The 72,089-nt window shown below is 40.2% G+C and overlaps 1 long non-coding RNA gene across 2 annotated transcripts; it reads left to right on the top strand.

Moving 5' to 3' along the window:
* The first annotated feature begins 35,897 nt into the window (after nt 1-35,897).
* LOC130910238 (uncharacterized) lies at nt 35,898-68,147 on the top strand. 2 transcript variants are annotated; one of them, XR_009061843.1, is made up of 3 exons: nt 35,898-36,120; nt 40,330-40,473; nt 67,180-68,147. It is a non-coding gene; the product is annotated as an uncharacterized LOC130910238 (long non-coding RNA). The 2 variants fall into 2 exon arrangements; XR_009061844.1 differs by lacking the exon at nt 67,180-68,147 and adding an exon at nt 40,815-41,376.
* Nucleotides 68,148-72,089: the final 3,942 nt, after the last annotated feature.

The raw sequence follows: 72,089 nt of genomic DNA, 5'->3' as shown, positions 1-72,089 counted from the left end.
TAATCGATTAGTTGCTGCAGCCTTACCCTTGAGGTAAAATCTATTTTTGTATATGTCATGCTATTAGATACTTCTATATTGATGATTTCTACAATCCTGATGATGATGGTATTTCGGGTCAATCTCCACTGCAGACCAGATATACCAGATATCAAATGCACATCTAACCACTGCTTTCCACTGACACGAATGGTATCGATTTTCCTTGATTCTCTCTTCCTAAAATGCATGGAAAAGAGAGGAAGAGAATGTGCTAACAGCAGTATTGCACAGGTGCATCCTTTACAGGAGTCAGTTTGACACCTATGAGAGGCGTGAAATATTGCAAGAATATGGAATGTAAAGTGCAGCATTTATGCCACCACGTGAAACCACCACTTTTGCGCCTCTCTGCATGTTTATGAAACAAGGGGTTGAAGCATTTATCCACACAGAAATAACCATCATTAACTAAAAGGGGTGCTGCAGCTGTTGGGAAAAGTCACTATTAAGCTACAAAAATGAATACATTGCCACTGAAAGCACAGACTGAAAAAAAAATCATCAAGGCCTACAGCACAGATGGATAGATAATGTGATCTCTACGGCAGCTGCACTGCGCGGAGTGCCACAAACACATTTATTTTCACACAAAACATTCAAAGCTTATTAAAACCTAAATTTGGAATAAAACTGGTGAAGGATGATGGGATCTAATGGAATGTGGATTTGAATAATAAAGTACAAATGGTGGCTTGATATATGAACGACCTAAAGTCAGGGTAATTTTGAACAATTGTTTATTATTTCATTGAAGTATGCTTCAGCATAGCAAAAACAAAAGCACTAATTTTACAATACTCTTAATTTTTCCACAACATTATAACACCGTATTTTTCGGACTGTAAGTCGTTTTTTTTCCCCATGTTTATACTCTGGAGTGACTTATGTGTGATTATTATATAATATATGTTTATATACGGATATGGCGGAAAACACTCAGGTGACTTGAAGTTCCGTTCTGAGACCCCCAATTTAGCCAACTTTCAAAGTTGTCCGATATGCACGTGTGATACATCAATGGAAAGATTGAAATCTCAATTTTCTGGGGGAAGAACATTTTGAGCAGGAGGGCATTTTTTAAAAAGTTTTTTTAAACAGCAAAAATCCTATCTGGAGGTGAGAGCAAGCGAGAAGAGAATTACAGACGCCATGACTTTAACGAGATATTATCGCGTACTTTGTTTCGATCCTAAAACTCTATGTAGCATGTATCACTGAGTGTCAAGACACAGCTGTGAATGGCCACAGCTGGATTTTTGGGGGATTTTATGGGTGAAACATCGTAATATAACAAGGGTCGCGATGCAGAAATCACAGACATCAAGGACTGGTCTAGATTTTCTTTTTCATATAGATACCCTTTTAACCTTTTTTTTTTTTCCAACATTTTTTTGTTTGAATCAATTATTTATCATCTAACATATCGGAGAAAATGCGACAGTAACAAAAATACAATTAAGCTATAGTTATGAGGTAAAGATCTGTGACTTTTTTACAGACGTCATTTTTTTCATTGTGACATAATTTGTTTAATAGTTTAAAATATGTGAGTAAATAATTTTTGAAAGTCATTTTTTTTTTTTTTTTTTTATAACGAAATGTGAGACATCAATGAATGATTCTAAGCTAAAAATGACAGACATTTTGAATAATAAATATAATTAATTACCATAGTTATATGGCTGGGTTAAAACAAAAAGCGGTTGCGTGATGTCTGTAAACGGGTGTTTTCAGGGTAAAACAGACAAATTGAAAATAGTTCGGGGGTTTAATGCGCCATGAATCTGCTATGGCAGCATATAGACATGTTGTTCTATCAAACAACAGTTGTTTTGGCTTAAAGAGCATACGACAGGAGAAAAAAAGTCTTAAATGGCATTATTATGTGAATTAGAATCATATTTTGAGACGATTCGACTATATACAACAATTTAGCAAAGCGCAGATGACGAGAAATTTGTCTTTTAATCTGCCGATTAGCCACGCCTATCATTATAGGGTTTTAGCGTCCCCAACAGGTGGATGACGTCAGCGGTAGACTGGGCTCATCGGTTTTACTATTCAGCCCATTGAGGGGAAATTTATTAATCAATTTTAATCGATTAGTTGTTGCAGCCGCGTCTGTACAAAATGTCACGGATATCTACCTCATAACTATCTTTTAATTTCATTTTTTTGTTACCGTTGCATTTTCTCCGATATGTTAGATGATAATCGATCCAAACAAAGAAACAAACAAACAAAAAAAAACATCTAAAGGGGTAAATATATGAAAAAGAAAATCTCGACCGCTCCTTGATATCTGCGATTTCTGAGTCGCGACCCTTGTTATATTGCCATGTTTCACCCATAAAATCCCCCCAAAAATCCAGCTGTGGCCATTCACAACTGTGTCTTAACACTCAGTGATATTTGCTACATGGAGATTTTGGATCGAAACAAGGTAAGTACGCGATAATATATCGTTAAAGTCATGGCGTCTGTAATTCTGCTCTTGCGTGCTCTGGCCTTCAGATAGGGTTTTGCTGTTTAAAAAATATTTAAAAAAAAAAAAAAAAAAAAAAAGCCCTCCTGTTCAAAATTTTTCTTCCCCCAGAAAATTGAGATTTTAATCTTTACAATGATGTATCACACGTGCATATCGGACAATATTTAAATTTGGCCTTATTGGGGATCTCAGAGTGGAACTTCAAGTCACCTAAGTGATTTCCGCCATATATATATATAATATTCTTCTTTGTGATTGCGTGGCAATCAATTCAGGGTGTAACCCCGCCGCCTGCCCATAGTTAGCTGGCATAGGCTCAAACACCCTCGCGCCCCTCGTGCGGAAAAGCACGATGGCTGATAACTTGCGTGGTTCAATGGATATTTATAATGACTGTAACAGTATACCCATTCTAATATTGTATTTTTGCTCTCCGCTGATGTTTCCTTGATCAGTCACCTTACCAAAGGTCGTTCCTCCGAACACTCTTGACGTCAGCATCACCGGTGTGTCGTATTCTGGCAGACAGCTGATCCCGTCAAGTGAAATGGCTGCCAAGGAATCTGTTCTGAATGCCAATGCTTCCCCTCCAGTCTCGCGCTGACAAATGAGGGAGCCAAGTCCGTCGCCAGCCAGGTTCAAACTGCTAATCAAAGCAAAAGTGTCACGCTATATAAACAAACAGTCGCGCCGGCTTACCGACGCGAAGGAAAATGTCCTCGGGATAGCCCTTCGTTTTGCATCGAACGGTGTAATTCAAGTAATGGTTAAACCATTGGCTCTCTCACGCTTTCTTTTCAGGGCTGCCCTTTCTTACTATTGATTGTCGGCACAATGTGTCGCTCAATGACTTCTGCCAGAGTGATATGCTGAGTGGATGAGAGGGGAATGGAGAGGTGATCTTACCATTATCCCTAAAGTACTCGACTATTGTGGGCAGATCAAAGTGGTGCTATGCACTCGGATATGTTTATGGCACACTGCTGTGCGACGGGGACTGTACGCGCATTAAAGACTTGACTGCTCATTGTCACAGGGAAGTTCAAATGGACCCATGAGGCCCTTAACAACCAAAGGGAGATATTGCATTCTCTGCATGCTTTAATCTTAAACTGTTTTTACAACCTGACAAAGAATTTCCCTGGAGTGAATATATATTAAGTGCTGCAATGATAAATCGATGAACTCGAGTAACTCGATTAGAAAAAATCTTCGAATCAAATTTTGCTACTTCGAAGATTCGTTTAATTAGTTGCATTGTAAAGGCTTGTTTTGAGAATGTTTGCATTTAGATTTGGGTGAATACACTGCCCTATAGTGGCAACAGTAAATATGACATATCCAGCCTGGCTGGATCCAGGTGCTCCCTGTTAACACCAACATAAGGTTTCAAGTTGCAAGTTTTTGTTTGAGCTAATATGTTTAGTCATTCGTGATTTAGTTTAGAGGTATATTTAGCAGATTTTTTTTCTTTTGTGGAAATGTTTGAAAACATTAGCATTTTATAGCATTTAACTCATTTGCTCCCAAAAACGTATGAATACATTCTATTTTTGTTTCAGTGTCCCAAAGACATATTTAGACTAAGTTTTTTTTCCATAAGAGAAATCTCTGGGTTCTGATTCAACTGCTCCAAAGCACAGAGCTGAAAATCCATCTTAAAGCAATCAAACTGGCCCCTGGAGGCCACTGGTAAGACCCGCAACCCGATTCAACGGCAACGAACGGCTGGGCAGCATGGCTGGGGCGCCGGCGGAAGGGTGCCAGGCGGCGTACGATCGAGCAGAACAACCGAGAGGACGCCCTGGATGCCAGGCGCTGGACGACAGAGCAGAACGACTGGGACCACCAGTGCAGCGGACGATGTCGATGACTCTGTGCTGCTCGCCGAGCAGACCCCAAATCCATCTTCATGAGACAGGCGGTGATGAGAGAAAAGTTTACGTGGCTGTCGTGGCAACAACAGCGTCATCTCTGTTAGTTATGTGTAAATAAATTGTTACTTTGCTATCAAGAGCTCTATTTGTCTTGATGTTTGTTATTTTGCAAAACGAATACATTTTTTAGATGTTTGGGATGTCACTAAAGCAAAAACTAGCTGTTAAAGTCATGTTTGAAATGTATACTTTCACAAAAAGCTCAATTTCTGTTTTTTCATCAGAAATTGGAAAATTCCTCAAACTAAGCTATTTTCTAATGCTGATTTCTAAAGAATGGAAAAAGATATGAACTTTTTTTTTCTGTTGAAAGAAGCGAGTCTAATCTTTTTTTTAATTTGATTTCTTTCTGTTGTTGTTTTTCTTGTGTTTACATAGCAATAGAACAATGTTCTGTGGGCCTTGAAAAATCAGTCAAAATCCAATAAAACAGTCGGGAGCGAAGGGCCTTGCTCCGGTTGGGAGTGAATGAGTTAAGCTGGGGGACTTTTGCTACACAAATTAGTCAATTGTTATTTTGTTGTACTTCAATCCCAATTATTGTTATTTTTATAAATATTGTTTGAGGCTAAGCTCAGGTATTTTTTTTTTTAAATGCATTTTTGCTCTTGTGAAATGAACTATGCAATTGTGCATAGTTTGAATCCTCTTTTGTAAGTGCAATCTTAGCAAGCCTTTGTTTTACATCTAAAATTCTGCAATCCATTAAATGTTCTCAATCCGATTACTCGATTATTCGAACTAATTGATAGATTAATCGATTGCTTAAATAATCGATAGCTGCAGCCGTAATTATATGGGGCTTTGCATTGTAAAAGCCCAGATAGTAAAATTCTTTAAAAAAAAATTTTTTTTTAATGGTGCTTCTCTGACGCGCTGCGCAGCCCGTTGAACGATCGGCACCGTTCAAATATCGAAACTACCGGAATTTTCGTGCAATGCAGGGACTTTTTCGAACAACCCCGAAAAAAATTCCATTCGCCCGTAAACGCAGATTTTTCAGGGAAAATTTTTTCAAAATATATCTAGTCCTACAATTTTTTACCAAATCACATCATTTGGACATAAAAAATGCCAGGATGGTGAGTAACATAAAAAGTTGTATACAGATTTGGAAAATGAAAAAAGCTGGGAAAATATGTACGGTTCCCGAAATATTTACCAAAAACTGTCCAATTCATTTCTAATGAGATGCCATCGACAGCCTTTTGAGTCTAAATTTCCCATTCATTTCCAATGCCATTTACTTTGCATTGACACCCATGTACACAGATGCTAATGCGGATGATGCACGTCAATGTCATTGACTGTCAAGTATGTTGATTCTATTGATGCCAATATACTGTCTTGGCCCGAATATAAGACGGTGTTTTTTGCATTGAAATAAGATTGAAAAAGAGGGGTTCGTCTTATATTCACGGTCTAGACATCATACCCATTCACGACGATAGATGACGCCAGATATCATTGAAGCGATGTTTTGTTGTGACAGATCTTAGCTACTCTCCCCATTCACGACGCTATATGGCGCCAGATATCATTGAAGCGATGCTCTGTCATGACAGCTCTCAGCTACTAGTTTAACCAGTTTGCATTATTTTATTGCAATGTTTTTCCTTTTTCAGTCTGTTTCAAGGTTACAGTTAAGCTTCACTTTGATGGTTAATGCAGTTATTGCAATTTGGTTTTGTCACAATAGATTGGTTTATTCACATTTCAAAAACCAGAAGCCATTCATTTACGAATGTGATTGCACTTTAGTTGACATATTTAAATGTTCAGATATTAAGATTTGAATGAGGCAAAATAACATGCTTTTTCTCTCAAATATATTATAATTATTTTAGGGCTGTCAAAATTAACGCGTTAACGAGCGGTAAATAATTTTTAAAATTAATCCCGTTAAAATATTTGACGCAATTAACGCACAAATGCCCCGCTCAAACATATTAAAAGGACAGCAAAGTGAAAGGTGCACTTGTTGTGTTTTTCGGAGTTTTGCTGCCCTCTGCTGGCGCTTGGGTGCGACTGATTTTATAGGCTTCAGCACCCATGTAAGTAATTATTGACATCAACAATGGCGGGCTACTAGTTTATTTTTTGATTGAAAATTTTACAAATTTTATTAAAACGAAAACATGAAGAGAGGTTTTAATATAAAATTTCTATAACTTGTACTAGTTATTATCTTTTATTTATTTTCTATAAATGTTTCTAAATATTTATATACTTTATTTATTTATATATTTATATATTTTATTTATTATTTTTATTTATCTTTTAAGAACTACAAGTCTTTTTTCCATGGATCGCTTTAACAGAATGTTAATAATGGTAATGCCATCTTGTTGATTTATTGTTATAATAAAGAAATACAGAACTTATGTACCGTATGTTGAATGTATATATCCATCTCGGTCTTATCTTTCCATTCCAACAATAATTTACAGAAAAATATGGCATATTTTATAGATGGTTTGAATTGCGATTAATTGCGAATAATTACGATTAATTAATTTTTGAGATATAATTAACTCGATTAAAAATTTTAATCGTTTGACACCTCTAAATTATTTGTTTCAGATGTACTGTAATTATTTTCTGTATAAAAAATAATTTGGTGTTCAAAAAGTATTTTTTCAAACTTGAGTCTTGAAAAAGTGGGGGTCGTCTTATATTCGGGCCAATACGGTACTTGGATTCCATTGACGGCCATGTACGTCCAAATTGCCCATTCATTTTCAATGCCATTTACAATGCATTGACGCCCATGTACCCAATGTATGTCTATTCTGTTGATGCCAATGTACATGGATTCAATTGACACATATGTAAGTCGATGCCATGGACAGCCATGTGCATCCAAATTTCCCACTCATTTTAAATAGCAAAAAAAAAAAAAAAACTTGTGTTCCAAAATCCACAGGAAATGACCTTATATCAATAGGACGTGCCCCTCAAATGTCCCCAAATCAACAGGAAGTGTCCGTAAATCAACCTGGGCAGGTCAAAGAGCTGCATCTACCACAGCAAAGCCCCATAGTAATTTCTCCAGAAATTGCACTTTCTATATAATGAATGCATAAGACAGGGTTCACCAAATCTGGACCTCGATGCCATCTATCCAGTCGTGTTTTCTACGTCTCTCTCTCTCCCCTAACACACCTGAATCAAATGATTATGTCATCAGCAACCTCTCCAGAAGCCTGATAATGATCCTGAATATTTGATTCAGGTGTGTTGGAGGAGGGAGGCATGGAAAACATGACAGGAAAAGTGGCTCAGAGGTCCGGATTTAGTGAACCCTGTCATAAGAGGTACAATAGTACAAATACAGTACAATTTCAGCATACGTTCTAATCGAAACAGGAAATATTTAGTTACATGGTTGATTAAGCACCTTTTAATCAATCTGTTTGAAATAACACCACATTATACAACTCGAACTATGTAAAATATGGGGAAACGCGAGTTGACTTTTTGTAATACATCATCATATTTTAGTTAAAAAGTAGTAGCGGTAATGAGACTTGTATAAGCATATATTGGTACGTCGTAAAATTGGCAGAAGAAAAATTGTTACGGCTCCCGCGGTGGCTCTCATTATCTTGTGTAGGTGTTCAACACAGATAAAATGGCACAAAAGATGTTTTCATGCATAATTCTTAGCCTAAGATCAGGTGTTTTCATTTAATTGCATGGATCCAAAAGTCTTTGGAGTATTTCCCCTTGGGTATCTGCTTACCACCTGTTTCCTATGTTAGAGGTGCTTCATAATATCTCTCCTTGTAAAAGCATCGCCAGGGATGGTGGCATTTGATGATTGCTGATAGCAAATGCATATCTTGCAGCAGGTTTTGCATACTTTATACCACAAGGCTGGAATGCTGATTACAATGAGAGGGAACACAATATTACACAAATTCAACAAGTGGAGTTGACGGAGGACACCTGAGACGGCGGCGTAATTGACGGCTCATACTACAAAGCTGAACTCCGACCTCTTCTGGTTTGTTTTTGCTTGCAGTCTTTCCCTCTTCTCGCATAGCTGGCTGTGATTTGACACACATGTATAATTCAAACCAGTTTCCCTAGCAGAGCGCATATACAGAGGCACCGTGTGAGCCCTAGTTAGTATTCTGACCGTGCTCCGCACAGGCAAACAGACACCACTTTCAGGATGTATAACAGGTTGCCTGTTGGTGTAGGTAATGGAAGCATCTGCGCAGGAAATCGCCGGGAAACGAGAGGTTGAGGAAATCAGCAACTTCATGCATATGCACCACTATTCTATTCCGTGCTCGTGTTTCCTCAGGTGCGTTAGCGGAGAGAGCACCTCGGCGGTAATACACGCAGGCCGTGAGCATCTCGGAGGCAATTTCCGTCGTAAACAAAGGCGGGATGTAGAAAATAAACTGAAGCGAGGAGGCAAATAAGGAATCGCTAGCCTGTGGGGCCTTGTGTTCACACACGTATGCGGAGTATAATGATGTTGCTAAATCCGGCTCGGCGGTATGATTGTGCTAGTTGTTAGCCCACTGTTCAACATTCAAGGAGGGCCACCTCAGGCTTTCTCATCAACTGTGTCTTTTGCGAAAAGGACTGTAAAAGGTCTTGGAAAGGCTTGCCAAGGCCTGGCATCTTGGAGATAATCAGAATCTCTCTCCAGGCTGCTTGTCCACTCAAGTACTTTGCCTCTGTCTGACTTGGACTTGTTAGGACATAACCTTGTGGTGACAAACTCAGGCAAGAGCACATGTAAGGTTGCTCAAAAGCTCGCACGCAATCCCTTGACATGGAAAAGTAATTTTTCTGTCTTTTTATGTAGCAAATGTTTCTGTACTTCTAGTTGGACTCACTCAGGAATAGGTATGTTAGAAGCTTGCAAACCTGAATTTCACAGGAAAGCTGGACGACTGACTGGCACTTCATGCGAAATCATTGAAAAACGGGCAGTAATTATTAGGCCTGTCGTGATAACAAATTTTAGTGTGCGATAATTTATCTCATAAATTATTGCGATATTATTGCACGCCCGCCCTTTTTTTTTTTTTTTTTTTTTTTTTAAAAACCAGTTTACAATAACACAATGAGAATGCAGTATATATTAATAGATCAAGTACATCCATTTAAACACGATACATGTTTAAGTCTTTAGAAATGTTTACGTCTTTAAGAAATCACAACTAAAAACAATACACCATGCCTCTTTTAAGTAAAAGACAATACCGCACAGAATAAATGTGTTTTTCAAGAAAATAAATTAAATTGCACTTAAAAACTTAAGCATTTAAGGGTTTTGTATTGAACACGGGGCCGTGTTGGTTATTATTATAGCAGAGAAGACAGCAGTAAATCAACAAAGACATGTCAACTGTGCCCCGATCTACCACTCAAGAGATCTGATGGACTCAAAAAGTGGGTTACGATTGCATATTAGTTTGAAAATCGACTGGATCCACCGTATTTTTACACAAATGACTTCCGGTCTGCCCGATCCTAGCTACCGGTACTAGTATTGACGCAGGAAGGCCGCGTCTCACGTCAAATAATAAACTCTGCCATTCTTTTCGCGTGCGTCGTGTTGAGCCGCTTCTGGGACGCGTCTGACAGGCGGCCGCACTGCGACTGGTGTGCATTGGCTGATTGACTTTAACGCCCGCGTTTCACTGCGTTCTTGCGGTGGCCACGTTGTCGCGCCGTTGACGTTTCTGGGTTATACTGTCCTACCGTGTTGGTCCTCATTATGGTAGAGAAGACAGAGTAAATATAATCTACACAAAGAAACTGTAACCCGATCGACTCACAGCCTCGAAAAGTAAGGGTTACATTACGTCAGAAACTTGTTCGGTACGCCTCCGGTCCGAACCGAACACCACGTACCAGAACGGTTCAATACAATACATGTACCGTTACACCCTTAATTCTGATTGTATGTTTTCCGAGGCACCCTGAACGTAACAGTGATGGTTTGTTCATGTGACGCGGCAGTGAGAGGGACACAGCCTGCCGACTGCCGAGAGCCACACGTTGAAGTGTTCTTAGCGCCGTGTGTTAATAAAAAACAAAGTTGTCAGCACGTCGTGTGTTTGATATCATTGCCAGAAAAACACACATTATAGGACACTATGCAGCTTCCTTTTAAATGTTGCCCTGAAAATGATGATCTGCTGCATCATAAATCACTTTGTGACTTTCCACCTCCATGATGGAGCGTTCTTCGTCCAGGTTAGCTGGTTAAACCGTGAATAAGCAACTGGGCTGTTGACTCCAGGCCCGGCACCGCCCATTCTGACGGATGCGTCTCCGGCAAAAATAGAAAATAACCTAATAGCCAGTGGGGTTTGGCAAGGTGGAGATGGTCCGCAGTGAATCTGGAGCACTGACGCAGCCGGTATACGTTGAACAATATGACATAATGGGAATGGATTGGCTCCGGCGCTATTTTCTGCCGGACCCGGAACGAAGATGCATTTTGCGTAGTTGGTCACAAGCCGAAGCTGAACTTTTAAAAGCACGTCTGATGCGCTCGTGCACGCATGTGCACATGAGGCGATAAATAGCAGCGGAAAAATTACCTCCGTTTTTATTTACCGTGCGGTAAATGGAATTATTGTGTATTGCGACAGGCTTAATAATTATCAAAAACAAATGTCTACAGCAGTAGATTGCTTACAGAGTGGGAATACTTCTGCCACTTCTGTAGTATATATTCTACTTTCCCATGACTGTATTTCTCCTAGACAAACTAATCTCTTGTTCTGTCAAAAGTCAGGCTGAAATACCATGAATTAATGTTAAGTGACAGGATTCAGGATCCCAAGTGCTAAAATACCCTTTATAGTACTTCAGCAAACAGAAGACAGTGTGGATGTCGCTCTGACATCTGTAATTATGTGCAGACAAGAGCCAAAACGGCAGCTTAAGGGAACAGACGTACAGTATGAGTTGAATGTTCAGTTCAAGCTTAGAAAATTACAGCATTAAAAGTAACAATCAGCAAGAAGTTTCCTCTCAAATTCTGTCAGACAACAAATGGCCAAGACATTTCCTTGCCACTGACGATGATGACATGGTCACCATGAGCGTTTCAGGCAAGGGCTGTTCCATTTTTGCCGAACAAGGAAATCCTGATTATTTTCTCTCAAACCCGATTTTCCGATATAGATTACGATTTCTTGGCAAAAATGAAATTAATGAAAAGTATTCGGAATGTATTCTATTTAAACTTATTTTTATTGGAACTGAAAGTGCCAGTGAATTTAACTGTTAATACACACAGAACAATCCCTTGATGAAGAGCATTTTATTTATAGCTATAACAGACTCAAGCTCTGTTCTTAATTAAAGCGATAATGTAAGAAGAAAGTGCATATACCCTTTGAAACCAAATCAAACATGAGAAAAGATGGTCAGTCAGTCAGTCTGTAAACCAAATACCTCTACATACGAAGTTAATTTGTTCCAGGACCTTGTTTGTAAGTCGGACATATGTGGAGAAGGATTTTCCCATAAGAATACATGATGTTTCCTTAGTGCTGTCAAATTTATCGTGTTAACGGGCTGTAATTAATTTTTTAAATTAATCACTTCAAAATATTTGACACATTTAACTAGGGCTGCAGCTATCGATTATTTTAGTAGTTGATTAATCGACAAACTAGTTAGTTCGAATAATTGAGTAATCGGATAAGGCACATAAAAAAATTAAAAAAATACCTGAGCTGAGCCTCGAACGGTATGAAAAAATTAAATAAATGAGGATCTATGTACAACAAAAGAACAATTGGCTAACTTACATAGCAAAAGTCCGCTAGCTTAAATGCTGTAAAATGCTTTTTTTTCTTTACAATGCTCTTAAAAAATGGTTCACACACATATTCCCACAAAAACAACGGCTAAACATACCTATAAACTAAATTACGAATGCAAAAAAACTTTAGCTCAAACAAAAACATATCTTATGTTGGTCTTAACAGGGAGCAGCTGGATTAAGCCATGTGAAATGAGGCAGACTAGAGGGCAGTGTATCCACCCAAATCAGTAAAGCTAAATGCAAACACTTTCAAAACAAACCATTACAACGCCACATTAATTGAACGACTACTCGAAGCAGCAAAATTTAATTTGAATCTTTTTTTCTAACCGAATACTCGAGTTAATCGATTAATCGTTGCAGCTCTACATTTAACGCATGCGCAGACTGACTCGCTCATGCTTTGCCACAAACATATTACAATGATGCCGTTTTTTTGCCCATTGAGAGCTAGCAGGCAGAGAAGTACGAGTGGAAACAGGTGTTCACTATCGGTATATTAAGTTTTTTGAATCCTGCGCCATTAAAATGAGTGATATCCAGCTCCAATCTCGAGTTGAGAAAGAGGGTGCTGTGAAGTGTACGGTAGAACGAGTCCTCTACACTGTCCAGCAGTACTGTTGTATGGAAAGGACTAAGGATTCAGCTGATTTTGCGGATTAATTCGTTTATTTTTCGCATCACGCCAGCCAAACGGCTGCAGAAAAAAATTGCCGCTCCTGGGAGAGGTGTGTGAGCCTTTTTGGGATTTAAAAAGGTTCCCCTTCTAGGTGAATATTGGCCAAAACAAGCCCTACTACTGAGGGACCATTGGACTTACGAGGAAGTGCGTCAACACCGTGTTTTGTATCATGTCAAATACTGGGATCATTTTAATACGTAGGTGGCTTGGATTTTGTGGCTGACATGGTCCTTGCCCCCTTGGAGGCTTGATGCACATACACCCGCCGGGAGAGAACTATACTCGGCTTATTCCCCTCTTCATGCGCCCGGTGTTATGTCAAATTTTCAACCCCATCATAATTTGCAACTTTGTGTTGAAAATGGTCGCGAATCCAGCAATTGCAAAGTAAAAATTACAAACTTTCTTTAAATAAAGGACTATTTACTTATGTACGTTTCATCGTGGATGGGCAGGTAGAAAAGATCTCCTAAGGCACATTCTGTCTGTCATGTTGGCTCCACAACAACTGCACTCCGCTCTTTATGTTGTCGCCGTGTAGTAAAGCATTATTTTTCATTATATTCGTGTTGACCATGTGGCAGCTACGCATTCCTCCCACGTTGGCCGGTTTGTCCGCCAGTGCTCTCGAGCTGCTTCCACCTCGAGCTCTCCCGTCTGTAGTAGCAGGGGGAACATGTTGTAACTTGCTCTCTGCCGGACGGGTTGCTGATCGGCGAAGACAATCGTCAACCCCGCGGCAGTGTGATATGATCCGGGCTAGTTTTGTGTTATTTTTCACTTCGAAAGCGAAAATAAGACTTTGAGACGTCACTCGGTTTGGGTTAGCATGTTGGCTAGCCATCACGCCTCTTGATTTGTTTACATTCTCGGAAGCCGGTGGGCAGTGAAATGTCAAAAGCCTGACTAACTACGGCGGCATAATATAGCGTTCGGGAGGTGCGACAGTAAAGGTGAAGTCGACAGTTTTGAACATTATGGAGTAATTTTGCCATGTCGTACTGAATAAATGAATTTTATTATTTCATATTCCATTTAGCACAAGATTGTTATTTGTCATGACCATACCATTTATTTAGCAATTCGGAAAAATACTTCGATAAAACAATATCCTTTAAAAATATTGGAGTACAGAAACAATGACATTTTGCGGCTCTCTTTGTTGCATTTTCCTCGTTATGAATAATTCCCCTCAGTGGGCTGCACACTAAATCAGATGTAACCATTCTCCAGCTGTTGTCATCCACCTGTTGGGGACGCTAGAGCCCTATTATGGTAGGCATGGCTAGACAGTGGATTAAAACACTAATTTCTTATCATCTGCGCTTTGCCAAATTGTTGTATATAGTCTAATTGTCTCAAAATATGATTCTAGTTCACATAATAATGCTATTTAAGACTTTTTTTTATCCTGTCGTACGCACTTTAAGGAAGACTGTGTATCCCATGAGGACCAGTGCACACCCGCACAGTGTCATACAATCATGGTCTCCCAGTCGCCTGCAGATGGATTAAAGGACATTTCTGTGTGCAGTGGCTGTATAAAAGATAAATAGTAATAAGGTAATATCCAGTTGTGGCTAAACAATAGCATATGAATGTTAGCAACTGTGTGGCTTACTGTGGCTAAATTCCCCCACCTGAACTCGTCAGCGCTGACGAGTTCGGTTGGGGGGTTGGGTGGTAAATGTCAGCGAGTGAAAGCTCGGCTAATATGTATTGAGTAACCATTTATTCCTGGTAGCCTCCCATTTTTTCCCCCTCCTCGGACAATACTTTTTGTCTCTTTTGTTGCTCTGCCATCTTTGCAGAATTTGTGAGAAAGCGTTTGCATCGACTTCAGTCTTTATAATGAAAGGGGGAAGTGACGTATGCCGTGAAGCAGTCGGCACATTTGTAGTCTTTTTTTGTGTGGCAGGGCTCCTGCCACCCTCCTCAAAGTTAATTAGTGTCGGTGAAAGCGATACAGACCCCCCTCAAGATTTAAAATAGGTGTCATTCAACTACTTGTCAGTCGATACATAATCACAAATGTTATGAAAATATTTTATAAAGGTTGAAAAGTTACTTAGTGTTGCTTTAAACTAACACTATTTTAAAGGACAAACAATACAAATCAACTGTATCTTGAACATTAGGCACTGTTGGAATCCAGTTTGGGATGCTTTCAGCACTATTAGTTCCCTGCTGTCACCTAGGCACCACACCACACAACATGCATTTATTATCGTTGCTGATCCAGCTTGCATGCGTGCTTCCATATTTCACAATATGCCCATGTAGCAGTCAGTGCGAGATATAGCCCCTGATTTCATTTATGTGAAGCAATGGCGACTCTTATCAGTGCAAGAGTGAAAAAGCATTGGATCAGTGTCGTTAATATGTCAGTCTGAAGCTGATGGAGTGTTTCCTTTCTGTGGAGGGACATAGTTGCTGGAATGATAAAGCGATACTTCCATAAATGGTTTTGGTGTTTTGCATAGAGATGCGGTCTTTGTATTGGTCGGTGACATTCTTAAATTTCCTTCATTAATGTAATATAAAACACCACCTTTGGTCAGTAAATTAGTTGACCGTTTGTTTTTAAATGGCGTAATCACAGTAATGTAACAATCGGCCTATCAGTTATTATCTTTTTCCATCTCTATATTTTAGACAGCAAAAAATACTACATGGCTTGCTAGGATTTTGCAATACAGGGTTTCCACTGGTGCTTTATTGGCCTAACAGGGCCACCAGGCTTTATTGGCCTCCAACCCACCAGGCTAAAACAATGCTACAAAAGAGTATAAAAGGTATACAAGTTTTTTACTGATTGGTAATTAGTAGGGTGGCCCTTATTTTCGAAAGTTTGAAAATTCAGTCTCCAAACCCGGATTCTTGTTCCACTCCATGAGAAAACCATGCGAGTAATTTTTTTTTTAAATCGAATAATATTTACCCGGTGCTCAACGACCTTAAAGTTTTACTATATAAGATCATTTTCACGTTCAACGATACAGGGGCTTTGTCGGTGACAAATGCCGCGGCTCTGTTCTCAGATGCTCTTGTTGGTGGACTATGGACCAAGGACTGTGTGTGGCAACTCTCGTCTAGTGCTCCTTTTCCTCTGTCTAGGATTTGTCTAGTGCTTGGCAGTACTTTTTCAACGTGTTTGCATGTTTCTGGAGTGCGTTCTGATTGGAGGCGTCGACGTCCACGGCAAGAGTCCAGTTGGAGGATTTGTCCTCAACCTCCTCTAGCACCAGCGCCGAAGGAAGCCCCACACGTGGTATCTCCCCAGTCCCACCCAAACGGCCTCGAGCGAACGTCAACATCGTCACCCCGGACGTGGCGGCCTCTTTGGATCGCGTCAAGGTGAGCGACCGTGGCGCAGTGTTCGTCCTCACCGAGACAGCCCGTGCCCTGGGGCACGACACAGTTGAGTACAACATCAACAGGACATCGATCCAAAGCCAGCGCCGTCGTCACCGCGAGCAACTGGCCTCCGCCCTCAAGGAGAAGCTGCGAGTAGAAGGCCCCTTGGTAGTCCACTGGGACGGGAAGCTGATGCCGGATCTCACCAGCAACGCCCACGTCGACCGCCTGCCCATCTTCGTGTCTGGGGGAGGGGAGGTTCAGCTGCTGCAGGTGGCGAAGCTTCCCAGTGGGAGAGGGGCGAATGCAGCGAAGGCCGTCATGGAGGCGTTGGAGAAGTGGAGCGTCGCTGACCGGGTCGTGGGGATGTCCTTTGACACCACCGCCGCCAACACGGGTCGCCACACCGGGGCGTGTACCCTGATTGAGCGGCAGCTGAAGAGCGACCTCCTCTACCTCGCCTGCCGGCATCACATTCTCGAGCTTGTGATCGAGGCGGTCTTCACGTCGGTGATGGGGCCAACTACAGGGCCTGCTGTCCTGCTGTTCAAGCGTTTCCAGGAGAGGTGGCCCTTCATCAACCAAGGCGAGTTCCAGCCGATCGACGATGGAGCAGGAGAGGTCGACATCGAGTGGTTCCTTCAGGCCCTGAAAGAGCGGACAGACCTTTGGGACGACTACCGGGAACTTCTGGAACTAACCGTCATCTTTCTCGGCGGCGTACCTCCCCGCGGAATCCGCTTCCGTGCCTCTGGCCCCATGCACCACGCTCGGTGGATGAGCAAAGTGCTGTACTCGCTCAAGGTGTGGCTGTTCAGGGGACAGTTCAAACTGACGCCGAAGGAGGAGCGCGGACTGTTGAGGGTGGCCATGTTCTCCGCCCGCCTCTACAGCAAAGCCTGGACGCAAGCCCCACTTGCTGTCGCGGCTCCGCTCAACGATCTTCAGCTGCTTCAGGCACTGGACGGGTACGAGGACGCGGAGGTCTCCAAGGCCGCGACAAACAAGCTCCTCGGCCACCTCTGGTACCTCTCGGAAGAGCTGGTAGCCCTGGCATTCTTCGACGACCGGGTTTCATCAGAAACAAAGAAGAAGATGGTAGCGGCGATTGAGGAGAAGGATGGCAACGACACAGCCCAGAAGCGAGTGACCATTCCCGCTTCAGCGATCAGCGGCTGCAGCCTTGAGGACTTCGTGACCTCCAATACGTCCTCGTTCTTCGACAAGATGTCCATCGACAAGGGATTCCTGGCGTTGGAACCGGCAGACTGGAAGAAGGATGAGGCGTACGGCAAGGCGTGCAAAGCGCTGGGGAAGCTGTCGGTCACCAATGACCACGCGGAACGAGGCGTCGCCCTGATTCAGGAATATAACCGGCTCCTGACGAAGGACGAAGAACAACTGCAGTTCCTCGTCCAGGTCGCCGCGGACTATCGGCGCCAGTTCCCGGACACCAGGAAGGGAACGCTTGCACGGACCGGGCGACAATGAGTGGCTAGCAGCCACATAACCCCCGCCAGGGGAGGAAAGCGGCTAATACTCCCACGAGAGCAACGTGGGAGGGGGACCCGGAGTGCTTGTGACTAGCGTTCGCTGAGTAAAATTTGAGTCGTTGAGCACCGGTTAAATATATTCCGATTTCAATGAAACTTTGCACAGCACGTTTCTGGGTCAAAAGGAACAAGAATCCAGGTTTGGAGCATAGACATTATTCGTTTGAAATTTCACCCCCCTACAGAGGGCCACCTTAGTAATTAGGGATGGGAATTGATAAGATTTTTACGATTCCGATTCCATTATCAATATTGTTTAACAATTCGATTCCCTTATCGATTCTAATTTGGACTAATGGACTGTATGAGGTTTTGGGTTCAATATGTTTATGGTTCAGTCGCCTCGGAGTGTCTGTTAGAACACAAGGAGCGGAGAGTGTAGTTGGTCTTTGGCACTTTTGGCAACAGGCACGACTATATACAGGCAATGGCACTTGATATGACAATCACTCAATGAGCATATGAGAGCATGTGTGGAAAGATGTATTTTTTGTGTGTGGAAGAAGACTGGAATGTGTGGTTATGTGTGGTTCTGAAAGGAAAGAAAATCACATCATATTAGTGCTGATGCAATAAATCATGCAAATTGACTGTAAACAAGTCAATAACACACATACATGACTCGTAATATTATAATGACACAAAGGTGGGGGGGGCGCGAGCGCGCACACACCATGAGGAAGCACGTTGCGTGCACGTGCGGTCATCTTGGCCATAAAAGTGGTGAAAACTAAGAATTTTACACTCATATGGATGTACAACATCATTTTAAGATGCTAAACTAACACATTCCCTCTTAACACAAATGTGAAACGCGAATAATAATTTAAACAATGCTCTCCTCGACGCAGCGAGAACGAGCGGGAGCAACCAGCTGACGTAACAGTAAAAACACGAAACGGTCGTGGTGATAACGGCTCTGACTTATAAGAACTATGTAGGAAATACATTCGTTCATGGATGCACAGATTAATCCTCTAACAGGTGGCCGTCCTCTGCTCGAAATGTGCACTTTACGCCTATTCTCGGTCCCAGAATACGCAGCGCACATGACGTAGAACGTTAACAGGAACTAACTGGTTGCTATGGGAACGAACGCATACCCATGGAATCTTTCTAACAGGAGAAATAAAATTGCTAATAAAATCATTTAGTATTATTTTAGATGCATATATGTTATATTTTTCTCATATAGTATTCGACGAGGAATACGATAGACCCATTAATAGACTTTTTTGGAAAAATCACCATTTCTTTAAGTAGTCTCATGAATAATGACATGGCCTGTAAAAGTCAATGCAAATTCGACGATTCTCTCCAGGTTGCACTTGATGAGAAGTCTCGCCAATGGCAATTATGTTGCTGTGCTTGCCGATGTAAAGCGTGTATTTTAAAACGCAAATTGTGCTGGTTTGAACTGATAAGATAATCGTTAGATAACTTGCCAAATGTCTCCATGCAATCAGAACACTTGGAACTGGTTCTCTTTAAGGAACCCTATTGGTAATATGTTTGAAAATGTAATGGTGATATGTTATGGTTGATATATGAACAAATTTGCCACAGCACTATGCCATCGCACTGAATTGCAATGTACAGGTATTTTTGTTTGGTAACTGTATTGCAACACATAATAACAATATCAATACTAACACAAAGTAGGGCTGTCCCAAACGACAAATTTTCTCCTGATTAGTCAGCCGACTTTTTTTACGATTAGTCGACTAATAATTTTTACTAATTTAGCAATTAAATGTTGCTTATTAATTCACAAACACATTTTGGAACACTTAAATTCTTTATTAAAGTACACATAAACACGTAAATAACAATGATTAGTCACAAATAAACGAGGTCAAATGCTGATAGTATTAGCTAGTGCAAAAGAATGGAATGTAAACGGATTCAGAACACTGACTTTGCCTTTCCAACATGATTCAAAAGAATTCCTAAAAAATATTTAGCATTAATATTATATTACTAAATATAATAGTATAATAATTATAATAATTATTCATTGCCAATCAGATTTTTCATAAAGGGTGTCATTTTAAAGCTATTCTTAGTGTAGAATCTGAATTCTGAAGTATGTGGGATTAACTCCAGAAATCATTATTTGACAAACATGATGTTCTTTTAATTTGAAATGTTCGCCGGAAGTATGTTCGCTAAACCGCTAACCGTACGCTTTACACTCCGCAAAAAGTGTTTTTCGTCGTTGCATGTGGTGTCAGTACTAGATTTTTTTCATTTTTTCATTTGCAAATGCTGTTAACCAGCAATTTTTCATGTTTAAGGTGTCACCTTTTAAACGCAAGTTTGCGTTTTGCAGAAAACTGCCAATGTTTTATAGCAGGCTAAAGTTGTCTTTTTGTTCCCCATTAGCCTCAATGTAGCAATGCTAACGTTTACAGTGTTTAGTATAGATGTGTTTCCTTATTTTGTATGTCTGAACTTTAATTCTACGGCGTGTTGATGACCAATAAACATTGGTGAAGGGAACTGGAGTCTCATATGCCATCCGCACGTGCGCACGCGGTGATAGAACACAGCCGTGAAAATTACCACCCTCATTTTTATTTACCGTGCAATAAATAGACTCATTGCATATTGCGACAGACTGAGCAACCTCAATAAAACATGTCGTTAGTTAATTAGATGGAGTTACGATCTGCCAGCTTGTCTCCTGTCATCTTCCAAAATTACAGTGAGGTGTCGGCGCTTTAGGTGTTCATTCACAGCCCACGTGCAGCCTGGTATGCATGCATGGCATTGAAGAGACAGGACACAACATTCTACCCTCCTACAGTATGTTTCGTTGAAATAAGTAAATGTTTTGGCCACTCTGGTGCGCTTTTTTGGCTTTGTGCCGCTTTCCCCACTAGCATTCCGAACATCCGACATTCTCAACTTTCCACACATGTATTTTTTTTAACCCTTTATTAACCGTCCACGGGCTGTTGTGCTCGTCGACACATTTACGTCATCGATGACGTCGACTACGTCGACTAGTCAGGACAGCTCTAACACATAGTAGTCAATTTAAAAATTCCTGTCAACTTCAGTATATTTCTTTTAACTAATTCACTCCCATTCATTTTTACCGGAGCAAGGCCCTTCGCAGCCGGCCGCTTTACTGGATTTTGACTAATTTTGCAAGGCCCACATAAAATTCTGTTCTATTGCTATATAAACATGGAACCCACCAAAAGAAAGATTAGACTCTTCTTTCAGCAGGACAAAAAAATAAGTTCATATATTTTTCCATTCTTTAGAAATCAGTATTAGAAAATAGCTTAGTTTGAGCAATTTTCCAATTTCTGATGAAAAAACAGAAATTGAGCTTTTTTTGAAAGTATAAATTTCAAACATTGTCTTTAAGTTATTTTTTGCTTTAGTTACATCCCAAACATCTGAATAATGTTTTCCTTTTATAAAATAACATAAACAACAAGAAAAATAGAGCTTTTGATGGCAAAGTAAGTTATTTACACATAACTGAGATGATGCTGTTGTGGCCGCGACAGCCGGGTTAACTTTTCCCTCATCGCTGCCTGTCTCATAAAAACAGATTTTTTGAGTCTCTGCGGGGTCTGCTCGGCGAGCAGCATGGACTCAACAACATTGTTCGCTGCACTGGTGGTCCCGGTTGTTCTGCTCGGTCATCCAGCGCCTTGCATCCCGGGCTTCCTCTCTGTTGTTCTGCTTGGTCGTCCGCCGCCTGGCATCCTTCCGCCGGCGCCCTGGCCGTGTGGCCCGACCGTTCGTTGCCATAGAATCGGGTTGCGGGTCTTACGAAATGCGCTACTGCCCTCCAATGGCCAGTTGTATTGCTTTAAAATGGATTTTCAGCTTTATGCTTTGGAGCTCAGTTGAATCAGACCCAGAGATTTCTCTTATGAAAAAAAACGTAAAAGACTTACACGTCTATGGGACACTGAAATGGTTAAAAATAGAACGTATTTATACGTTTTTGGGAGCAAATGAGTTGATGTTCATTTGCTGCCAGACCTCCCAGTTCAAATGGATTGGACGTTTACTAGTGACAAACTCATTCGAATTCAAAGCCGAAGGATGATTGGACGCCACATGATTGGATGTTTATCATCGTCAACGGCACCGAAAGAGTTGGCAAACACAAAATAAAATCTGACTTAACAGCTTGTAAGTCATCGGACAATGTTTTCAATTAAAACACCACGCAGGCCAATAACATTATCTTCTAACTTGAAATCATATTCTTTAGCCCATCTGTTATTGAATGTTATGGGATTTCGTGCTGCTTTGGGCTTTGCGCTCAGTAATTGAATCTGATGGTCTGGTCCAGATGGAAACTTTGTAATCTTAGGAACAACAAGCTGAGCTGTTGGCTTGCCGAGATAGCAGAAGAAAGCATCGATTCCCGGCCAGCCTCATCCGAACCCACAAGCATAACTAATAATCACACGGCTTTCTTTATGCCTCTCATCAAAGCAGCAGCGGCATGCGGGGATTTTAGGTTGAACTGTACTTGAAGTGTACTGCGAGAGAAGAACAAGCAGCCGGGTGCATGGCCAAATATAGACAAGCGCTGCGGCACAACATCAGTCAGCTAAAATTTCTTCCCCGGCTTCAGCCGTGAATATAAATATCTATGCGTGTGTTATCTTTCCGCATTGCCCCGAATTCCCAGCCGGATCAAAAATCTTTCACTTTGTTTGAAATCTGACAAAGTGTCAATGTGTAAGCGCACATCCGAACCTATATAGCATCCTAATCATGACTTAGTACTCCTTGTCTGCTAATACAACAAAACATTCACATTTGAAACCCTCAAAAGTTGTGGAGTTCAAACTGTCGTCATAAGTTATGTCAGATGTCAGGAAATCTTTTGAGACTTCAGTTCACTGAGCATCAAAGCAGGGGTGTCAAATTTGTTTTCTTTACAGGCCACATCACACTCCAGGGTATGATTTCAATGGTGGAAAGCACATACATGTATAATCTTGATCTGATTCATGCATCATTTCACTAACATATGTGTTCCATCTCCAGTACTGTGACCTCAAAGAACACCATTTCATTAAAAAAAAACAAGAAAAAAAACTATATCACTAGGTGTTATATTGAACGACCAGATATTTTCAATATGATGCCAAAAAGCACTTGATTAGTCATAGTCACTGGAAGTGTTGTTAATCTTACTCTAAAAAAGTAATCAGTTACAAATTACTTCTCCCAAAAAATGATTGAGTTACTAACTCAGTTACCTCAACGTAAGAGGAATTAGTTACTCGACAAAGTAACTGACGTTACTTTTCATGTTCTACACGTTATTACATGAGCCATTCTATGGCATCTTTCACATCCAATATGTTTATATTAACTGATTGAATTTAACTGTCTTTTTCATTCCCAAAAAAACATAGGTCACACTTTTTACATTTTTAAAAATTTCACCTGTATGAGTGTAGTGGTATAAAAACTTTGACAGCTTGCAGGAGTGCTAGCAGGAGTGCTAGCTGTCACTAGCGAACTTGACACATGTACGCTACTCCTCTCATCCCATTTTTGATGTTCATTTTGCTTTTGCTGCTCGTTTTGTGAAATATCGTCAGGGCTATCCTTCTCATTAATATTACGTTTGAACGGACGACATGTTTATGTACTTCACAAGTGACACTGTGGAAGACAGGCAGCGAGCCCAAGTGACGTTGCTGCCATAGGCGGAGTTTGACTTTTGGGCCAGAGGGGGCACAACATGTTGATGACCCCAAAATCCAGTCTCAGCAATAAAATTAACTTACAAGAATATGTATAATAATAAGTTGAAAATGAGCTAGCGTTTTTTGTTTCCCATCATTCTTGAGGGGAATTCCAAATCAGGCTGCTTAGGACAGCTATACTTTTCGCCAAGATCGTCATCCATTGAATATGGTGCGCCTGCCGGTGTTGTGCCAATGTAGTACCCCAGTCAAAAATTGTATCCGCTAGGTGGAGCCATGTGGCGGTAGATTTGTGTCTTCATTATTCGATCAAAAAAATGTGTTTGCAAAAATTTGAAACAACAAAAAAAAAAAAAGAATTTGAAAGCTATTTTTCTTTGAATTTTTGTTTGATTGAAGTCATTTTTTTTTTTTTTTTTTTTTTTTTTTTTGATTGAAGCAACTTTTTTGATTTAAGTAATTTTGTTTTGCGTTTGGGCCACATTTTGGCTACATATGTCTTTATTATTCAATCAAAAAATAAGTTGCTTCAAACAAAAAAATTATTTTCAAACAAAAATCACTTAAAAAAAAAGTTTTTGAATGCGAAAAAATATGAGACAAAAATATTTGCATTTGAACACTTAATTTTTTAATTTAAAAAGTTTTCTTTGATTTTAGCAATCCTTTTTGTTTTTGGGCCCATATTATGGGTAGGACATTTGTGTCTAAATCACTCAATACCCAAAAAGGTTGCTTCAATTCCCAAAAAAATATTTTCAAACAAAGAAAAAATCATTTGAAAAATAAAACTCCCCTCCCCTAATAAAAAAAAAACAAAACAAATATGCAAGGTAAATGACCATCTGAGGTGCTATTCACATGATCTGTTTGAAAAATAATTTTGACCCATTATAAAAAAATATTTTTTTTCATTTATTTCATTTTTTTTTTGTTTGCTTTAATGCTTTACAACTTTTATACATATACAGGAAAGTCAATTACATGCTTTTCGGCCACCGGGGTGCCCCCCCCCCCCCCTAAACTCCGCTTATGGTCGCCGTGCTACGACGTCAACAACAATAATGGCGACCTACTAGTTAAAATAATTTTACAAATTTGATTAAAAACGAAAACATTAAGAGGGGTTTTAATATCAAATTAGTATAACTCGTACTAGCATTTATGTCCTAAGAACTACGTCTTTCTATCCTTGGATCCCTTTAACAAGCCATGTAACTTGCTTTGAATCAAGGCCACAGTGTACACATCTGATGTTGCTCACAGTGGTCGTCAGTTTGCTGTGGGAGCTTGTGTGTCTGCTCGGACACATGAAAAATTAGAGGGAACATTGTTCACTACTGATAAAAATAACGCCATTATACTCTAAGGGGCAGAATGGCCTCGCCTTTATCTGCTGACAGCGAAAACGGAAGGCAGAGATGCAAACCTTTGATTCCGTGCTCCAAAGTGGAAAGCTCTCGCGCCGATGACGTCAGCACTCACACACGTCACTTTGGGCGTGCGCAGCGCTGCTACTTAACATTAAAAACAGCGAACATTGCGGAACGTCTTCTTTAATTTACTGTTTTTATAATACTTTTAATTCAAAGATGTTTCCATTTTTTGTGCCTTTCGGAGCAAAATAAAAATGTCGTTGCTTAGAGTGGGTGGTATGTTGTCTTCCGGGCTGAGAAGGTTGTTGGTGTCAAGGAAGTGCATCATTGGCTGTCGCCTTGTAAATCTGCACTGCCCCCTAAGGCCTGGGATGAATATGAAATCCTTTTCACACAGAATTGCAACATCGTTCGAATGGAGACGGGACCAAATAAATGCACACATGAAATTTGGCCTATTCTCGGAGCGTCACCATGTAAACTGCCCCTAACTTCATTATTAACAACTGATTAGGTCAACTTTAAGTATCGATGTGAGGCACACTAGTGCAGTTAATAATTCATTCGTTGGTATATAGTAGCTCAACCTTGCTGAAGGAAGTGCCAAAAGTACTTTCCCTTCACAAGTTACGGCTTTTGATCTTTATATACAGTCCAGTCCACGCAATCCCTGGGGTTCATGCAAATAAGCACTCTGTCTACCAGACATGTCGTTTTAACATTTAAAATTATTCCATAATTTCAGACTAATGCGTGACTAATAGCTTTCTTGCTCTCCACGTCTTCCAGCCTAACTTGTCCACTTCCACTCGGCTTGTAGCTTATGATAGATGTTTTTGCTATTTCTTCCCTGTAGTTTATTAGTGGATGTAGTGGTGGTGGTGGATGGTGTTGGGGGGGGGGGGGTTGAGGGATAAAAAGCCTCCAATTCGCCAAAGGAAGTTTTAATTGGGGCCCAGGGGACAAAAGCTTCCCCTGTTTTATTTAGCAAATTCTCTCTGCTCTTTATGGAAGAGACGAGCGCCGATCCAGCGGCCAGTGGGGAAATGGAAAATGGGATGGCGTTACAGAGACAAAGATTGACAAAAAGGATGCTGCGGTGCGCATTTATAAGATGCCAGCTTGTATTTGGAAAACAGATTTTTTTTTTTTTTTTTTTTTTTAATCCACCTAAATGTCCTTTGAATTCATGTTCTGCTGTCACTCAAGATTTCATCATGCACTTTGAAATGTCACAAAAGGCTCAGATGGGGGCTAAGTGAGAATGAATGTGCTCCACATGTGAGTTGTATTTAAAAGATATTGGCATGAATAAATGACTGCTAACGAAGATCAGCCTTAGGAACTCATTTTAAAGCACATTACCGACTCCAGCCACAGTTGCATGCCTTTTCCCCCACCTCATTTAGTTTTTGTCTTTTCATGCCAGTCCCAGCTTATATTGAGTTTCTGTTCCTGTGTCACCACAAGATGCCATGAATGCTTGGCTGGAACTCTAAAGAGATGTCGATCAAAAGTGGACAGGACCGAAGGGAGAGTGCCGGACAACAATGGTGATGGGAGTGACCCCTCAACAAACTGACATCACAAAGCGTAATTGCCTGTCATGTGCCATACTGTTTCACACGGCACATAGAAGTGGCCTCTGTTATTCATTTAAAGTTAAGCCAGTGTACCCAAGGTCACCACACTGGATAATTGAGCAACACACCTACGCTGCGGACTCCCGCCGGAGGAAACGTCAGCAAGGATGTCTGCTGGATGAAAAGCATTTAAATTTGAATGCAGATTGTGTGAGGTCTCTTGTCAATTTCACAGAGTGTTGCATAGTCTCGGCTTGAACTGTTGCCATCACAAAAACTTTTATGTCTAAAGTTTTCTAAATCATTAGTGATTAATTTGATATGAAGGCAGTTCAGTTCAGCAGTAGTTTCGCAGATAGGGAACATTCAATTTTTAGAGTAAACATAAAAGTTACATGTCATGTTACTTTACCACATTTTTTTGTTTAAGGCTATGCTACACATACACACAACACATAATGACACAATCACAATAACATAATGAATAGCATCTGTTTGGTGTTATAATGCATCAAGCAATTGATAATTGAACAAAAACAGGCATATGTTCTTCATCCCAAATGAAAAAATACACATTTTAAATCTGCTTACGCAATATAGTTGAAACATTCCTTGTAGTGTTTGTCTCCATGAATTTAGGCTACTATACTTTACCAGTGGCCAGGTCGAGCATAACATGAGCTTAAATGAATAAATCATGATGCACATACTGTTTAAATTACTGCTGTTATTGTATGTTTTTTTTTCATAAACTACAGTTTTTAGGTAGGTTTCTGGCAGAGGCAATTGCTAAAAGATTGCATGGGAAGCTCAGTTTAAATGTAAAAAAGTGCTCAAATGTACAGTGGTTTGAAAAAGTATCTGAGCCTTTTGGAATTTCTCACATTTCTGCATAAAATCACCAAATGTGATCTGATCTTGTCAAAATCACACAGATGTAACAACAGCGTCTGCTTTAACTAAAACCACCCACGCAGTGATAGGTGTTCATATTTTTATGAGGATAGCATGCAAACAATGACAGAAGGGGGAAAAATAAGTAAGTAAACCCTCCGCCTAAGGAGACTTAAAGAGCAATCGAAACCAATATTTACCAAACAATTTAAGTCAGGTGTGTGCCCAGTGAGTAGTTTAAAGCTGCCCTGCCCACTATAAAACACACACCTGGTAAGAATTGTCTTTATGAGAAGCATTGTCTGATGTGCATCATGGTTTGGTCAAAAGAGCTACCTGAAGACCTGCTATCAAGGATTGTTGATTTGTATAAAGCTGAGAAAGGATACAAAACCATCTCTAAAAGTCTGGATGTTCATCAATCGACAGTCAGAGAAGTTGTCTACAAATGGGGAGAGTTTCACTGTTGCTTCTCTCCCAAGCAGTGGTGTTCCACCAAAGATGACTCCAAGAGTTCAGCGCAGAATACTCAGAGAGGTTAAAAAAAAAAAAAAACCTAGAGTGTCTGCTAAAGACTTACAGAAATCACTGGCACAGTCCAATATCTCTACAGTGGTACCTCTACATACGAAGTTTATTCGTTCCAGGACCTTGTTTGTAAGTCGAAATGGTCGTATGTCGATCAGGATTTTCCCATAAGAATACATTATAATTCCATTAATTTGTTCCACTGCCCGAGAACCTACACTAAATTCTCAATAAATATTGATGTTACTTTTGCAAATATAAATTACAAAGAGCAAAACAAAACATTATGAATAAAAATTGGAATAATCATATAATAGCAATAATAATAATACCTGTAATATAACAAAGCGGATTCTAATGTGGCAAATGTGTTTGGGTGGTGTACCTGAACGCATTGCATGGCTGAGAGAGCCTTTTTAGTTTCACTTTCACATTGTTTATTTGCTGCGGGGGACACTAGGCACAAGTTGAGGGAATAAATGATTAGAAACCTGACGAAGCTGGCGATTTCTTTGGCGATGTTACCACAATAATAGTTGCCACCTTAACTTATAAAGACTGGCGAACGGAGGAGGACTGTCACAGTCTACCGCTGTGTTGTTGAACGAGCCATATCACTGATGCGCACCCCACACTCATATTTTTCTATCATATCTATGTCCACGTCAATGGTAACGTGAAGCATCACCTTTTTTCCTTTTCACAACTTGCACTAGCATTGTTGGAACCCATGTTGATTCCTCTCACAAGAAAATCTGCCATGTCTTGCGGGAAAACAAAGAAACTGCGGTGCTGTCACAGATCGTCGTATTTAGAGCATGTCATCGGATGTAGAAACAAACGAGTCAAATTTTACGTCGGATGTCGAAAAGATCGTGTGTCGAAGCGATCGTATGTCGAGGTACCACTATATATGTAAAACTATGGCCAAGAATGGTGTTCGTGGGAGGACTCCACAGAGGAAGCCACTGCTGTCAAAAAAAAAAAACATTGCTGCTCGTTTAATGTTCGCAAAAAGGCACTTAACACTCCACAGAAGTTTTGGCAAAATATTTTGTGGACTAATGAAACCAAAGTTTTATTGTTTGGAAGTAACACACATCATGTGTGTAGGACAAATGAAACAGCTCACCCACATCAACACCTCATCCCAACCGTGAAGTATGGTGAAGGGAGCATCATGATTTGGGGCTGTTTTGCTGCCTCAGAGCCTGGACAACTTTTAATCACAAATGGAAGAATGACTTCAAAAGTTTTGCAGAAAAACCTGAGGCTGTCTGACAGTTGAAGCTAAAAAGAGGATGGATGGTACAACAAGACAATAATAATACATTTTATTTATAACGCACTTTACATTTGAAAAACAAATCTCAAAGTGCACATTACCATGTAATAAAATAAAAAGACTAAGAATAAAAGAGTAAAAGCAAAAATAGACAGAAACATAGATAAAATCAGATAGAAATCAGATAAGATGGATAAAATTAGCCAGGGTAAGCTTTTTTAAAAAGGTAACCTACCTTAGTCCTTTTTTAAAGGCATCCACTGACTGTGGGGCTCTGAGGTGGTCTGGGAGGGCGTTCCATAGACGTGGAGCAGCAATGATCCAAAACACAGAAGAAAATCAACTTCTGAATGGTTTCAGAAGAACAAAATACACATTCTGGAGTGGCCAAGTCAAAGTCCAGACTTGAACCCCATTGAGATGCTGTGGGATGACCTAATGACAGCGATTCATGCCAGAAATCCCAGGAATCTGAACTACAGCAGTTTTGTAGAGAAGAATGGGCCAAGATTAGTCCTGATCGGTGTGCCAGACTGATCTGCAGCTACAGGAAGCGTCTGGTTGAAGTTATTGCTGCCAAATGGGGGGGGGGGGGGCACAAACTATTAAATGCGATGGTTCACTTATTTTTCCCCGTTTTGTCATTGTTTGCATACTATCTTCGTTAAAATATCAAAACCTATGAATGTTTGGGTTGTTTTAGTTAAGTTTTTTTCATCTGTTTTTTCATATCACATTAGATAGTGATTTTATGCAGAAATGTGAGAAATTTCAAAACGTTCAGATACTTTTTCATACCACTGTATAATGTTATGTGTACATGTTATTGACTAAATATGCACTACAACGCGCTCAACTTTACCTATACGATACGATGTGGCTTGCTTTTCATTCATTCGCGCAGCTTCAGTCTTTTAAACAGTGTGGAAGCTGTGCTTCTCCAGAGTTGAGTGTAGTGTTTCACCACAGCGAAACGAGACGAGTCATTGGCTAACGGCTGGGTTTATCCCGCCCATCGAATGTTTTGCATCTCTGGGGGTCTATGGGCATACGGCGGAGCTTGGCTTGCCATGACGCTGTTTCTCCGCATGATGAATGGATGATCTGCCTGAGGCAGAATTCCTTTTTGATTGACAGCAAAATGAGCGAATCCGTGATCTTGTTGTATTAACATCCGCGGGAGGCATTTTTCAACTTTTATTCCATTCTTCTTAGTTGAACCGGAGACTTTCATAATCATTCTAGCAACATTCGCTTTGTTAAAAATGACTAGTGAAAAATCAAGCTTCTATTTCTGGTGTTTTTTTCTATTGTAGCTGCTTGTGTTTTGGGAGACTTCTAACATTCTATTTTCTTTTCCCTACCAAGCGGCGGGTGCCACTGAGCCTCTTCACCATCAAAAAAACACTCACATGTGGACACATTTTGAGCTAACTCTAATTGAAAGACCCGCATCCGCCACTGGTTTCTTGGGTGAGATGGAATGAATTATTAGCATTCCATGAATATTAAATGAGGAAAAAAATGTTTTGTGTAACTAACGTGGTCTTGGAATGAATTGAACATACTTTCTAGCGGACCATTGTACTGTTTCTAACCTTTGCTAGTGAGTGGCACACACCCTGATGAATGTGCTAAGATTTTGTTCTTGGCAAGTGAGTGAAAGGGTAAAAGACTTGGAGAGCTAAATCTTACTATCATTATCGAAAGCGAATGCCTTACCAATCCAAGATTCAATCTATCTTTGCTGTCCGCAGATGTCAACATTACCCTTCGGTGGCGAGCACACAATAGACACAATAAATAACACTAGTAAAATGTACACGTCAATAACATAAGCTGTATTTCACTTTAAATGGTACAGCTTTTCAGAGGTTAAGCTGGAGCCTTTTCCTAACTGACTTGGGGCAAGAGGAGAATACGCCCTGGTTGTGCACATTTAGACTTGCAACTATTCAACTTAAATTTTTAGAGTCTTCAATTATGCGAACATGTTTTTGGAATATGTGCTTAGATCATTGGTTCTTAACCTTGCTAAAGGTACCGAACCCCAAGAGTTTAACCGAACCCTTCGGAATTAGGACCCCCCCCCCCCCCCCAAAATTAAAAAATCGATATATCTAAGTTAACAAGCTAAAACCTCTGTGAATTTCCGTTCAAATTTCTTCTCATCTAGACAGCATGTTTTTAAATGGGTCAAAATGTATGTTTTTATTTTTATGCCTGAAGCATCATCAGACCACTAAACCAAGACTGGTCCAATGTGCATATCTTAAAATTATCATTCAGATTTGGAGGAATATATCTTATATTGTTCAACAATAAGCCTGCTTAGTGGCATTAACCTTGACTGTACAGTTTGTCATGTTTACATATCAAATGATATCAAATTTACTGTAAATACTTCACAGTATAATTTCACAAATCCAATAAACGGTGTTAATTTACAAATTATTTTGCCTTTTGATTTGCTTTTCACATTAGAAAATAAGTCATTTTGAACTGTTTCTTTTTGCTTTCATGTTGACACTGTCATTCTATCGTATCCTTGCCTCGCATACTATTTTCATGGCGTAAAATGAGGCGCAAATGTTTTAAATTTTTTTTTTGTGTTTGTTTTGTTTATGTCAACGCCAGAGGTTGCGCTAGACATTTTCGTTGTCTGTCATTTTGCCTGACAGGGTCATAAAAATCCGGTCATAATCTATTTTTACCAGTCACTTAAATTTTTAAAATGATAATGATGACATATTCAATAGTATTTAGTTTTCATTCATTTTTAATTAATATTGTAACGCTTGCTTGGCGGCGAAAAATTAGACACGGAAGTCGTATTTTTCTCCCTCTTTTTACTGTTTACCGCCAACAACACCAACAAAACAACAACTCCGCCCCCAAAGAAAAAGAGGCAACTATATAGACCCCAATCACCAACGTCACACAATGATCTTAATTGTGGTTGTCAGCCCAAAATCTTCTAAATATATATTAAATGCATCTTACCAGATATAAAATGACTACTACATAGTCTGTGGTGATCGTTTGGTGCCCAGATTTCTTGTCGAATTACAGCAGTCCATCTCGCTCTCCTCTTCGGGTCTCTCAGAAACGGTAGAACTTCAAGTCTCTCCATCTATCTTCTCTGTTACTGCAACCAACTGCCACACACGCCTTCACCATTTTGATTATTAATGTTAACGAGCAGAAAAACACGCCGTAATAGGAGGCATGTACGTAGCAGTAATGTGTAAACACGACAAGCTGACACACAATATGGCGGCTCCAGTCAGGCGGGCGGAGTTGTGACGTCATGTGATTGGGGTCTATACACAGGCGGCAATCTAGTCCACCAATTGGATGACGTGCTGGCACACTGGGTGCACCAATAAGAACCTCGTGTTGATGTGTCAATCACGGTGCCGCCGCCAGACCCCGGTGACGCTACAATATTCTGACAGAATAGCCAACGACGTCATGCATTAAGAGAGACAATAGCTAATTAATATGCTCACTCGCCACCCTGTGGTCTGGGGTGTGAATTGCAACCTGTCAAAATGACGGACGGACTTCAGTTTTTTCCATCACCGTTTTTAAAAAAACGGTCAACGACGGAAAATATTCGGTTAACGTGACCCTTGGTCAACGCGGTGCATGTTACCCGTAGGTCTGTTGTACTTCCTTATACCAAGTGAGAGTCAACCTTCCATTGAGTAAACCAGTTTCTTTTCCAAACAGATAGAGGACTAGCACACACACCGACCAATACTTCCTATGGACATCTGAACACCCCACTATCCATAAGCTGTCAGTAGTCAGAACATTGCATGAACGTATGACAATGATCACGAACCCGGATGATGGAACACGGGCGGAAAAACATACACAGTACAACATGCACTAAAAAGGTTACAGTATCCACGGTGAGGAATCGAAAAAGGTGTAGGACAGGTTAAAAACAAGAACAACAAACACAGGGGGGAAGGAAAAAACAAACAAAACAAGAGATATGGTGACGTTTCCATATGTGAGAGGAGTCACGGAGCGTATCCAAAGAGTCATGAAAACAAATACAACATAAACACACCGGTCAAACAACACGCAACACTCCGCCAGATATTGGTCCATGATCCATCCAAAGGACAAAATCCACCAAGAAAACAAATGTAACTCCATGTACGAAATTCCATGCAAATCATGCAATAAATTGTACATCAGGGAGAGGAGGAGCTTTATTCCAAGAAAAACAACACACAAGGAGTGTGAGAAGGAGACAACAATAAGACATACAAGGGCAATGAAAGAACAAGCACAACAGGAACATCACAAGTCAGCCATCACCGATCACTGCAAAAGGAAAACGACATTATAGAGTGGGAATAGGCCAGAATCATCCGCACTGAAGAAAACTTACATCAGTTATGGATCAGGGAGGCTATTGAGATCCGCAAACGGGGCCCGAGGACCGTCAACAGGGACGCCCTCTCTACCACCTGGACAAGCATCCTGGAAGATTGAATGGCCGGCAGAGAGTGTGACTGGCCTGTCAATCTGACAGGTGAGTCACGCCAACATCCATCAGCTAGCTGATAGACGCCTCACACCAACACCAGTGACTCTCTGATAAAGGCGGAAGTGTTTGCTGAAACATGTTAGGCAATTAAAACAACCTATAACTATTGTGTGGGATAAAATAAAAAATCCACTATAAGTGTAGACAAAATGAACTCAATACAACTAGAGGACTAGTAGTTGAATGAATTGGCATAAATTGGGGACTAACCTGTCTAAAACGCCACTTTGCCTGGACATAATTAGCATCCAAAAATGTGGCCCTGTGCGTCTTAATCTTCACCGAACCCCTTAAGGATGAGGTATGCTTCCGCGTCAGACCTGCGTCTTCATTGAAGACCAAATTTACGACCCTGCACCGTGGCCTGACATGCTCCTATTGATTTTTCAAACCCTAGCGTCACATCTTCGCATATGACGTGGCGGAAATGGACTGTGATTGGTCCGCTCAGACTGTTGTTTTCGGTTCAGCACGAAATCACCGCCATTGTCAAACATTATTTTTCTACACACAAATATGGACCAAGCTGAGGGCAGTATCATCGAAGAGCAAGTCTCGTCAAGACATCATAAAGATTGCCAAATGGCAAGGTCAGCGACTGAATAAAAAAAAATGGAAGAACCACCGAGACGTGTGTGTTCAGAGTCAAATGGCCACATGAAGCCGTGGCCAAAAACTGCCATCTTTTTATTACTTTGTCATATTTTTGGTTGGTGCACTTCATCATTTATTGTGTACATATGTTTGCTGTGAGTCTGTGACTTATTTACGTGTCACACTTCAAGTATATGAAGAATAAAGCACAGGTTTTGTGGCAAAAGAGTTGTTTTGATGTTTTAATTTTCAACAACGGACAGTTCACACACGATACATCATCACTGATTGAGAGTGCCTCGGTACTTTTATGTTAACGTTAATATCAAGGCTTCCAACGCAGTTTGGGAAGTTCCATAGATGCCAGAAATCTGCTATGGCTTGCCACTGGCTGGTTGTAGGACACAGCAAAGAAATCGGGCAAAACGCTGGACAACGCAGCTTGCTGGCTTCCACCCAATGCTTGAATTCGTAATGTGACTGCCAGTGTCTGTGCGGCATCAACAGTCGGACAGACCACCTCTGCAACAGTCTTCTGCGTCGCCTGTGCCTCAACATTTGTTGTTCAATGTCAATGAGCTGAAGATCCACATGCAAGCGTTGTCTCCGTTGGCGTTGTTGTGTAAACATGAAGCAAACTAGAGGACGTCGACATGAGTCCCCCAAAACTGTACAAACACAACACCCCTAAAGTGGCTTGGCAGTGAATTACAGATTACAAATTACATTATCTGCTAAGGCTTCCCACTGGCTGGTTGTAGAACACTGCAAACAATTTGGGCTGGAGGGCTTTGCAGACCTCAGACAAAACGCTGGACGCAGTGCTTGACGCCAGTTTGCAGCTAGCTGCCACAGCTAGCTGGTTTCCACCCGAGGCTAAAACTCTCTATGCGGCATCAAAAGTCGGACAGACTGCCTCGAAACAGTCTTCTGCATCGCCTGCTGTATGATCAACATTTATTCAATGTTGATGAGCTGAAGATCCACATTCAAGCGTTCCATCTTGCATTGTTTATTTTTTCTCCGTTAAACTAGACAAGAGGAAGTCAACAAGCATGCCCCAAAACCTTAAAAACATAACGCAACACCCCTCTAGTGGCTTGGCGGTGAATTACAGAGCAACGCGTGAACCCCTCGGGTTTGATCGAACCCAGATTAAGAACCGCTGGGTTAGATGCTACCTTACACTTTATAAACACCCCAGTTATTTTTTAACAATCTAGAAGTGTTCACACATTTCCCGTGCTCTTTATCTTCAGATGCCATGCGAAGAGGTCACGGATTTCAACGTGGTGTATCCATGTTTTATCCTCTCAAACAAACCTGAGTATGGTAATTACCACGCATAGATCCAGCTTTGTGCCATCGGAATAACATTTAGCTTTGAATCAAAGTGTCATAGCGCAGTGCGGAACGCTGCAATATGTGTTCATATCTTTAATATACTAATGATTCAGTAATGAGAGTAAATTACAGAAAGCCTTTTAAAGAGAGTGTCTCAGTGAACAGCAGATTGCAGAGGTGCGTTTATAAAAGATTCATGGTGCAGCAGAGCCTGGGTCAGCTGGGGTTTCTCCAGCCTCCCTATATCACCGGGAGCTGCTTACCCGGCTCCCCGTGCAGAAGCGGGGAAGTGTGTAGTCGAGTGTGCATCTGATTTGGTCCGCTTCAGACCACTTTTATTCGGGACAGCTTTGCTTCAGGAAAAAGGTTTCTGTTTTTGTTTATCTATTTTTCTGTGGGTATAGCTGTCTTACGGTGCATGGTTTAATGTGCCCTAAAAGTACATTTAGTCAGTACATACATTTTCAGTTTGTACAGGTTGCTCCTGTTCTCATACAGTATGTGCTCATAAATGCTAATAAATGCAAACAAACCTTTCAGTGCGTTTTACATAGTAACCATATGGATATGAAGGAATAGGAAATGCACATTCTGCAAGTAAGCTTTGCTCCCTTTTTATCCAAATTGCTCTTGACGTATTTTGCATTTGAACTCTTTGTACTGAGAGCGGAAACTCTTATGCAATTTGACCTTTTCAATGGAAATACAGTACTTGATGCGTTGTTGTGAAAAAGGTTAACTAGGAAATGTATTGGTCAAGTCACAGATCCAACAATTGTGATAGTTTGCTGGTAATATTCCTTGTTAGAGAACACCAATTTATTTAAAAAACTAGAGAAATGAACAGATGACACCCAGACATTCAAGTGTCTTTTAAGGTTTCATTTGGAAGATTCAGCTAAAAGGTATTTGCCTGTAACTCTGAGAGAAATATTAAGCACATCAAATATTACTTTGGGAGTAATTTTGCTTAACATGGGTAAAAATCATATTTGATAAACGTGATGTTTTTATATAACAAGAGCATTACATCATCTCTTCCATGACTTGGACCCCCTGCTTAAGCATGCTATAGAGTGCTCAGTGTGTGCTGTAGCAATATGCCAAAAGTTGCTTGTGGGCTTTTTGAGATAAGGGGAGAAGGGGGGAGGGATGTTGTATGGTACTGCTCCCCACCTTTAGCTCATAAAGCAGCGTGTCTGACAGTGCCAATGAATGTGTTAACTGAGGCTTTGATATGAAGAGGAACAGACAGAGAGTTCCATATGAAATCAAGAGGAAGCCATTTCCACCTCTGCCACACATTTATCATCTCATGTCATGAGATGCCAACTTGTTCCTCACGCTGTCAAAACAACACCTTTGGCATCTATTAGATTTTTTAATATTACTTTCCCCTCCATTTTCCCGAGAGAGGAAGTGAATTAGAGCAAGGGGGAAAATGAGTGATCTTGTGATGAGTTGATGTGATTCATAATGAGGTGTTCCAGTGCAAAAGGAGTTTCATAATTTGACCATTTTTCAGGATTGTATAATGATGATGTATTAGAGGCATAAGCCTCCCTGTTGGATTTGATGTTGGCAAAAGCACCCACATTGAATTTTGTGTTCTGATGCAAGAAATAATCTTTACTGCTGGTAAATGGTTATTTTTAGGCAAAGACTCGGTGGCACGACAGGGAAAATGTCACAGGCATTTTGCTGCTATTTTCCAGGAGAATACAATTACAACCATGTCACACCAGCAAAAGGGCTTGGGGAGCTCTTTTTTTCTTTTGATGTGAATTCTGTGGAATTTTACTAACACACTAAGGCAGTGCTGGATTTCATAGAAAACTTGCAACAAAGCATGATTTGTAAGAAAGCTCCCCGTTTTGTAGTTGAACAAAAATATTGGAACAGATTGTGTTAGCCTTTATATCTTGCGGGAAGTGGGGTGCTGAGGGTGCTGCAGTACCCCCTGGTGTTGGGGAGAAAAAGTGTTTTGGTAGATCTGTTTTTTTGTGTGTGCCTGTGTTAAAAACAAATCAATAAATGAAACTTACTGAAACAATAACGTACTTAACTTTGGGGATTAAATATGTTGAAAAAGTTTTGTTTTGTTAATAAGTTCACATGGTCACCACCTGACATCCTTGTTTGCTCCCAGGTCACGTTGGATAAGGTGCTATTGGAACGGAAAAGTTAACTGTTGATGGAGGATGCGTTAATATGCCTCAAAAACGAATTTGTGATTTTTTTTTTTTTTTTTCTTCTTCTTTACAAAAACAGCGAAATTTTCTAAAATTCAATTCGAGGTAAAAAAATGATGAATTAAAATGAATGAAATGAAGATTATTATGATAGTTTACAGTACATCCCTTGTTTTTCGCGGTTAATTGGGGACCAGGAGCTGCCGTGATAAGTGAAAAACCGCGAAGTAGCTGTAGCACCCCCCAAGCGTTAAATACATTGTGTGAGTTCAATATATTTATTCAGATTTAGCATTGGAGGAAGATATATATGACATTTTTTTCCCTTTTTTCCCCAAAGTATAATTTCAAAAATTATATATCTTTATTAGTGCTGTCAAATTTATCGTGTTTACCGGCGATGATCAATTTTTTAAATTAATCACATTAAAATATTTGACACATTTAATGCATGTGCGGAATGACCCGCTCATGCATTGCATCAAACAGATTACAATGACGCACTTGAGAGCTAAGAGGCAGAGAAATATGTCTTGTTTTGTGCTTTTTCTTAACAAAGGTATACCACACACAACGTGCTGACACTTTCTTTATTGGCACAACCAGCTTCACCATTAACAAAGTTTACGGCTCTCGGCAGGCCATAACTGTAACTCACTCATCATGTGCGTAAACAGCATTGGCCCCGCGTGCACTTCAGAGTGCCTTGGATAATTCTATATCAGAATATTACAAAAGGCGAGTGGGCACAGACGTTCATTAAACCGCGCCGTTTATTGGCATAAGCTTCGGCAACTCCTTCACAACAAACATGAGTATCATTTAGTGAAAGCACAACAAAAATATCTTTAAGGTACAATTCATGGACGATTAAACTGGCAACTACGGCATCAGTCGAGGGACAAAACACACCATTTGGCTTGATTTCTAAGTTAATTTAAAACTCGCCATTGACACCTTGTGGTGTATTTCAATCACTAACAAAGAATGTTAATGTTAATGTCATCTTGTGTTTTTTCTGTTATAATAAACAAATACAGTACTTATGTACAGTACGTTGAATGTATATATACAGTATATATATATATATATATATATATATATATATATATATGTCTTTCCATTCCAACAATAATTTACAGAAAAATATGGCATATTTTAGAGATGTTTTTTGCGATTAATTAAGATTAATTTTTAAGCTGTGATTAACTCGATTAAAAATTTTAATAATTTGACAGCTCTAAAATGTTTTTTAAGGGTTTAGGTTAAAGGGTTTAAGTCTTAAACGTGTTACTGTCCCACCTAATTATTTTCGAACAAGAATAAAGTACTGTAGTGGAAAAATGCTTGGCTTCATTCAATGCTTCATTGAGTGGGTACACTCAAACTGCTCCCTTATACACAATGAGTTGCCACAGCAACTGTTTAACAAGTTAAACGATAGCTGACGCATGCGGCGCTTTGAAGTCCGCGGCTCTGGCAAGATCAAACCCAAACATTTGTCAATATCGTTAACTTTAATAAGCAACTCCAGTGCATGGGCTGACGAACAAAGAGCAGGGAGAGGGAGTGGGAGGGAGTGGGAGGGAGCGAGAGGGAGACTACGCGATCGGCTCAGGACAGCTCATCTATATGTATTTTTATTTTTTAAATTGGAAAAAAAAAATCCGCGATTGACTGAGGGCGCGAAGTTTGAAGCGGAAAGTAGCGAAGGATCACTGTAGTGCCCAGCTAGGTAAAGTTAGCAGCAGATTTAGACCGTTGAGAACTTCAAATAGCTTGCATTGTGGCCATATTATTGTTTGTTGTTGCTGTTGAGCTGCCAACTTGCAGAGCGCTGTTGGATATTCGTGTGGAATTTCAGTGTTGTGAAAAGTGGGTGTTAAGCCGAAGCTTTTTGGACCTTTTAGTTCTCAAATGTGTTTGTGTGTCATTGCGCTGTCTAGCTGCAGGGATTTGAATTATAAATATGCGGGTGCTTTTAGTTCCAATACAAAGACTTCAACACACACTGTAGGTGAAATAGAACACTCTTTGTCATAGCCTAGTTGTAGTACATAAACTATCCAGCATCCACGTGTACTGCTATGCGCATGCAGAAAAAGCATGAGCACAACAAATTTGGACCGAAACCATACGCGGAATTTAAGGGGGGGGCATAGCTCCCCCCTGGTGGTCGAAAATTTCATTGCATGTAATTGACTTTCCTGTATATGAATTTAAGCATCAAGTCTTTGCCGGTAAAATGTTCTATAAAAGTTGTGAAGCAATAAAACAACAAAAATGAATGAAATGAACAAAAACATTTTCATAATGGGTCAAAATTATTTTTTGAACAGACCATGTAACTTGCACCTTAATGATGGTCATTTGCTTTGCTTAGCCAAAAAAACCCAGCTGAGGACAGAAGACACAAGATGGATATACATAACTTTTCCAAATCTAAGCTTTCAAAGCAAAAACTACTGAGGGTGAACCAAGGATTGCAGATGTGGACCATGAAACGCCGGACAGCACCGCCAAAAAGGTGAGGGGAGTTTGCCCCACTAAAGACGTGAATTGTACAACAGAGCCACCACTGGGCATACCATATTCAACGGATGGCGATGTTTGTCAAAAGCATAGCTGTCCTAAGCAGCCTAAGCCAGCCCTGAAAAATGATGGGAAACAAAAAAAAAATGCTCAATTTCTAAGTATTATAAATATTCCTGGCTGGAATTAGACATGTGCCGATTACCGGTTTCAAGGTATACCTTCGTATGAAAACATCAAGGTTTCAAAACCGCAAAAATTTTCCATCAAACCGTTCCTAAGGTATTAGCTCTTTTTTATGTCCCAAAAATTAATGGAGAATTTCCTCGCTTGCAGCTGTAAGGCTCAGCCCTCCTCCACCGGCTGTTGTCAGTGAGTTAGCTGTGCTACACAATGGCTGGAGGAGGTAAAACTCCTGAACGTTTTTCCCCATCGAAGAAGACAAAAACACTCGTATGGGAAAACTTCTGCTACAGACGGCCGCGGCTTACAGGAGGAGGGCCAACCAACATGTAAAACATGTTTGCGGAGGCTGGCTGCCAAGGAGGCAATACCTCCAATATGATTTCGCATTTATGCAATATCAATGGGTGAGTAAACACTGTCATGTGCGTTTCCCACCAGCTATGAGAGTTAACTCCAGGGTGTTTCATGTGTCTAGCGGTGCTATAAAGTGTTTTTTTTTTTTTTTCTGTGTTTAGAAAGAGCATATATATGTGTATAATGTAAAAATGGTACGAGTAATACACACAAGCTTTTTATGGAAAATATATCAATTTTTTTTTGTTTTGATGATAACAAAGTTAAGCTGTGGCTGTGTGTTTAGGCTCACCTAAAGGACTGCATTTATTTGAATTTTATTTAGAATATATATATTTTAATTTATTGTAACTTAACATTATACTTACGTATCTTCCAATTTTCTAATGTTTTGAAACATAAAAATCCTGTTTAATGGAAAAAAAAGTTTTTAATAAACCCAGATATCTCAAAGTAACACATTTTAGAGCTGTAATTGCAATACCTTGATACTGTGAAACCGTGATATTTTGGCTTAAGCTGGAATATTCAGTCAAAAAGGATGCAGTGTCTAATTCTAGGTAAGACTGAAAAATGCGCACGTTCACACACACACACACACGCACACACGCACGCACACCCACACAGCTGGGATGCGTGTATTTACAAGCGTGGGCTAAGCTACTGTCCGAGCATATAGCTTGTAAGTTAATTTAATTTTTGACACTGCGTTTCGGGTCATGAACATGTTTTGCTGTCTCCCCGCCGCCATAATAGAACACCTACAGTGGGGCAAATAAGTATTTAGTCAACCACTAATTGTGCAAGTTCTCCCACTTGAAAATATTAGAGAGGCCTGTAATTGTCACCATTGGTAAACCTCAACCATGAGAGACAGAATGTGGGGAAAAAACCCAGAAAATCAAATTGTTTGATCTTTAAAGAATTTATTTGCAAGTCATGGTGGAAAATAAGTATTTGGTCAATACCAAAAGTTCATCTCAATACTTTGTTATGTACCCTTTCTTGGAAATAAAGGAGACCAAATGTTTTCTGTAACTCTTCACAAGCTTTTCCATACTGTAGCTGGTATTTTGGCCCATTCCTCCATGCAGATCTCATGTAGAGCAGTGATATTTTGGGGTTGTCGCTGGGCAACGTGGACTTTCAACTCCCTCCACAGATTTTCTATGGGGTTGAGATCTGGAGACTGGCTAGGCCACTCCCGGACCTTGAAATGCTTCTTACGAAGCCACTCCTTTGTTGCCCTGGCTGTGTGTTTGGGATCATTGTTATGCTGACAGACCCAGCCACTTCTCATCTTCAATGACCTTGCTGATGGAAGGAGATTTTCACTCAAAATCTCTCGATACATGGCCCCATTCTTTCTTTCCCTTACACAGATCAGGCGTCCTGGTCCCTTTGCAGAAAAAACAGCCCCAAAGCATGATGTTTCCACTCCCATGCTTCTCAGTGGGTATGGTGTTCTTCGGATGCAATTCAGTATTCTTTCTCCTCCAAACATGAGAACCTGTGTTTCTACCAAAAAGTTCTATTTCAGTTTCATCTGACCATAACACATTCTCCCAGTCATCTTCTGAATCATCCAAATGCTCTCTTGCGAAGCGCAGACGGGCCTGGACGTGTACTGGCTTCAGAAGGGGGACACGTCTGCCAGTGCAGGATTTGAGTCCCTGGCGGCGCATTGTTACTGATAGCAGCCTTTGTTACTGTGTTCCCAGCTCTCTGTAGGTCATTCACTAGGTCCCCCCGTGTGGTTCTGGGATTTTTGCTCACCGTTCTTGTTATCATTTTGACGCCACGGGGTGAGATCTTGCATGGAGCCCCAGATCGAGGGAGATTATCAGTGGTCTTGTATGTCTTCCATTTTCTAATAATTGCTCCCACAGTTGATTTCTTTACACCAAGCGTTTTACCTATTGCAGATTCAGTCTTCCCAGCCTGGTGCAGGTCTACAATTTTGTCTCTGGTGTCCTTCGACAGCTCTTTGGTCTTGGCCATAGTGGAGTTTGGAGTGTGACTGACTGAGATTGTGGACAGGTGTCTTTTATACCGATAATGAGTTAAAACAGGTGCCATTAATACAGGTAACGAGTGGAGCCTCGTTAGACCTCTTTGACAGCCCGAAATCTTGTTTGTTTGTAGGTGAGCAAATACTTATTTTCCACTCTAATTTGGAAATAATTTCTTTAAAAATCAAGCGATGTGATTTTCAGTTTTTTTTTTTTTTTCCACATTCTGTCCCTCATGGTTGAGGTTTACCCATGTTGACAATTACAGGCATCTCTAATATTTTCAAGTAGGAGAACTTGCACAGTTGGTGGTTGACTAAATACTTATTTGCCCCACTGTATAACCGAAACCACTGGAACAAATAAGATCCTCAGTACACCCTGCGGTGAGTGACTTTCAGCGCCACGATCATGTATATTTCAAATGGCAATCAATATTTTTGATAAATGTCTAATCTGTTCCAATTGCTTTGCTTTAAAAAGATGGATGACAGACTGATGTGTCAGTTTTTTCAGTCTACATGTATTGAAAAAAAAAAAAAAAAAAAAAATATATATATATATATATATATATATATATATATATATATATATATATATATATATATATATATGAATAACCTTACTTTTCTAAAACTAAGAGACATATCTGATATATACCCACACACGAACACAGAAACTTAATGCTTAAAGTACATTTTACTTTTTGTGGCATGGCAGTGTTTATGTATCTGATCGCCCTAAGGCCATCTGAGCAGTAACAATTTTATGCTGGAAAAAAAGCTGTGAACAATGCCCAAGGCCTTTGTGCTTTCTCCCTGTGCTCAAGTTCATCTTTCCCACTGTTTGGCAGAACAACATGCAGGTCAAACTCATTGAGTGCTGCTCATGTTATTCCCTTCTACAGTCAAAGCTGCTTCAGTAAAATTAATAACAGTAGAATATGGTGCCATATTATGAAACGGGTGACTAAGATATAAAATTGAGTTTGTGTTAACATTTTAATATTGATTGGGTTTCATAAAATATGCTGTTCATAATCAAGAGACGGAATATTGTGCTTCGTTTTTTTTAATAGCAAAACTGTTCAACTTCACTTATTTGCTTGCTTGCTGCTACAGTGGTTGTGAAGTGCCTCAACTTTTGAATTTTCAAGTTACTCCAATACTTGCAGAATTCCCATAGCATGCCAAACAAGCCACATCATCCAGATGTAAGTTAAAGCTCTCACTACAAGCTGTCCAAAATACCTCATTGTTATGATTGAAGCGTTTGGCTGCACACTTATGGAAATCCATGTTTTTCAATGAAACACTTATAATCAAGTGAGTTCCTTGATTATCTTGCTACCAAACAAACCAAAAAGAGATTCAATCATGCAGCAATTCCCTCCCCTGATGAAGTTCTTTGGCTCCTTTTCTCAATTTGCCTCTGAGGATGAGCCTCTTAATGTCCTGGACTAATCTCCTTCCTGTCCAAAACTTCTGTTTCTCTGCAGTGCTCTGCCCACTCCATCTCGTTTGCCTTTCCGAGCTGCTCCTACACATCATTAATTCATAAGATGCAGCACCGAATACACTAAGTGAGTGATACACTTGAGACAGTAGCACAGCCGAAAGTTATGCGGGTTATACTTATATTCTTTTTGGTTTTTCTTTTTCTGAATAGCAGATTAATAGATGGATCAGAAACATGAACACGATTATCACCCACAAGCAGAGTAACTAAGGCTCATGGCCCAAATTTCACATAATGAAAAATCATTTTTTCCACTGCATTTGACTGCAAGCCACAGGTGTCTTACTTAATATGGGATATTTACAAGAGAGGGGTTGCACAAACACATTTTAAAATAAGTAAATGATTTACCAACCAGATTCAACGCATCGTTGCGTCTTCCTCATTCACTTGGGGGACAAACACAAGTTCCACTTGTGTTATTTGAGGCAGTCTGTAAACATAAAAACACATGCACACACACATAAATATGTATAATAGCAGGGTTTCCCCTACAATAAAAGATTGTGGTGCACCGCCACGCCTTGCCAGCTAGTTTTTTTTTTTTTAAGATTTAAAGATGCATTATAATTTATAATTTGTATAATTTAAAGTGACGTCTAAATTAATATATATCTCATTATTTAAACACCAGTGTTTGTCAACGATGACGATAACAAAAATTGTCAACGAACTTTTTTTTTTCATGACAATGACAAGATGATAACGAGCTATAAACTTGTTTTGGAAGACTAAAACATAAGACGAATGCCAGTTTTCGTCGGACGAAACGAGACGAAAATGCGCCATAGTTTCAGCCACATGTGACATTTTATGTGTAGTAAGCATTGTAGTTGTATCACACATGTGACGTGCTGCACCCACCCCATCTCACCAGTGTCTTTTTTTTATTTATTTATTTATTTTATTTATTTTTTTTACATTGAGTTCGTGGCATCCAGGTGTGGGTATAGTAAACTGAAAATGATGTACTGTCTGAGTGTACTATCACTAAGTTCATCCTTGTAGACGAGACAGTAATATGTGCTTGTCTGTCATTGTTCATTCAAAATAGTTGGAAACCTTTGTGTATTTATATTGGGAATAAAAAATTTAAATTTTACAGACAAAAACATTTTTAGTAAACGTCGACTAAAGCTGGACGAAATTAGCCTTGAGTTCTTGTCAACAAAATCTAGACAAAGACACATTTTGAGATGACAAAAATATGACAAATACAAAAAAGTACTATCACTCAAAAGTCTAAGAGGAAATTAAAAAGGGCTGCCAAAAACAACTGTTTGCACAATATGCCATAAGTCATATGAAATGGAACATTAAATACAAATTGTTCCTTTACACGCTTTATTTTCAAAATCACATCGATTCTCCTGTTGTAAGCTTGTGCCTGACAATGTCGGCGCGGAGTTGGAAATCGGGGGGGGAAATCCACAAAAAGCAAACTAATGAATGTAATTCTGCTTTTAAGCCAGTGAAAATGACCTAAATATGGACAATGATGTAACGTTTAAAGCCTGAGTTATGCTACTGCGTTGCGGTGACGGCGTAGCGATGATGTAGACCCTATGGTGTCAATGCGCATTCGATAGTTCCGCAGCAAGGGAACGCGTTGCTTTGTAATTCACTGCCAAGCCACTTTAGGGGTTGTTGTGTTTGTACGGTTTTGGGGGACTCTTGTCGATGTCCTCTAGTTTGCTTCTGGTTACACAACAATGCCAACGGAAATGGAACCCTTGAATGTGGATCTTCAGCTCATCAACATTGAACAATAAATGTTGAGGCGCAGGCGCCGCAGGAGACTGTTGCGGAGGGTGTATGTCCGACTGTTGATGCCGCACAGAGACTGGTAGTCACATTACGAATTCAAGCATCGGGTGGAAGCCAGCAAGCTGCGTTGTCCAGCGTTTTGCCCGATTTCTTTGCTGTGTCCTACAACCAGCCAGTGACAAGCCATAGCAGATTTCTGGCGGCTATGGAACTTCCCAAACTGTGTTGGAAGCCTTGATGGTAAACACGTTATCATAAAAGCACCGAGGCACTCTCAATCAGTGATGATGTATCGTGTGTGAACTGTCTGTTGTTGAAAATTTAAAACATCAAAACAACTCTTTTGACACCAAGCCTGTGCTTTATTCTTCATATACTTGAAGTGTAAAATGTAAATAAGTCAGACTGACAGCAAACATATGTACACAACTAATGATAAGTGCACCAACTAAGTGAGAATAAACTGGCAGTTTTTGGCCAACTGTGTCACAGCTTCGTGTGGCCATTCGCTTTCGAACACACACATACTTGTCTCTGAGGTTCTTCCATTTTTTTATGCAATCCCTGACCTCCAGCCCCGTATTTTCAGCAATGTCCTTCCATGAATTGATTGCCAGATTTATAATGTCTTGACAAAACATTGTAGAGGTTGTTGTTAGGGCTGCAGCTATCAAATATTTTAGTAATAGAGGAATCGACTGGGAATCCTATCGATTAATCGAGTAATCGGATAAAACATATATATTTTTGGGTAAAGAGCAATTATAAATATACGAAAAAACAAGACATTTCATCTAATATTGAACCATTTTCAGTCAATCAATGTCTTTATTTTCGATGTACATTGTTGAAAACAGCCAACAATTGCCTCTCAGATGTGACTAGAATTAAAAAAAGACCAATTCACTGGTTTCCCTCAAAAAACTTTTAGATATTATAAAATATATTTCTTAGCTAAAAATGCCATTACGCTTGATAACACGTATCACTTAAAAGTTAGGTGTTTTTCCCACATGTTTCAATTGAATTTCCATTTGTGTCAAGCCATTTTTAAGTTCTAGTTATGTCCCGATAGGATTTTGAGTTTTTGCAGTGTTCATAATAAATGTATTGTAAGATATCAGGTTATAATATGGCGGGGATATTTACATGCGTTCCTGAATGCACCGTGTGACGTGCGGGGGTGAGGGAGGAGCGGGAGCGCAAGAGACGTGCCTTCCTGTTGTTGTTGTCATTCCACAAGTTCACAAAAAAGAAATAATTGCCACCTAACGAAGCGGGTGACTCTTTGTCAACGTTACAGGATGATACCTGCTGTATTGGAGCATATTAGGGACCAGTACTTCTTGGTGTTTTATCCAGCAATGACTACTGAGCTAAAATTTGCAGTTAGCTTTATCATATTTTCATTTTACACCCTCATCACTCTACAGCGCTATGTTTTCACAGATTAAATAAAGCCTGTATGTAAGACACGTTAGCCACGCATCGACAGTGGTCATAATTAATAGAAACTTAGCCCTCCGCAGGGCTAACGTTACGTGAGCGAGTGACAGTAATGTTAATCTTATTTATTAGAGCAGAAAAGTGTACTGCTTTAAGATGGCGGCTGTTTACTAACACCGCTGACTTTCGCATCTAGTTCAACATACATGTGATATCTGAGACGCATCAGATGCTACCTGCTACCACCGTAGCATCATGCGTGCTAGTTTTTAGCAACATCGGCGTAGTTTGGAGTGGCTGTCGGCTGCAGAAAGGTTTTTTAAATATTTTTTTATTGCTTCTCCCTCCATGCTCGTGACATCAGCGCGTTGTCCCGCATTAAAAGTAGTCCGGGCAAAACGTGATGCTTAGAGCTAAAATTACTGTGATCAGTTTTTAAATTCGAGTTGCTCGAGAATTCGTTTCAGCTCTAGTTGTCGTACTTGTGGACCACTTCGATAATACTCTCGTCGGCTTGGTCCATTTTTGCGTGTAGCACATCAATATTTGAAAATGGCGGTGATTTCACGCTGAACCGGAAACAACAGTCTGAGCGGACCAATCACAGTCCATTTGCGTCACGTTACCACGTGTTGACGTGACGCCCAGTCAGGATTCTGTGGAGGTGCATGTTAGGCTACGGCGGAGGGTCTTAAATCTGCCTTGACGGCGTAGGTCTGTCGCGGAAGCTTAACTCGCCCTGTCAATGGCGTGTCTATGTCCCCGAATAGTAGTGTCCTAGCATTGCATTTGTTCGTTACTGACGTCACGTAGCAGCCTTTAGTCCGAAATGGTATTAGTGTGTCTTTTACAAAATTTGTTTTATAAGGTTTTCAAAGTTTATTTCAGAATAATAGAACGTTGAATCGACAAAAAATGTGTTTATGGAACATTTATACAGTTTTACAACTAGGAGTGGGAACCTCTTGGTACCTCACCGTATGATACGATTTGTGATACAAAGCTCACGATAACAATGATTTGACGATATAGCGATACAACGATTTTCGATACATTGGTCAGGAAATCATTCTAGGATATTCTACAAACTAATAAACAGAAAAACAAGCTTTTGCTGTGAATTGGAATGAGTTTATCACTAGTAGACGTCCAATTCATTTGAAGTGGGAGGGATTGCAGCAAATGAACTGTTCATTCGTTGCCATCCCTCCCACATTAAATGGATTGAATGTCTATGGCCGTCAGTGGCAGCCAATGCCAGGCAATGAGTAATTTTGGGCCATTTAAGGTCATTTACCTGTTGATTTTCAGTTACTTCCTGTTAAATTTGGGGTATTTTATGGGTCACTTGCTGTTTATTTTGCATTACAGAACATGAAGTGACTTGGGAATCACCCAAATGAATAGGCACTGATAGGCAATGACTCAAACTCAACAGCCCTAAAATAAAAAGTAAATGACCTGTAAATGCATCGAAAACTGGACCGAATGACTGTGATTGCTCTGGTTTTGAATGAACAAACGTTCCCAGTCTAAATGGTTTGTGTGTCGAGCACTGTCAATGGCAGCCTTTTTTTAAATGTTTTTAAAAAATTTTTTAATTGACACCTTTTTAAAACGGTATCTCGATTCTTGACAGGAACATATCGATAACCATGTATCACCATTTCGATATTTTGTCACAACCCTATTTACAACTATGATGACAATAAAGGGCTATTCTATTTAATTAAAAAATGTCATTTTGGAAAGTTTTCACCAAGTGAAACATTTGTTTGCAATTTCTCCCCAAATCTGTCTGGGTGACTTCTGACTGGGTGACTTTGCTCCACTCATACACTTTTCTAATGAGCTTATTGGCCTGGTCATGACTTTGTCTCCTTGGGGTCTTTTAATGTTAACACCTTTTCAAAGCATATGAATATCCGACCAGAAAAGTGGAGGGCTTTTAAGAGCCCTCAGACGGAGCGATTGATGCCACTTCCATTTCCCATGATGGGAAATAATGCGAAGCAAGATTATTACCCTTTTATAATTGTCATATTTTGTTTATTTATTAGTTAACAGGATTGTCGTAAAACACGTTTTATAATTCCTATCAAACTGAGAAGGGAATTCCAAAGCAGAAGCTCAAGAAATTTGCTGTAGATTAGCTCTTCATCATTCTTCTTCAATAGGTCTTCAAGTACAACTCTGCCCCAGCAATTTTCTGGCACAAAGTATAACTGAAGGCACAGAACTCAATTTCCTGCACACTGATAAAAATAAATAAAAGCAAATGGGGAGGAAAAAAGTCAAAAAGTCAATATAGCGGGGGCGTGAATTATGAATCACAACATAGTGAGAGAACATTGCCACGTATTGCTTGTTTCTTTTGTAGAACTCCATCCATGAATGTTCTAACTATATTTCATAACCAACACAAACCTTATTATTTAATGTGTGAAAATATTCACACTTCGATACAAGGGCGTAGGTTTGATTAGGGACGGTAGGGACATAACACTACCAACTTTTCAGGACGCTCCAATTGTCCCCACCAACTTTTAAGTAGCCTTATTTGCATTATACAATGAGTTCAGCTATCAAGGTAATTTAGATTGTCTTCCCGTGTGGTGTTAGGATAGAATTGACCCTACCATTATTAACTCATTTGCCCCCCAAAACGTATAAATACGTTTTATTTTTAATTGTTTCAGTGTCCCAAACACTTACAGAATTTATAAATATTTTACGTTTTTTTTTTTTCACAATCTCTGAGTTCTGATTCAACTTAGCTCCAAAGCACAACGCTGAAAATCCATTTTAATGCAATAAAACTGACCACTGGAGGGCAGTAGCGCATTTGGTAAGACTCACATCCCCGATTCAACGGAGCGAAAAAACGGCCGGGCCGCACGGCCGGGGCGCCGGAGGAAGACAACTGAATGGACGTCCAGGATAACAGGCGCTGGACGACCGAGCAGAACGACCAGGACCACCAGTGCAGCGGATGATGCCGTTGAGTCCGTGCTGCTTGCCGAGCAGAGACAGGCGACAATGAGGGAAAAGTTTACCCCGACTGTCTGGGCCACAACAGCGTAATCTCTGTTAGTTATGTGTAAATAAACTGTTACTTTGTTATCAAAAGCTCTTTCTCATGTTGTTTGTTATTTTGTAAAACGAAACCCTTATTCAGATGTTTGGGATGTAACTAAAGCAAAAAATAGCTCTGTTGAAGTCGGTTATGTTTGAAATGTATGCTTTCACAAAAAGCTCACTTTGTTTTTTCATCAGAAATTGGAAAACTGCTCAAACTAATCTTTTTCCATTCTTTAGAAATCAGCATTAGAAAATAGCTATGAACTTATTTTTTTCCTGCTGAAAGAAGAGAGCCTAATATTTCTTTTGGTGGGTTTCATGCTTATAGAGCAATAGAACAGAATTTTCTGTGGGCCTTGCAAAATCGGTCAAAATCCAGTGAGCGAAGGTGGTTGCACCGGTGAAAATGGCTGGGAGTGTATGGGTTAAGTGAATTACTTTCATTATGTTCAGACTTACATTTACCCCTTTTCACTTGCTGAATGTGCCGGTCCATTTTTTCCCCACAAACCCACGTTTGATTGGATGATGACTAGAACCCCCACATTCATACAATCCCGACTGAAATACATGTCAATATGCCGCCTCCTCCGCCCCCTTTAAAAAGGAGGGATATTACAAGTTTTCGTTTTTTTGGCCAGCAGCAGCAGCCACTGTAAGTAATGTAAAAAGATGTCAATGTTTTGGAGGTGGGGAACATGCCACTAATTTTGCTACTGAAAGTCCGACCTGCATCAGAGTTAGCATAACATTAAACTGTGTGAACTTGCTAACCTGTAAAACTCAAGCTGTTTAGGTGTTTTCCTGTATGATTTATATTGTTAATGTTAAGTTTTAATTTAATTATGTGCATTTATTCATGATTAAAATGTATTTTTCTGCATCATTTAAAAAATATATATTTTTATTTGCAGCATATGCACATTTTTAACCCCCCACACCCCCCCCCAAAAAAACACAAGCACTACCACTCCAAATTTCCTTTATATGAAGCAAGCATTTTGAAACATCTACCTATGAAAATATATATATATTTTTTCATTTTTATGTAGGAACCAGCTATGTTTTAGAAATGTACCCAATCTGTTTGGTCTTATTAATGTCCCGCCCCCAGCAAAAAGTGTACATCCTATGCTGTTATAGCGTCCCTACCAGTGTTGCGACCAAAGCTACGCCCTTGCTTTGATACACTTCACTATAAAAGTTGTTACATTTTAGCAGTAAACAAATACAGCAATAAGATGCAACATTCACGGCTTCGGATGACTCTACAAACAGTTCCCAGATTTTTAACTTGGCAACTTGTTAAAGGAGAGTTACAGTAAAAAGCCCTAATTTGGCTCTATTTTTCTGATGAGTGCCTTATCAGCTTATCATAGACTCTCAGACGGAAAAGTCAAATTTTGGGACATTCTTCGAAATTTGGCAATGGGGCTGGAAGTCCTCAGATTCTGGCTCGTCCTCCATGTGGTTATGCAGTTTTGCAGAGCACATGCTGGTTCTCAGAGGAGCCAGACCTTTGTTGGCTCATACATGCCGGACTTTGGACAGAGCAACTCTGGCAAGCTACTTGTCTTGGTGCCACAATATTGAGTGCATCTTTAGAAATGTGTGCTCTGAAAGCGAGCGACTCGTCATTACTGTCAAGTCAGGACGAAACACAGATTAGTCTGTTGAGTTGTTCAAGGGGATTGAGTGGCTGCTTGGGAAAGAGAAGCTGATGAGGAAGTGACTTGACCCTGGCATTTCTTCTGATTGCAAGCAAGGGTGGTTGGATTTATATTCAGCAGATCAGACCCCTACCCGTAGGGCTCACTATTTCTGCCTGGAATATTGATTATTGTTGATCATTCACTGTTAAATTTTCCCTTTGAGGTTTTCCACTCCAGCAAAAATCAAAACCCTGAATTTAAACCTAAAACAACCGCACAGCTTTGCCTTAATGATGGCTTAATGTATACAAACAATGCAGATCATGATTCACTCTTTCAATGCCATTGACGATGATAAATGTCCAATCATGCACTTCTCATCCTTTGTGAATTTAAATGAGTTTGTCACCAGCAGACGTTAATGAGTTGATAATGTAACTGCTGTATATTTAAGTTGGTTTTAATGTTGTTGTTCTGATTACATAGTTTTCGGACTACAAATTGCAGGGGGTGTGACTTATGTGTGAATTTATGAACACATTATTACATTTTACATGTTGGCAGATTTGTTTAACAGTGACACCTAGGATGAAGATTACATTGGATTTAGTGATTTGGAGTGACTGATGGTTTGCTAAACTTGTTGGGAAGTTTTTAATGCTATAGTTATCTGACTAAGCTATGTTATGTTAACATACCGGACAAGTTCTCAGGTCGTTGTTAATGCGTCATGTAACGTTAGCATACTTATTCAGCCTGTTGTTCTCTAGTCTATTTTTATTCTACATTCCCTTTCTAGATGACATGTCTGTCCTTGGTGTTGTATTTTATCAAATACAGGTAGTCCCCGGCAGGGCTGTCAACAGACTTGCAGGGGCCCGAGGATAAGAGACCATTATAGGGCCCACCACACCCCTTCTACTGGCTTTTAACGACAGCATACGCACTTCTTTTAATGCTTTGCAAGCAACGACAGTGTGAATTTTCAAATTATTTGAGATGGACAGTTAAATTTAACAGACCCTAATGTGATGTGACACAATATAAAACAATTTCCATCTATTATCCCATGTAGGCTAAAATACAATACAACTGAGAGTGCTATGTCTGCCTGCTAAGCAACAAAATGGTATAACTAAGCATCCTGTGCCTGCCCCCTCCACATCCCTGGGGTTATCATGCCCTCAAACAGTGATGCGCCTAGATTTTTGGTCAGCAGTTGTTTATAACATCAGTGAAATCCAGTTTTTGAGCAAGCTCACTTTTAATGGAGAGCATGGCTAGGTTGTTTACAAGTTCGTTTGTGCCGTTTCGGTGAAGGATTCGTATTAGCGTTTGTATAATACACAGTGGGTTGCAAACCCAAGATAAATCCAGCTGCCAGACCCAAGTCTGTTCAGCCTTGCGCACCTGCTCCCCAAAGACTAACGTATATCCCTGATCCCGATCACCTTCTCTCTCCTCGGCTCCACGCGAGCAGCATGTCTTGTCATACCGCTGCTCAATAGGCTACAAGCGGCCGGTGACGGACTCTAATCAGGCTGTGGTCACGGTGATCGCGAATGTAAACCGTTCAGTTTTTTTCTCGTTCAACTCTATGATCTCCATCTTTTTCTTTTCCTTTCTGCGCACCCGATTTATGCCGACTTTCCCTGTTTAGAGTTTATAACAATTGCCACGTTTACATGGAGCCAAATATTCCAATTACAATCGGAATATTTGTTCAAACCGAATAAATGTGTTCCATAAAAACACCTCATTCGGAATGAACAGGCCCAAACCGAATGGAATTTCATTCCGATTCACAGGGGTGGAATATTCCTTTTCCCAAACCGATTAGAAGTAAAATTATATCATGTAAACTGGGAAGCGGAATGGTGTCTGGTTGCGTTCTTTCTGCACATGCTCCGTACTGACGTGGTGACGTCACTTGGTGACGTAAGTAACGTCACTTGCAACATAGCTTCCAAGCACAGCGCACCTAATTGGAGTTCGGCGGAAAGATTGTATTTAATTCAAACTTTAAAAGAATTGAATAGAATTGCTCGCTTAGACGGGCGTAAAACGAGGAACAGTGAACTATTTAAAAAAGTTCACGAGAGGTTACACGAAGTCGGAATAGATTGGAGCGTTGACCAGATTAGAAACCGGTGGAAAACCGGCTACTACAAGGAAAAAGAGCAAAACAGCAGAAGCGGATACGACCCCACAAACACAACAAGTGGGTTAAAGTTACAGCAGCACTCCGACGATCGATCTCCATGTTTTGCAACGTGACGCTTTGTTTTGATTAATCTGCGCATGTCAGACGGCAGTTGTCAAACGTCCTTTCGGAATAAAGGCAGTCACATGTAAACGCTGGATCGGAATAGATGAAGTGACATGTAAACAGCTGATCTGAAATTTCCATTCGGAATGATTTGAATCGGTATGAATAAAAGTCAGCATGTAAACGTGGCTAATGACCGATTTTAATTTCCTGCTTCAGGGCACGTACGTAGTGTAGTCTTGAGTCCGCCAGAGTGGGGTCCAACCAGAGGGGGTTGGGAGGGGGGGCATTGTGCAATAAAATGAATATTTGAAACATTTAATATGTTTTTAAGTATATAACAAGTAGAACATAATATTTAATCGCTCAGTGATTTAAATAAAAAAGAGATGTGAAAGTAAAGTAAAATACATTAAAGGTCATTCAGGGGCCCCTGTGGTCCCTCCCCCCCGTCGACAGGCTAATAACAGGCGTTTTAGCTCATTTCAATTTTATTTAAAAGGGCTATTTATTTTACCATTTGTTTATATTTTGCAAATGTAATGTAGTATTTATATTGTATATTTTTTATGTTTAACTTTAGTTCCTATGTGAATATTAGTTCCTACTTGTTTGGTTGTGGTAGGAGGGTTTTGTATTGAACAGGGGGCCCTGTTGGTTATTATAATAGCAGAGAAGACAACTATAAATCAACAAAGACAAGTCAACTGTGCCCTGATCTACCACTCAAGAGATCTGATGGAGTCAAAAAGTTGGTTATGATTGCATATTGTTTGAAAATCGACCGGATCCACCGTATTTTTACACGAGTGACTTCCGGTCCGCCAAATCCTAGCTACCGGTAGTAGTATTGACGCAGGAGGGTCGCGTCTCGCGTTAAATAATAAACTCTGCCGTTCTTTTTCGCGTGCGTCGCGTTGAGCCGCTTCTGGGACGCATCTAACACGCGGCCGCACTGCGACCGGTGTGCATTGGCTGATAGACTTTAACGCCCGCGTTTCACTGCCTCCTCGCGGCGGCCACGTTGTCGCACCGTTGACATTTCTTACTGTCCTACCGTGTTGGTCCTCATTATAGTAGAGAAGATGGAGTAAATATAATCTACACAAAGAAACTACAAAAAACACAAATCCCAATGACAAAGATTTTAACATGTATTTTACAAATGAAATGCCTCAATGAAACATTTTTTTCCCTTATGAACGGTTTTCAAAAGCTTTATTGGTGGATTTAAAGCGAAGTTAAAGCGCCACGCAGAAATTAATAAAATCCATATTATTTTGAAAAAAAGACCGGATTCACCGTATTTTTACATGAGTGACTTCTGGTCTGCCCGATCCTATCTAGTAGTATTGACGCGTCAGATAATAAACTCTGCCGTTGGTTTCGTGTGCGGTGCGTTGAACGGCTTCTAGGACGCGTCTAAAACATGACTGCACCGCGGTTGGAGTGCACATGCTGCTTGACTTTAATGGCTGCGTTTCACTGCGTTGACACGATGGCAATGCTGACGCTCCGTGCCTTGTGTATTACTGGGGTTAAAGTCTGAAAAATCCGGTAAAACACATTTTCGAGGCTCCAAAGTTTAAAAATAACATGCAATTATTACCTAAAATGAAAAATGTATATCAAGCTAATACTGAAATAAAGATATAACAATGCTCAGCTAAAACAAGACCAGAAAAAACAATAGCTCAACAAGTAATCCCCAAAAATCTTTTGGTGTGAATATTTTTGACTGCAACATCTTCCTCTATATTAATCTGAGTCTTGAGCCCTGCCCTTTAATTACACGGGGATTATTCCTCAACATAATCTTTTCAATTGAGGTGTGACATTTCTCATGTATTATCAGACACGACTTGCATGCCAAAGAGGGGGAAGGAGTGAGCTTTATTGAAAACACAACATCTTTCTCTTATGAATGATTATAATTCAGCCACAGGAGAGGTTTAAATTTAGCCGTTGTTGGTATGCAAATGAACTGTCCGATTGCTGTATAATGCAGTAAGTGCTCATAATAAGCGCCTAAAACAATTCCCGTGAGTGCTTTGAGCTTGTGAAGAGTTCCCAAATGGGAATTAATCAATACGCACTAGATAGATGAGCCGTATAGCATTACCATTTTCACTTACCCAAGTGTCCCAACTTTATCTTCTATTTCATTTCATAAACTGTATTGTAGCCTTTAAAATGTCTTAATAAGGATGATTGTCGTTTTTTAAGGGCTTGTATACAAACTGTAGAGTCTGTTGGAATTTGACCTTTTCGCCAGATTGCCAGAAGTACGCCAAACAAGTCGCCGGAACTGTGCTAGCGCAATTCCAACGAAGCCAACAACCAAGCCAAAAGGCCAAACTCCATTGACCTTAGTTTTAACTCCTTGTACTGACTTCATTTTAAGGGCTGGAAGAAGGCCTTGAAACACAAGATGACAATTTACAGTGGGGCAAATAAGGATTTAATCAACCACTAATTGTGCAAGTTCTCCCACTTGAAAATATTAGAGAGGCCTGTAATTGTCAACATGGGTAACCCTCAACCATGAGAGACAGAATGTGGAAAAAAACAGAAAATCACATTATTTGATTTTTAAAGAATTTATTTGCAAATCATGGTGAAAAATAAGTATTTGATCAATACTAAAAGTACATCTCAATACTTTGTTATGTACTCTTTGTTGGCAATAACGGAGGCCAAACGTTTTCTGTAACTCTTCACAAACTTTTCACACACACTGTTGCTGGTATTTTGGCCCATTCCTCCATGCAGATCTCCTCTAGAGCAGTGATGTTTTGGGGCTGTCGTTGGGCAACACAGACTTTCAACTCCCTGCACAGATTTTCTATGGGGTTGAGATCTGGAGACTGGCTAGGCCACTCCAGGAACTTGAAATGCTTACGAAGCCACGCCTTTGTTGCCCTGGCTGTGTGTTTGGGATCGTTGTCTTGCTGAAAGACCCAGCCGCATCTCATCTTCAATGCCCTTGCTGATGGAAGGAGATTTTCACTCAAAATCTCTCGATACATGGCCCCATTCATTCTTTGCTTTACACGGATCAGTCGTCCTGGTCCCTTTGCAGAAAAACAGCCCCAAAGCATGATGTTTCCACCCCCATGCTTCACAGTGGGTATGATGCAATTCAGTATTCTTTTTCCTCCAAACACGAGAACCTGTGTTTCTACCAAAAATTTCGGTTTCCTCTGACCATAACACATTCTCCCAGTCCTCTTCTGAATCATCCAAATGCTCTCTAGCAAACCGCAGACGGGCCTGGACGTGTACTGGCTTCAGCAGGGGGACACGTCTGGCAGTGCAGGATTTGAGTCCCTGGTGGCGCATTGTGTTACTGATAGTAGCCTTTGTTACTGTGGTCCCAGCTCTCTGTAGGTCATTCACTAGGTCCCCCCGTGTGTTTCTGGGATTTTTGCTCACCGTTCTTATCATTTTGACACCACGGGGTGAGACCTTGCATGGAGCCCCAGATCGAGGGAGATCATCAGTGGTATTGTATGTCTTCCATTTTCTAATAATTGCTTCCACAGTTGATTTCTTTACACCAAGCGAAGAGTTACAGAAAACGTTTGGCCTCCGTTATTGCCAACAAAGGGTACATAACAAAGTATTGAGATGAACTTTTGGTATTGACCAAATACTTATTTTCCACCTTTTTTTGCAAATAAATTATATAAAAATCAAACAATGTGATTTTCTTTTTTTTCCCCATATTCTGTTTCTCATGGTTGAGGTTTACCCTTGTTGACAATTACAGGCCTCTCTAATCTTTTCAAGCAGGAGAACTTGCACAATTGGTGGTCGACTAAATACTTATTAGCCCCACTGTATTCCAAGTAGATAGCAATCAGACAGTAAGGCAAAAACAGCAAACGGACCCAGACGAAGAGGAAGGCTGGATCCAGGGTAAACAAAAGATTCCCGAGCAAAATGACAGCTATCAGTTAACCATTCAGTCTTTTAAAGTGCCTGTGACAGCATAAAAAAAATCTTAAATAGCATTATTATGTGAATTAGCTTCATATTTTGAGACAATTCGACTATATACACCAATTTGTCAAAGCACAGATGATGAGAAATTAGTCTTTTAATCTGCCGTTTAGATCCGCCTATCGTTATAGCTCTCTAGCATCCCCAGCTGGATGATGACGTTGGCAGGGTTACGATTTCATTTTATTTAGAATTCAGCCCATTGAGGGGGAAGATTCGGAACGAGGAAAATACGACATAGAAAAGCAAAATCCCATAATTGTTTCAATATCTCCAATATTTTGATAGGATATGCTTTTCATCTAAGTATTTTTCGCCAATTGCTAAATAAATAGTATGGTCATGACAAAAAGTCTTGTGCCAAATGGAATATGAAATATTAAAAATGGATTTCTTCAGTACAACAGGGCCACATATTCGTCTTATTCTTGCCTTTTGAAAACGAAAAGTCCCACAAAACTACCCTGACGCATGTCACATACGACGGCGGGGTTGATTGTCTTCACCGATCGGCTGGCCCTGGGTGGCAACCAAGTTACGGGCAGGCGATGCTTGTCACTGGGAATGAATATCGAAAATAGCCCATTCTCGGTGGACAAACTGGCCGACTTCAGAGCAGGGGGCTGCTCGTGGCCAAGCTGAGAAAAATGTATTCTCGGCGGGCACGTGAATAGGACCAAGGGGGTGGAAGTGACCATGGTGTGTGTCGTCGGCCGAGTGGCCTTCTCATTGTACAAGGAGCATTGTCACCCACAAAATGCAAGCCACCCTTATTAAAACGTGTGCCTTGATCTCAGTATTTGACATAATATAACCCATGTAGCTTACTCATCTCGCATCGGTCCCAAAGTTGTCGGACTTGTTTTGGCCATTATCCGCAGTGAACCGGAACTTTTTGAAACCCAAAAAGGCTCAAACGTCTCTCCCTGGTGCAGCAACAAAAGCCTGAAGCACATATGGGCTGGCGTGATGCAAAAAATTAAATAATTCTTAAAATCAGCTGAATCCGCAGTCGTTCTGCATACTATAGTATTGGCCGTATACCGAAGATGATTATCCCGCTGACGTCACATTTGAGTTCGTCGTCAATCCAGGAAGACACTCATTTTCATGGCGTGGGATTAAAAAAACAATTCAAAAAATATATCGATTGCTTCCACACACATCCAAGCAGTCCATTTCATTCAGGAGCATAAAATACCGCGTGAAATGAAAAAAACATGGTGGCAAATACACAAGAGTGTGTAACATATTTTCTGAAACATTTTTCTTATAGAAATTAAAAATATTGGTATATAAGTCGTTGTTCTGCCTTTGGCAATATGTGTTAAAGTGTATTATTTACCATTGTATTGAAACGCATGCCTTTTAGTTTTTAAGGTGCTTTCACGCTCAAGTGGGGGCGCCCTTGCGCTTCCTCACGCGAAGAACGCTCTCACGTGAAGAAGAGCACACTTACACGCGAAGAAGTGCAGCTACAAAGCATCCGAGTGAGCGAGTTAGTGAGAGAGGGAAACACTGCTACAAGCCTACGTTCTATGTTCATGTTTGTAAAATATTGTTGGAATTCACCTCCCCGGCCAAGCCGCGCGGAAACGGCTACAGCCCGTGCGCCGACCGGGAAGGCGGAAATTCCGCGCGTTCACCTCTTGTGTTAACCCTTTGTACTGACTCCATGTTCCAAAAGTTTGAAGAAGGCTCACCGAAAACAGGTTGACAAATTATTCGTCAACAATGGTCAAAAACAAGGCAAAAAAACAGAAAACGGCGGAACAAGTCTGGATCCAAAACAATGCTACATAGAAAATGTTTCAGAGCAGCAAAATCTGTGTTATCTCAGTGTCCAGTGTTTTTTAAGTCCGTGGTGGAGTAGGCCGGGCCGAAGGTGTGTCCAGGCGTTGCTTTTGGGACCTTCCCTATGTGGCCGGTTTTGGGCGGTTTAGGTTCGTGCGCGGATGGGACGTGGTTGCCACAGCGACCAACGCTGGTCTTGACGTCCCAAGCGCCCGCTATCAACTTTGTTATCCAGGCTGTCACTAGTTGTTTTGGGACAAAGAGCGCTGGTCTTTGTCCTGATTGCCAGAGTTGGTGCGTCAATCTTGCTCGTGACGCACACGTTGGGCTTCTGTGATAAGATGGCATTGTGTATCTATTCTGCTTCTTTAAACTATGGTGTGCTATTTATTTTATATTAGGTGTGTTAGAGTAGTGCAGTCCTACAGTAAATATGAGAAATGATACTATTCCCTGATTAATTATATTACGTGTGTTCGAGTAATGCAAACAGTTAGACGGTGCCTACGAGAAACGGTACCATTTTTCCATCTGCCCCTCAGGAGCCCCGATAAGGTGATTCACTTTACTGTGTTCAAGGGCATGCGGTGAAGTCTGCCTAAACTTTAGTTAGTTGAATGTATTAGACTAATACAAACAATTACATGGTGTGTGCAAGAACGGTACCTATTCCCTTCAATATCTAAAGAGGCAACGCCTGTATGTATCATCTTTTGTGTTGTTGTAGTGTACTTCCACTCACGATCGGACCCTTAAATCCAGTTGTGTAGTGGTTTGAACGATGTGCTAATGCTAGCGAACGCATGCTAACCGTTTGTGTTATTACTGTATAAGCAGCTAATCATTGCCTGGACAATAACTGGCTTCAGCAGGGGGACACGTCTGGCAGTGCAGGATTTGAGTCCCTGGCGGCGCATTGTGTTACTGATAGTAGCCTTTGTTACTGTGGTCCCAGCTCTCTGTAGGTCATTCACTAGGTACCCCCGTGTGGTTCTGGGATTTTTTCTCACCGTTCTTATTATTTTAACGCCACGGGGTGAGATCTTTCATGGAGCCCCAGAACAAGGGAGATTATCAGTGGTCTTGTATGTCTTCCATTTTCTAATAATTGCTTCCACAGTTGATTTCTTTACACCAAGCGAAGAGTGAAGAGTTACAGAAAACGTTTTGCCTCCTTTATTGCCAACAAAGGGTACATAACAAAGTATTTCCACTCATGATCGGACCCTTAAATCCAATTGTGTACTGGTTTGAACGATGTGCTAATGCTAGAGAACGCATGCTAACCGTTTGTGTTATTACTGTATAAGCAGCTAATCATCGCTGATTCACGTTGATGCGAACCTGTTTGTTATTGGGGACGAAATTGATTTGTTTCATTTCTATTTTTAGTTTCACTCTTCGATTGATGGCTAAATAAAGTCAGCAAATTATACCAACGTCTTCTGCATCGTCATTTGGGAGTTTAGCTAGCTGCATAGCCAGGACTGAGCCTTAGCGTCTCGGTGAGGACAGTGCAGTCGTATTCCCTCCCGATGCAGTTATCTCCACCTTGCAATGAATGCAAGTCGCTTTGTTGTAATTTTTCCTCGTGAAGTGAAGACACACTTTCGAGCATTTGAATGTACGTGCTTTCATTGTTATGTTTACGGCTGTAATGCTCACGCTAAACCATCATTTTCATTTTCACCCTCTTTCCTGGTGAAGTTTAGCCAAACTTTGGAGCGAGTGGTTCTTGGTGCCATGCTAGTTTGATGCGTCTGGACAACAAGACACGTCACGTCACGTTATGGCGCAATACGCGTCTTTAGGAATCGTTAAAGGGATCGTTAAGGCTTTTTCATTGTGATGTCGAGGCCTTGAAACACTAGGAACCGGTTCGGAATTGGAATCTGATTTCGATTCCCATCCCTAGGAAAAAGGGTGTGTTTGGGCGTTGTTTAGGGTTATTGTCTGTTGTGGATTGGGCAAGAGTGTTTTGGCGTTACTGTTGTCTGGGCAACGAGAGTTGAGGATTTTGCCAGGATACTACTCCCTTCAAAGTCGTTGGCATGCTCGCTATTTTTATCAACCCTTCTAGACTTTTTTTTTTTTCTTTTTTTCCCCCCTTCCTCCGCACTTAATTCACTTACAAATAATCACAATATTACCACAAGACACTTGTAAACAAAGGATGCATGGCACTAACTAGGTGTATTCACACTGTGTTATTCCATGAAAACATGTCACTCTTGTCAAAAAGGTGTGCGCTGGAGTCTCCCTTTGATTTAAATGTTCAGCTAAAGTAATTGACTGATTTAATTAAATTGTATGGCTAATTGAAAACATTGTTCGGAGAATCAGATTGGCCCGGGTCAGAACTAATTACCAGTAGATTGAGGGAAATTGTGGTTTATTGGAATAAAAATTATTATTAGTCTTTTTGTTGCAGTACAGTATATGCCAGCTGAGAGTCCAAATAATAAGCAGTCATTGATTCGTATTTCTTTATGGTTTGACTTCCTGGGAAGAAAACTGTTAGGTCTAAACTCACTTTTGTCATTAATTATAGACCTAGACAGGGAGAAGACCTGGATAAGGATCAGACTAGGAACGGAGATATGCTGACGGCCGTCAGGACAAAAGTTGATGCGAAGCGCGTGGCTCACAACAAGCTTATCTGCCTTTCCCCCTGAGGAGCGCAGCCTTTTATTGACAAAGTGAGAAAGTTTCAACATACATGTGTGAGTTTCAAATCTTGAGAAAAGAATGCGGGCAGTTATTTGTCTTCTCATTGTGTTGAAACTTTATGGTCAGCAATAGAAACCTAAAACAGGAAATCTGCCCTTCTGGGTCATGCTGGTATCTGTCCTTCAGTTGAATGTGACCTTCCGCGACACATTCTTTCTTTTGTAAGGCCTTAAGACTGTTAAATAAGACTGTAGCTATAACTATTAGTTTTAAACACACATTATTAACCTTAGCATGCAAAAGCATTAGAGCACATCTTACAAAAACGATTAATTTAAATAATAATGAAGTAAAATAATAGTGCAGTTGTGCCCTGTTGAAAGTTGGTTCTTCCTCTTTGCCCTTAAAAAACAAAACAAAACAAAAAAAAAACAAAAAAACAACAACTGTTGCTTCAGATATTGCTTAGTATTTCTTCATTTCTTTTGTAGTCTAAATAGGGCATCTTGGGATATAACATTAGGTCCATGTGTCAGTGCCTTTTCTTTTCGGAGAGCTGAATTGGAAAATCTGAATGGCAAAAAAGAAACATGAGTATTTGTGTCCCAGGTGCACTGCAGGAAATGAAAAATGAAAAAAAGATGAAATGAGAAGAAGCACTTGTCATTCCTGATAGGAAATGAATGCAATGTTTCTTCAACATTGTTTTTAACAATGAACTGACACAATATTGCTTATTCTACATTTCTTCACTGTTGTCCTTCAACCATAACACATTGTTTAATGGTGTTCAACCACGAATCGACACACTATGAACGTTTAATTGACGTTGTTTCACAATATCGATGTTTATTCAATGTTTAAATCACGTTTTGGGTGTGATGTCCAGGCTCAAGACTACACCTTGAACTGGTCTCCAGAAGAAATCGCTCCTTCAGCAAAGCATATTTAAATGCATACGTACTTTTTTCTGCAGGATGCTGGCCATTTCTCCAGTAATTTCATTGATCTTTCAAGAGAGACTTTAAATACAAGTACCAAATGTACAGCAAAAAGTCTATTTTCCTCTTTCACCAAGAAAAAAAACCACTTTTATGAGTAGAGTAGAACAAAACACCAAGGTTTTTGTCAAAAGGAACATGTCAAACAGAACCAAGACTTTGATGCTTATTCATTCTTTTGTCAAGCCCTAAACTATATAGAACAATAACAACATTTAGAAAGTGCTTTTGATGGCAGTTTTCAAAGCATTACTTGCTTATGCTTTGGTTTAGGATCTCTAGCTTTTGAGAAGACCCGCTCACATGGTGTGTGTGTGTGTGTGTGGGGGGGGGGGGGGGGGGTTGTATTATATGTGTGTATTTCTAACTATATTGAATATCTAAGCATATGTTCTTATCTAGTGTATAACAATGTGAATTCCATCCCATCCCGTCCACCGCTAAATCTGAGGTCAGAAGCTTTAGCATGGGAAGCCTACACTTCCCTCTCCCCAGCCACCTAATTTATGAAATTAAAGTGATAATGACATTCTCTCTGCTGACTTTAGGCATATGCCGGATTGAGATTTGGCGGTTTATCCTTGAGCAAAAATACCGCGGTGTCACGGTACCACGGTATTGCAATTATAGCTCTAAAATGTGTAATTTTGAGATGTATGGGTTGATTTTATTTATTTTTTGCCCATTGAACAGGATTTGTTTTTCACAGCATATTTGCAAATTGGAACATGGATGTAGTAACAAAAAATAAACTGAAATATTTTAAATAAAACTAAAATAGAATTTATAGACTATACCACAGTCACAGCTGAAGCTGCTCAAGATTGGATCAAAAAAAATAATTATTTGCCATAAAAAAGTAAATAAATAAATTTTAAAAAACCTTACAAACTGAATAAAATTCTGTATATTGTTTGCATACTATCCTCATTAAAAATATAAAAACCTATAAACTTTTGGATGGTTTTAGTTAAAGCACTTTTTTTTTTTTCATCTGTGTGATTTTGACAAAGATCAGATCACATTTGATGGTGATTTTATGCAGAAATGTGAGAAATTCCAAAAGGTTCAGATACGTTTTCATACCCCTGAATATATTTCAGGTACTTCACTGACTTTAAAGCTCCATCCCAACATTTTTATAGACTTGCTCATTTTCTACATATTTCTCTCTGTCCAAGTTATGATGCAGGAATGTGAGCATGTTCGCCTTTTCTGTGTTAGGTTTTTGAAACTAGCCGTCTTGGCATGCTAACTAGCCACATTATCTGCCTTGTTAACAAGCTTACATTATAGGATTTGTTTTACCATCACTAGACACACTAAACACGCTGAACTCTCGTAGCTAGTGGGAAATGTTCATGGCAGCGTTTACTTAAATTTTGTGTATGGTGACGGATGATGGTCACGTAAATGTGAAATCATGTTTGAGGTGTTGCCCCCCAGCTTGCAACCACCCTCACCAAGCATGTCTTGCACGCCGGCTGTCCTTCCTCCTCTAATCTGCGGCCGTCTGTTTCTTTTTGGTAGCCAAAGTACAGGTATTAGCGCCTTTGTTTTTTTGGATGGGAGGGGAAGCTCAGGTGAACTTTTGCCACTTTCAGCCATTGTGTCAACTCTAGTCTACAGCACAGACAGAATAGCGTCACTGACAGACACAGGAACAACCGGAGGGGAGGGGGCTGCTCCAAGCATTTTCTAGCTGCATTTTTGGGACAAAAAAAAGCTAATACCGTACTTCATTATCACGGAAAATGTGTTTTTGAAAACATGACGTTTTCATACCACCGTAAACCTTGAAACCGGTAACCGGCACATGCCTACTTGTAAATGACAAATGTTCGTACTATGCCGCTCGCGAGAATTCCTCCTCTCGAAGAACCCATGAATACAAGTTATTCTGCCACTTTTTATTGCGTTCCCACCGATTGAGCCAGCCTGAGCTGGGTGGGCTACCATCAAGTTTGAATTTTCTTGTTGGAACAGTGTGATTCGCTGACACGTCTGTGACATTCGAGACCTGGTCTACAGTGTTCACGTGATTTTTAGCTGACCGGACACCATTTTCGGAAGACTGCTTTGACACGCTGCAGTTTAATTTGGTTGAATCAGATTGGAGTGTACCATCATAGCATTTTAATTGCAACATGCCGGCCATGTTCATGATGTATGCAGTGCAGTTCAAGATGAATTGAATCCTAAAATGCTCAACAAAATTGCAATTTGAAGAGTTGCAAGAATAACCATCAAAGCATTGGAAGACTTAACATGTTCACTTTGCATTTAAGGAGGAAATGCCTTCTGGTTTGATATCGGCGTTGCTATCATTTTTCACTCAAAATAGAGGAGAGTCCTAATCTCCAGTTGACAGCTGCATCTTGCCGCCCCCACAAGGCACTCTGCTGAATGTTAACACGTGATATGAGGTATAAGCAACAAGTCCTATTTTTGCATGGTACTCTAGGCTTCGTAGGAATGTAATGTTTATTCATGTGAAAATTACGGCTCGGTTGCATTTCACTCATATTATCATTGCTGTTGAATGAACATGTCCTATTTTTTTTCCACACAATTGATTGCTTGTTAACTGCATGAATCAGGCTCATTGAAACAATCATCTACCATTAGCTATATAAAAATGAAGATTTTTGCAATGTATCCCTTTGCAATAAATTCAGGTTCCTATCGTTATAAGGTATCAGGCAGCAGTGAAGTGTTTAGTTTCTACTATTGTTACTTGCACTATATAAGACTCCATTTACCCGTTTGTGTTTCCATTAACGGGTTTGCAGCTGCATCATTGATCTTAATAGCATCCCGGCAGGACAAAGCGTCACCACTGGACAAGGACAGAAGCGGAGGACGACCAGCATTTTGTTTGTTGTCTGAAATACAAAGTGCAGTAGCGATACCCTTTCAGCACTGCTGGTCTCTTGTATTTTTCAGTTTATCAACAAGATTCTCTGGAAGGATTCCAAGCAACCTTTTGTACAAGGGAGGACTCAACCCTTCTTGTATTGGAACACACGAGCTGTCTTTTTTTGTTGGCCTTCCCGGAAGATTGCCCTCGCTAAAATTCAGAGCAGCGGTGACTGTTTGTGTTTAAATCAGAGGACAATTTGAGCAAAAGGACCACTAGTTGCTATTTGTTCTCTGAAGTGGAGTTTTTGGATGGGCCCTGCTGGCAATCTCTGTCCTAGATACTGGAGTTTCTTTTGCCTTGGCATCGCTCTGCTGTTTTTATTCTCCCCCACCCTCCCATAAACTCAAATAAACAGAGGAGACTAGCAAGAGAAATCTGTTAACATTCTTCAGCTTTCTTGGATTCTGTATTTTATTGCTTTTTGTTTTGAAATGCTCTTTGTGAGTTACGCCAAGGCTTTCAGTTTTTCTTTACTGTGAATATCAATTTTTACATCAACTTTGTGAATGTAACAGTTGGAGCCGGGCGGTATACCGAAAATTTACCGTACCGTAAATTCTTCACGATGACTGACGTAATTTTGACCATGTCGGTAAATTTGTTAATTTAATAAAACAAGAAAATAGTCTTTTCATCCAGCTTTGACTCTGTGTTGTTCGGCTATGTTAATTCCCCTTTAAGAAAGCTGTCAGTGTACTTATGTACAAAGTCATGTGGTTATCAGGAAATCAGGCGCCCGGTAGGCTAACGCGAGCGGCTAAGGCTACAAGCAAACGTGATTGAGTTGGGCTCAAGGGGGCTCCAAACTTTGAACCGACATTAAGTAGACTCTTGGTGGCCTCCAAACGGGCTTTCGCAATTTAAGGCAAGGGTGCTTTCAGTGCTTTCTGCTGGCAGCCAGGCCACAGGCTAACGCTAGCGGCTAAGGCTATAAATGAACGTGATGGTGTTGGATCGCGGCTCTCACCTTGTCAAAACAGTGGAACTTCATGAGTGGATTTGGCATGGACTGCATCTAGCATTCAGTATGTCACATTATTTTGTATATCTGTGTGTGTGTTTTCTGATAGCTTTTATAATGGTAAAGCATTCAGCATAAACTTTATGCCTTCACTGTTGGATTATACTCTGAAAGTATAATCCAACAGTGAAGGCTATAATATAATCGTTTAATAGCCACAGCTTTTTTTCTGTATGTGCTTGCTTTTCATTACTGCCATCAAAAAAATCTTAGTTTCATTGGCATAAGAGCAATATAGCTTAAATGTGTTTGTGTCTGTGTGTTGGGGTGCATGTATTAAAAAATGTTCTGGGGGAAAAAACAAAACAAAAAACCTGAAACCTTGAAGTAAACACTTGTGTTGAGTAATTATGCCACAGCAGCCATTAACAATAAATTGTCTGTTTGAAGTGTACTGTTCAAGCTGTAAGTCATTTGTGTTCCAATGACATGTTTGCACAGTCGTCGTATTGATTTTTATAATGCTGTACATTGTTCAAGTCATCCAAGCTGTTGTAAATGTTCATACTTGAATTCTTGTTGTTTACAAGAATTTTTTTTATAGACTTAATGTTTAGACTGCATGTACAATTGTTAAATTGAAAGCTGGTAAATAAATCAATGAGAAATGGTTAATTTGTATTTCATGCATTGATTTTCAAATTATATAACGGTCCCCTTGGGCGAATTTACCGTCGTTTATTGGTATCGAGGTAAATCTGCTCAGTTTATCGTAATATGTACTTTAGGCCATATCGCCCAGCCCCAGTGACAGTCAAACACAGAAACAGTAGTTACTGACTGTGTAATATACCGAAAGTGTTGAGAATAGTTTGGAAATTAAAGTTTCAACTTAGCTGTTGAAAATGAAATGGAAACCTATGTATATCAATTATTTTCTCATACTAATTACATTTGGATTACTTTTCTTAAAGGGAACCTTGATTTAGACTTGAGATTTAGTACAGGTTTTGACCTACGGAGGGTGCCATGTTTTATGGACGCTCAGGGTGATGGCGTATCTTGTCACTGTCATTTGACGAATACTACCGGGACTGCAATTCCTTCTATGCGGCGAGACGTCCAACACATGCGCTCATCGGTTAAAAGCGGCGAGTACTTGGGGCCCAAATACACCAGACGCATCTTTGTTCCAGGTCCAGCATGGCTCTGTGTTGACTGTGTGTCCTGCAGTACGTCAAAAACAGACAAAACATACCGGCTGCGCACGGCTGCAGTCCACCGACTCTGTCCCGTCGTATTGTGGCATTCAAAACAACTACTAACACACGGAGTCTATACTCATCAGAGAAGAGATGAGGATTTGATTGAACATTTTTTTCCCCAATTTTTTTGTTGTTGTTGTTGCTTTTACCATGAGTTTGCGACACTAATTAATTACTATTTTAAATTACATAACTTGCATAAAAACTCCCCGTCCATCCTCATAGCTTCTGCTATGGCGTTCCATGTGTAATATTCTGATTGGATGTTTTCCGAGGCACCCTGAAATGCACGCTACGTTGATGTTGTTTTGTTCATGTGATGCGGGAGTAAGTCTAGTGAGAGCCACAGGTTGAGTAAGTGTTGTTAGCCCTGTGTGTTGATAAAAACAAAGTTGTCAGCGCGCCGTGTGTTTGATATCATTGCCAGAAAAACACACATAATCGGACTCCTTGCAGTTTAAATTTTAATTCTGTCTTTATAATAATGATCTGCTGCAATCACTGTTTTCCACCTCCATGATGAAACGTTCTTCGTCCATGTTCGCTGGTGTTTAAACCGTGAGTAAAACACTGGGCTGTCGACTCCAGGCCTGGATCCGCCCATTTTGACGGATGCGACGCCGGCAAAAATAGAAAATAACCTAAACCACCCGGCGGGTTCCAGTACGCCGGAGATGGTCCGCAGTCAATGTGGAGCACTGACGGTATACGTTGAAAATTAGGATATTATGGGAACAGATTGCCTCCGGTGATATTTTTTGCTGGAGCGGACACGGACCCGAAACGGAGATGCGCCCAGTGTATTTGAGCCCTCACTCTTTGTTTTTATTGAGTACTTTATTACTTTCTCATTGCCTCAAAATAGTTTTTGCATGTGTTTACCTCTCAGACTTTTAAGTATACAGTAGTGTTTTTTTATGGTAGCTTTAAAGCAGATTGTTGATCTGCCAGAATATCTAAGCCACCCTTATTTGAAATTACTATGTTTACGTATTTTCTTAAGGCATCTTTAGTATGTTTTGTCTGTATGCAAATGAACAAAACAAGCTGAAAACGCACGGTAGTAATTTGGTTGTCAAATTCACCCCTTGTAGACGTTTCGCCGGTGTAACACATTTTGGCTGAAGTTTTTTCTACTCTCATCACGTTACATCTTTCCTGTTCATGTTGCTATTACTGCTCGTTTTGTGAAATATTGACAGTGCTGTCATGCTCATTAATGTTCCTCTCGGGTTCAAATTGAAAGGGTTAAGCTGATGACATGTTTGTGTCACGAGAGTCATACTCTGGAAGCCCGGCACGTAACCATGTGACGTCTCTGCCCTGCAACGTCAACAACAATGGCGACCGATTAGTTATACTAATTCTACAAATTGTATGAAAACGAAAACATCAAGAGGGGTTTCAATATCTAATTATGTTAACTCATAATAACATTTATCTTTTAAGAACAAGTCTTTTTATCCGTGGAATATCCATAAATGTCCTAAACTATACTATTATCACATCTTATGACCTAATATTGTTAATCACTTTCAGGAGTACTTACGACTACTCCATGATAGGACTACAAAAGATTTGAACGTCCTTTAAAAACAATGTTAGAATAGCTACTACAAATTCACTTACATTTACATCTATTAATGTAACGGCTTACATTTACATACATTTTGTAGTCAATCTCTTTACAGTTCATTCATTATTCACTAACCTGGATCAGTGATCAAGAGATTGAATGATTAGTGTAATGTACATGTACAATAAAGCAGGCAACTACATACATTTGGATAATGTCTTCAGACTTGATGAAGCAGCATGTGGCTCATTGCCCAAGGTTATTTTTTTTCTAAATCTCTGTGCCAAGTAGCTGTCAACTATTTAATATCTATGGTCATGAGTGAGCTCATGTTAAGAAATAAGTTTGACAGCCATTCGAGTGTGATTTGGAATGTGTAGCTTACAGTATTTCACATGTTTGATCTGTGCTCTCGCTAGCCTAGAATTCACCAAAGGCGTAGGTTTGCATAGGGACGGTAGGGACATAGCACCACCATCTTTTAAGCAACATTATCTGCATGATATGTGTTCAGTTATACGTTATATAGGTGATTTAGGTTGTCTTCACATGTGTTATAAGGTTAGAATAGACCATAACATTATTAAGTGAATTATTTTCATTATGTTCAGACTTACATTCATCCCTTTTCGCTTGCTGAAAGAGTTGGTCCATTTCCCCCCAAATGCACGTTTCATTGGCTGATGACTTGAACAGCCCCCCCCAACCCCCCGCCACACGCACACTCACATTGGCCCTACAGATTCATGTCGATAACATGCCACCTCCTCCGCCCCCTTCGAAGAGGAAGGATATTAGAAGTTTTTTGGGCCAGCAGCAGCCACTGTATGCTATGTAAAAAGACGTCAATGTTGTGAAGGTGGAGGAAACGCCACCAATTTTGCTAATGAAATTCCGACCTGCATCCGAGTTAGCATAACATTAAACTGTGTGAACTTACTAACCAGCAAAAATACTGTGGTCAGGCCAGCCTCCACAAGGAATAACGAAGTCAAGCTTGTCATCCCTCTTTTGGATCATTGTTTGCATTATGTGCATTACGGCCATGCAATGCGGTGGTTCAGAGTGAATGTCCCTTTATTTGAAAAAACGGGAAGCTATCCAAGAATGGGTCCACTTCAGGGGGACACT

The sequence above is a fragment of the Corythoichthys intestinalis genome, chromosome 22 (assembly GCF_030265065.1).
Source record: "Corythoichthys intestinalis isolate RoL2023-P3 chromosome 22, ASM3026506v1, whole genome shotgun sequence".
In the NCBI taxonomy this organism is placed as follows: Eukaryota; Metazoa; Chordata; class Actinopteri; order Syngnathiformes; family Syngnathidae; genus Corythoichthys; species Corythoichthys intestinalis.
The sequence above is the reverse complement of the archived record's forward strand: the minus strand, read 5'-3'. Positions and strand labels throughout refer to the sequence as shown.